Raw genomic sequence first — 72,089 nt, 5'->3', positions numbered from 1 at the left:
AACATTCCACCTTTCGTTTTCTTTATCATTATACACAACTTTTCCAGCATTTTGTTACCCCCGTCCAAACTTCTTTTTAAACATGCTGCTGCCTGGTATCAAATTCTAAATTAACATACAATTTCCATGAAACAGTCAAATAGTCACATTTAATATGTTGTCTGTGTCTTTTTTCAACTAAATATGAGTTTAAGAGATTTGCAGATTATTAAATTCTGTTTTTACTCATATTTTACACAATGTTTTCTGTTTTGGGGTTGTACTGTAATTACACTTATAGCCATATTCTACTGCTCTTTATACTGTTCTTACTGCACACACACTTATTTTTACTACTCCTATAATGTTACTGTTACAATGCACATATCTGTACATATCTGTCTATACGGTCCATACTGAATATCCATATTTATTCTATTTTTTCTTTATAATATTACTGCTAATACACTGCTGTCACGATTCAAGGATGGCAAGACGCAAGTGCGTGGCTTTTAATCTTTATAACTGGCTTCACAAAGACACTTGAAAAGAGTCACAAACACCAGAGCAGTCTAACTCAGTAGCAACCAGTAGACTTTGCAAGGTGCAAGCCAAACTAAGGGGTTCAAATACAGTACAACTGAAAATATGTGGATACAGGTGCAGGTAAACAATACAGGTGCTGACAATCTAGTGAATACAGGTGCAGGCAAACTATACAGGTGCAGGCAAACAAGTGAACACAGGTGCAGTCCATAAGTGATCAGTAGGTGGACGATGCTGAACGTCGAAATGTCACTGGGCTTGACGAGTGGGGCGATGATGTAATTGAAGTCGTTACAGTACCCCCTCCCCCCCAAAACGGGGACCCACAAAACGGGGACTGAGCTTTCTGCAAGGTAAGTCTGACAAGTCTTGGGCCCTGTCCACACGTACGAAACCGATCTTTTTTTCCTCCGTCTTCCCTGAAACCGCATCAAGAATATTTGCGTCCAAACGGATCCATCTCAACACGACTCAACACGTTACTTCATACCCCAGGCCTATAGGTGGCATTGTTTCTTTACAGAAATTGACCAAAATTTGCGCTTTACAAACAGACAGAATAGGCTACGACCAAATGGCTAGTGCAAGGTAACCAGAATTGTTTGTGTGGACTGATGGTGAACTGTCAACTGCAGTCAACTGTAAAACTAATAAACTTTATTTTACGGTTTGTGAAGGGTGCATTCCCGTCCTTTATTTGGCTAATGCAGGTAGGCCTACTAATCACCTTTACTTTCTTAGGATAGTCCGTGATTCACATTAGTTTTGGCCATCACCGCAATTAGGCTACTAAACGCAAGGGTTACCCAAGTTCTAGGCTATTCTGTCGCCACATTTATACTATTGCTATAAAACCTTCGTTAGTAACAGTCAATACTTTTGCCTGCAATCAAATCGCGCATTCGCATTCAGTGTGCTACCATCGGCTTAACGTGAGTTCTAAGCGTCTTTGTATGCTTATATCTGATTTCACTCGACTGTGAATGCATGTATATATGTTGTAAGACATGTAAAATAAATGAATGACACTGGCACTACGCACAAATTAATGTAGCCTAAACTTACACCGCACTTTCCTAATAACTTAAGTTCTCTCGCGTCACTGACAGTAGCTAGAATGCATAAAAAAACACCGGGGAAAACAGTGTTCAGTCCACCAAGTCATAAGCTATCGGCGCTGCGCAGCACCAGTTGTGATATTTATCTTACGGAGTGTAATCGTAGGTAATGTCATGTATGAAAACTAGTATTGTTAGGCAATACTACAAGTGCAAGTCCAGGGCAGCTGAGGTGTGGCAATGACATCATCGCAAGCAGGATGTGCGGTTTCGCTGTCTAAACGAATTCAAACGGGCTACGGTTTCAGATTTCTCCACTCTGGGACCAGGTTTCAGAAAGGTGCGGTTTCGGGCAGTGCGTTTACAGGATTCGTTTGGACGCTCGGCCAAGACGAAGCAAAACCTCTGCGTTTAACCTAAAAAGCGTCTCCGTGTGGACGGGCCCTTGATGTCTCGAGTCAAGAGCCAAACCCGTTCCCCAGGTTGGAATTCTGCGGGATCCTTGCGGTGGCGATCAGCATGGATCTTTTGTCTGCGGATAGCTCTGCGGAGGTGGACATGGGCCCTCTGCCAGACGCTCTCTGCCCGCCGAAACCAATTATCCACTGCTGGGGCCTTATTCTGGCTATGGTTCCACGGACACAGGGATGGTTGGAAACCCAACACACACTGGAAAGGGGTGAGCCTGTGGAGGAATGACAGAGAATTACGAGCATACTCAGCCCATGGCAGGAAATGGGACCAGTCGTGCTCACGGTTATGGCAGTAGCTGAGCAGGAACCTTCCCAGATCCTGGATGGTCCGCTCTGCTTGTCCATTGGCCTCAGAAGTTAAACTCACTGACACCCAACCTCTCCATGAAGGCTTTCCAAATTCATGAGGTAAATTGGGGACCTCGATAGGAGAGGATATCTTCCGGTAGGCCATAACAAAACACCTGGTGGAACAGCGCTTCTGCAACCTGGAATGCAGAAGGGAGAGAGGCAAATGGAATGAGACGGCAGGATTTGGAGAAACGGTCTACTACCACTAGAATAGTGGTGTATCCATCTGACAGAGGGAGATCTGTGATGAAGTCCATGGCCAAATGAGACCATGACAAACCGACCAAGCATGTCCCTCAACACATCATTGACCATAGCCTGGAAGACAGAAGGTGAGTTAAAGGGAAATTCTGGTATTTAGCACTTTGAGTCCCTTTTCTGGTTTGTTTTGGATGAACTAGAGTGGTGGACATCGAAATTTTGACAATTGCTGCCTACAGGCATGCACAAACATGTCCTTAAAACAACCCTTAACGTTCGTTTTCAAAACTGTGCAACTCACCGAGTGGTTAGTGGTGTTCGTTGATTATAAAAATTAAATATATCGGCGCAATGTATGATTTCCAGCCGTCTTATTTGCTATTGTGGAACTATTTTTTCAGACACCTCACAACCGCGTATAAACTTCCGCTCAATATGAGCCTGAAGCATAGACGGTGGCACAGTAATATCAACGTGCAATAAGTCTTCCAACAGAAATCAATGAGATTTTACAAAATGCCAAATAAAACACAACAGAAACTGTATTTCGCTATGCTACTTGTTTTGGAACATCAACAAACACCACTAAACCCGGTGAGTTGCACAGTTTGCGCTTCGGACTTGTAACCAGAGGGTTGCCGGTTCAAACCCCGACCAATTGGCACGGCTGAAGTGCCCTTGAGCAAGGCACCTAACCCCTCACTGCTCCCCGAGCGCCGCTGTTGTTGCAGGCAGCTCACTGCGCTGGGATTAGTGTGTGCTTCACCTCACTGTGTTCACTGTGTGCTGAGTGTGTTTCACTAATTCACGGATTGGGATAAATGCAGAGACCAAATTTCCCCTCACGGGATCAAAAGAGTATATATACTTTTTCCTCCTGCCTCTGAATCTAGCAGGGCCAGAAGAGAAGAAAAATCACCAGAGCGGTTCCGGTTCCGGCCGCGTATGGAGTAGACGCAAAAACGGAACGATCCCGCTACTTTTCATCTAAAACTTTGTTAAAAAACCCTTTTATTGTTTTAAAACAACCCAGTGTGACATTGTACGATTTCCTCATCCTACGAGAACCTGTTGCATAGATATGGCTGCTAGATCCGCTTAACAAAACAAAAAGGACGGGACAGTGGCGACATCCAGTGACCTCAACATGACCGCTCTAACTAGCCTGCTTGAGCAACACCGGGCTGCCCTATCAATGGAGTTCAAGTCTGCCATCTCAACATTAAAACTAGATCGGGTACAGGCTAAGGTTACTGATCATGACCAACGACTTACATGTATTGACTCTGCCATGGATGACTTTGATGAGCGCATACGGGGGCTCGAATCAACCTGTGCTGCGCTTACAGACAGCAACGGCAAGTTGAGGGCTAAAACGGCTGACCTTGAATCACGTAGCCGCAGGAATAACGTTAGAATAATCGGCCTATCTGAATCTATTGAGGGTGGACGGACGTCCTACAACGTTTTTCTCCGAGCTCCTGTGTACAGTCATAGGCGATGACATCCTGCCTACTCCACCTGAGCTGGACCATGCCCATAGGTCTCTTGCACCCAAACCAAAGTCGAGTGAGAAACCCAGACCTGTCATCATCCACTTTCACAACTACAAGGTGAAGGAGAAGGTAGTCCTTGAAGCCTGTAGGAGGAGGGGGGAGCTGCGGTACAATGGTAGACCCATTGGGATCTACGGAGACTACAGTCCTGAGGTCCTGGAACAGCGCAGTCTTTACAAGGAGGTGATGGTTGAGCTATAAAAACAAGGGCTCAAGCCTAGCCTTCTATACCCAGCCAGACTGAGGATCACTGCAAGGGATGGCAGTAAAGTTCATTTGCAGAGCGTGAATGAGGCCATGGCGTATCTAGCTGCGACGGAGGCCACAAGGGCAGTCAATCACCAGATCCAATCTTCCGGCCCTGGCCATGGTTCTGACCTTGAGTAGCTTGCTAAGCTAAAGCTAGTAGGCTAGTGAAATTAGCCGCTAGCGCTAACTTTGTTGAAGCTGGAAGTTTGTTGACGGATTTGACGTTTTCTTTTTTTTTCTTTTCCGTCGTGTGCTTAGTATCACTCAGTGTTAAATGTCATGTCAGTTCGTTCTGTTTTTCTGTACTTTAAATTATAGTCCATGAGCCACAGGGGGTCGTCACTACCACTTGGGGGGGGCAAATTCTCACTATATTTTTCTGAAAGCTACATATCTCTGGAGTATAAAATGGTATGATAGCAAGTTGGATCTTGTAGCTTTGTGGCTGTACAGGCCTTCAAAGTTGACCTCTGATTTGAAAAAAAAGGAAATTCCGCCTATTGGCTTTTTTTGTTAAAACACTCATAAGAGCCCAGTAAATAATCCAAATCTTATTATTACTGATGCATATGTGGTGTTTGATGTTGGCATACATATTTTGACTCATTATGTGATTTTGCTCTTCATTTTGGTTGATAAAATTCAAGATTTATGTACAAAAAAAAGCTAATTTGAGTTTTCAAAGCAACATGTTATGGCAATACCTAGTGATGTAGTACTCGAGACCGGTCTCGAGACCAATTTCTGCTTTCTCTGTCTCGTCTCGGACTCGTTCCTTCAAAGACTCGGTCTTGACTCGGTCTCGGACCACAGTGGGAGGAGAAGGACTCGTAATTTCAGACCGAGTCCTCGAGACCAATGCATTTTTTTATGTTCTTATAAAAAAACAGACAACACATAACAACAATAATAATAAAATGCAATGTTGACCGGCATTATTTGAAAATGACATCCCATGGTGCAATGCAAAGATACTGCCGTCAGAGCCGTTTATTTATCTCTATGGCTCTGCTGCCGGTGAGAGTCTGTAGGTCAGCATAGTCCATATTAAGACGTTAAGACTGCTCCTCTAAACAATTCCCAATCTAGCTTAGTCTGTAGGCCTAACGGTTGATTATTAACTGGGGTGATATTAAATTAATGAATTAATAAGTGAATATGAAAACTGACATTTTTTTATGGTCTTGGTCTCGACTCGGTCTCGACTCCTAAAGGACTCGGTCTCGACTCGGACTTGCTTCCTCAAAGACTCGGTCTGGACTCGGACTCGACTGTATTTGAAAACCAACAGACTCGGTCTCGACCCTTCAAAGACTCGGTCTTGACTCGGACTCGGCATAGGCGGTCTCGTCCCCATCACTAACAATACCTGAATGCAGACCTTATTGATCATTACTATTCTACCTTCCTTACTTTCAATTGCGAGTTGAAATTAACGGTAAATGATGACATACATAGGTCTGCAGTACAAATGTTTTTTAAATTATAGCTGAAACGAGTACAAAGGATCTTTAATCTATTCATTGAATTCATCATCGTCAGAACAGGAGCACAGAGGATGCCATCTCTATGGCACTTCACTCTGCCCTGTCCCACCTTGACAATAGCAACACCTATGTAAGAATGCTGTTCATTGACTTCAGCTCAGCGTTCAACACCATCATCCCCTCCAAACTGATCACCAAACTCAGTGAACTGGGCATCAATACCTCCCTGTGTAACTGGATTCTGGACTACTTGTATTGCATTCATTGTGTCTACACTTGAGATAAATAAGTTTGGTTTTTCTTTTATCACATACACATATATTGGTAATGTTTTTTCTTTACCTTGACATGTTTCGACGTATACTTCCATCTTCATCAGAAGGTCACACGGTGGAGTAGTGTGACACATTTTTATCAGCTGATGTTGTTACGGAGGTGTGATCCATCTGTCAGTTTTTTGATGTGTGCTGAGCCCCCTCCTCTACTCCCTCTTCACCTACGACTGCACACCTGTACATGGCTCTAACACCATTGTCAAGTTTGCAGATGACACTACGGTGATTGGGCTCATCAGCAATAACGATGAGACGGCCTACATGGAGGAGGTCCAGTACCTAACATCGTGGTGCACTGATAACAACCTGGCTCTCAACACCAAGAAGACCAAAGAGCTCATTGTGGACTTCAGGAAGTCTAAAGCTAGCACACACACACCCATTCTCATCAACAGGACTGAGGTGGAGCATGTCACCAGCTTCAAGTTTCTGGGTGTCCACATCTCTGAGGACCTCTCTTGGACCCTCAACACCTCTACCCTGATCAAAAAGGCTCACCAGCGTCTCTTCTTTCTGAGGTCCATCTGTCTCCTCAGATCCTGGTGAACGTCTACCGCTGCACCATCGAGAGCATCCTCACCAACTGTGTCACAGTTTGGTATGGCAACTGCTCTGCCCACACCGGAAAGCACTGCAGAGGGTGGTGAAAACTGCCCAACACATCACCGGTTCCTCACTCCCCTCCATCGAGGCCATCCAGGGCAAGCGATGCTTGCGTAAGGCGCGCATCATCAAAGACTGTTTTCACCCCAACCACAGACTGTTCACCCCACTCCCCTCCGGGAGGCGTTACAGGTCACTCCGCATCCGAACCAGCAGGTTCAGAGGAAGCTTCTTTCCTGCGGCTGTCACCCTACTGAACTCTAGCTCTGCATCCCGGTGACATCCAACAAACATCACCCCCTGCCCCGCCCCCGCCTGATGCCTCCTTGCCTGTGCCTGTTGCGGTGTCCACGACCATGGCAACCTTGACAGGGACAACAAGGAGGCGGACATCCCCTAGCCCCCCCCCCCCCCCCCACAACTGCACTACCCTATCCCACCCATCTATCCCATCCATCTATTTATTTACAAGTGTACATACTGTAATTACACTTATACTGTACATAGCCATATTCTACTGCTTTTCATCCTGCACATACACTTATTATTAATACTATTGTAATGTTACTGTTAACTGCACTACAATAGTACTGTTACCACACTGCACATAGTTGTACATACTGTACATATCTGTCTATATGGTTCATACTAAATATCCATATTTATTCAGTTTTTCTGTAATATATTCTGTTAATACACTGCATATATCTATATTGTTCTTACTACTACTATAATGGTACCGCCACTACATTGCACATACCAGTACATGTTGTTCATACATTGTTCATATTACAGTACATAGCCATATTTATTCTGCTCTTATAAAGTAACTGCTAATACACTGCACATATTTATATTTAATTTATGCTACTCTAAACCACCTTCTGCAAAACAACTGTATACTACTGTCTACACTGCACTATATTTCTTGTCCTGTCTATGCACCACCTGCCTATACTGTGTATATCACATTGCACTTTTCTGCTTCTTTGCACTTCTGGTTAGACGCAAACTGCCTTTCGTTGTCTCTGTACTTGTTCTCTGCACAATGACAATAAAGTTAAATCTAATCTAATTTAATTTAATCTAAAAATTGATCTGCCTCTGCTTTGCCTCTTTACGGATCATGCTATGAATAGCAGCAGCAATGTCTGCATAAGTTGAGACATTGTTATTGACCTTCTGGACCAGAAACCATTATCTGATAGTGATGCAAGTTTCTGCAAATGCTTTGCAAGTGCTGCTTTAGAGGTTTTCCTTGGGGTCCCCACAGGTGTCGCCAATGACCATGGTTAAGGTCCAAGAGGGTGACAAAGACTTCTCTCATGTCCAGTCTTTAACATGATGGTCTTGCCATGTGCCTGTGTTTTCTTTTTTGACTCGTAAATGTCGTAATTTTTGCTTTGTCAATGTATCATGGAATTTGTGCTTAGGTGTATCTGACTCCAGCCTCTATGTCATGATCTTTGCCTGGAGTATGAGCCTGAATCAGATCATCCCTAACCTCTTGTGTTGCTTTGCCTGCTGTAGATATGCAAATTAACTCATGTTCCTCTGAAAATGGATTGATCCAATTTCAGTTTCTGTCTCATCAAATCTAACTGTGTAGAATTTTTAAAACTGTTGTAAATGTATGTACTTGTAGATCAAGTCTTGGAAAATAGTTATTATTTCTTTTCAATGGAAATGATTTTAACATCAGATGAAAGACAATTTTAATTATGATAATAATAATAATAATAATAATAATAATAATTGTACATAATGATAACAATGTGTAAAGTATGAATATTTTCACCAACCAGTTCATCTACATCTCATTCCCACATTCTTACTAGTCAAAAGTACAACTGAAATGTATAATGTAGATAATTTTAGCACCTGTGATACAATTACCATAATTTCCCAACTATTAGCTGCAGCTTATACATTGATTTTGCAAAATGTCTTCAGCTATGAGGTTAATACACGGGGGCAGTTAATATGGTATATGGTTTTGTTTCTTTTAACTTGCATAAAACACTGTCCTGTGGCTTATACACAATACGGCTAATACACAGGAAATTACTGTATGTATTTCATGTGCCCTGGACATTATAAAATTATAATATTTATGTTAAGCTGGGTACATGTGGTGATGTGAACAATTTTCATATGGTATTCCTTGAATGTAAAGGTAATATGTGATTGGTAATCATGATGTTTTGATCTCTTGGAATATCTCTTATGGGTAGTTTCAATAAAATACTAATTTACTGAATTTTGGGGTGTTTCCGAATAGTACATTTACAAATAGTAAATAGCATAGCAATGCAGACCTATGTAATTATTTGTATTTCAAGTCTCTGCTGGGAGGTAGGAAGGTATAAATACATTGATTAATGAGGTAGTGGGCATTTCAATTAGTGCTGCAACACGTTGTGTCTCTGAAAACGTAGATTTGCTCATTATTACACATAAATCTTGAATTTTATCAACCAAAATGAAGGGCAAAATCACATAATGATTCAAAATATGTATGCCAACATCAAACACCACATATGCATCAGTAATAATGAGGTTTGGATTTTTTTCTGGGCTCTTATGAGTGGTTTAACAAAAAAAGCCAATAGGCGGAATTTCCTTTTTTCAAATCAGAGGTCAACTTTGAAGGCCTGTACAGCCACAAAGCTACAAGATCCAACTTGCTATCATACCATTTTATACTCCAGAGATATGTAGCTTTCAGAAAAATATAGTGAGAATTTGCCCCCCCAAGTGGTAGTGACACGCCCCTTTTTGGGCCTGTGGCTCATGGACTATTAGGGATGCACGATATATCGGCGGCCGATATATTGGCCGATAAGTGAAAAAATGAAAATATTATTATCGGTCCGATAACAGAATTCTGGCCGATAATTTGCGCCGATATTTTTTAAAGTCCTAATTTAGGCCTACGTAAGGTCCGTCTGGCTACACTGAGCTACTTGAGCTTGGTTGACTATACTTTTTTCTCAATATAATGTCAGCGGTATCTAACAAAATCTGTGGATATGCGTTCATTTGGGAATCTGCATCTCAAAATCCTCTCGTGAATGATCCGCCATTTAACCTTACCAGGGGGTCGTTTCTAGAAAGCATCGTTTGCTAACTTGCGTCGCAACCTTGGTAGTTCGCTGCATCGTTCTTGGATTTGGTGTTTCTAGAAAGGGTAGTTCGAACTCTCAATCGCAAACAAGGACGCAAAGTTTGGTCGTTTGAACTAGTCGCACTTGTGTCGTTCCTTGGTAGTTCCTGTTGGTGTCCGGAGCGCCTAACCAAAAATCACAACCGCCTAACCAAAATTTGCGAAGTGGATGTTTATCTCGTGACTCAATGATTGATCTATCCTGTAGCTTAATTTTGATTAAGACACTGCTACCCTACTTGGCTCATTCTTGCTATTTATGTTAATTAAAGTATTGCCTTGATTTTAGTATTATAATCTTCACAGTCCCTAACAACAGCAGTATTAAATGGTGTAGTGGCTAAAGCAGATGACTTATTATCCCAACGTTGTAGCTTTGATTTTCTTATGATGTGAGATTGTCCTCTTGCTTCTCACTACCTGCAGGTGAACTAGTGTGACTAGATTCAATTGTTTTTGACTGATGTATTGTACCTATGGTCGATGCTCGATGTAGAGTAACTATATACATAAATATGTATGGTCAAAACCTATTGTTGTGTCTCGTAGGCCTACTCTTACTCAGAGATGAAAAGAAGAGATAGGATGTGAACTCCGGCCGAGCGCGCAGTGCACCAACGCTCTGCCGTTAAGCCACGAGACAGTTGATAACCTATGGGATACCCAGATATTTGTCCAGGCTATATATTTTTTCCAACACATAGATATTTAACACAAAAATTGACTCATATTGGTCTGCTTAAGTTGACTGTTTTATATGCTTGCAATAGGTTTAGGTTTTGGCTGATGGCAATGACAATACCAGCATTAATCACTCGGTTTAGATTAGAAACATGTCGACATAGGCCGTGACAGAAAATTTCTAGGGGGTGGGGTATTACACGTTGCCACTGTTTCCACCAATGATATGTATCGCTGCATCATCAACAGGCGAGTTCGACTTCGACTGAGGGTGCATTCAGAGCACCTCGGAATGACAAGGACCGCCCCCATGGCTACTTTGTTTTTCCGAACAAGTGTTCAAGTGCTTTGCCATCGAATGTGTGACAAACACGGATGCCACAACAAAGGTTAAAACATACACTCACTAATCCTAAACAAACAACTGTATTTGCTTAAAATATAGTGTAAGATGCTCGTGAAAGAAAGATATGCAGCTTTTCAAGTGATAAAAAGGGCAAATTCCCAAGTTCACATTAAAACTGTTGGACATGAAAGGCCACATGAACTACAAACGAACTACAACGTGACGACAAAAGTGATGACGAGCCCCTAACTGGGCAACTCTGTTAGCAAAATCTAGCCCCAGTTTCCGACCTCTGACTCACACATTACATGACGTGAATGACGCGGAATGATGATGTTTTCACTCGGAGAAAGGTTTTTCCGAAGCCCATGAACACTAGGTTCGTCTGACTTGGGGCCTGTACTACGAAGGGAGCTTAACCTACCCAGATGTAACCAGGGTTGACAAAACCTGGTTATCTTAAGTGGTGTTAATCGGTACTACGACGCTGATTATGAAGTTGATTTGTTGAGCCGGGGTTAACCTGTGCGCGTTCACATAAAAGGGGCGGGTTGCAGCGCAAGTCACCACTTTCAATGATGACGCGATCACCTTATTTTACGGATGAGGAATGCACAATTATTATGACAAGTTATGAGGAATTAAAACCCACTCTACGACAAAAATCAAATATGTCGGCAGTGAGCAAAGCAAGGCTGTTGGCAACGTATTACAGATCGGGTAGCCTAAATGCCTAAAAGTAAAGTTTTATTCCCACATGTTCTTCAAATATGTGTTATGTGCCTAGCTTATAGCCTTCACTTGGCCTCTGTTTTACAGCTAACAAGAAACAGGTGTCTTCGAACACTAGCTACTGTAGGAGGAAAGGCACCAGAGTGTTTTACAGTAGCAGAGGAGTTGGCCATCGCAAATAATAGTGGAAGGCCGATTATGGAGTGGGTTGAGGGAGGCATTCGGTCGGATTCTGGTGCTGTGGAAATGTGTAGCCTTTATGTGCAAGGTACAGTAATATGACATTCAATTCAACAAGTTTGTTAAAATGGGGATTTTTATTTATTAGGCCTACTGTAGGCTATGTCCGATTTATTATGACCGCCGCTAGCGAAGCGGTCATATAGGGATTGTCAAAGTTTTTTATTTTATTTTTTTTTTCCCGTCATCTACTTCCTGAATTTTTGGTCAACGATACCCGGGACACCGAACCACCGGGGCACATGAAATTTGGTGGGTATGTAGCCCCACTAGACTTTTACGGAAAAATTTCGTTTCGTCCCCGGGGGCCACTCCACCCCCGTGCTGGGCCCCCCGAACCGCAAAAAAAGCAGTTTTTCCTAAATAACTACCTGAACCGTGGCACTGAGGATGAAGAATCTTTTATGGTATGTTGGTCTCAAGGGCCCACATCAACCTGGCCAAGCATAATGTAGCTTCATTAAGATACATTGGTATAGAAGCTGTGAAATGTCCAAGAAGAGGTGGGGATATGGACAACTTGCTCCTTAAACGGGAATTATGGTGGATTTTCACACTGGATACACTCACCCCTAGGGGACTTAATGAAGAGTTAAATATAAGACCATACTTGTGATAATTTGAGATACTAATTGTAATTCTGTTGTGGGAGTAAGGACGGTTAATGTTGATATTTCTGAGAGATGTGAAAAAGACATGTCATAGCCTGTAATACTGGTACCATAATGTCTAAGGTCTGGAGATCATCCTTTTATTTGGAGTTTGTGCAACGTTCTGCTTATGTATATGATAAAAAGAAACCCCTGCAAGACTTGATAAGATCACTTTCTAGCTAACTATACATCTTGTTAGTGCGTCTGTCTAGATGATTGTATGCTGTAGGTCCCTGTTAAAACTGTATGTCAAGTATATATATTTTTCTATCTTTCTATATAGTGTTGTATTTTTCTACAGATATATTTTTCTAGAGACTTGATATACAGGATGATTTTATATTTTGCTGTTATACAAATGTAATTTTCCAAATGTGTTCACTATTGGGGGTGGACGATGTATGTATGTATGTATTGTGCACTCCGGTACATACGGGTCAGGTGACCTATGACCTATTTAAAATGGCGATGGTCTTTTGTCTGTTCAAAGTCTGATGAAGAGCCGAAGGGCTCGAAACGTAATGTGTATGGGGATTTAAGTCAAATAAAAGAAAATAAACGGAGAGCAAGTGTGCAGACCTTCTCTGTTACTGGATCCCACATCAACCTGGCCCATAATCACTCATTTGTGATTTGCACCCCCCCGGTAAAAAATGAAAATGCAATATTATTCTGCTTTAATTGCCCCTATCTTCAGTTAAGATGTTCAGAACTGCACCAAATTTTATGTGTATGATTGACCTGGCATTCTCTGGGGGTATGCCAAGTTTCGTAGAATTTCATCCATGGGGGGGGTCTTAAAAAAATTAGGTTATGTGTACATTTAGTGACTGTACACTCATTGGCCTGTAGATGGCGGTGCACACATATACACATGCACACACACACAGGCACCCACATACTATCGGTATTAGAACGGCCGATACATAATTACAAATTCAGTAGGATTAAAAGAAAGCCATAATAAATATTCATCACCATCATCATGGCTGCATTTCCAGTATTGGCGATAAGTAGTCGTTTGTCCACTAGATGGCGCATCGTTGCAGTGAGACGTAATTTTGTTGGAAGTTAAAAGTGGGTTGAAAAAAACAATGGACGCTTCCTACAAGGACTGTAATTTACCGCAGAGAACGTCTAATAAGGATAGGACGATGTTCACATGAAATGTAGTTCCCATTTCTTCTTGAAGCCGACATAAATCTGAGGATGTTTATCGGACATGCTTGGTTTTTACTGCAGGTACGTTAATCTTATAATATCAATAAGGACCTAGTGTTACCGTTAGCGTTGGTTGAGTGATGGAGGCCAATTTGATTGATTGCATTTGTAGAAAACTAGAAATGCGGATATACCAAGCAAATTGATAGCAGCACTGTAATTGTATCTTTCGACTGTCATTTGTTGCACGTGCTACAAAAATAATTCTGTGCAATGGAAGATTTACCAACGTTACTGATACAGTTTTGCCTATAGGCCTACATGCGTGAGACTAAGACGCCTGTTTATTTCGTTTTAAGTGCGTGCAGGGTGTGTGAGAGGGGAATCGATGTGCTTTGATTCCAGCTTGGTAGTTGTAGTCTGTGAAATTAAAAAGCACGTGTGTGTGAAGTATCCAAACAATGACACCTTCATTTCATTATGGTTGCTTTAGCAACACACCTTAAGCTACTGTGTAGTGGTTCCCATTTAGAAGTGGCTACTTCATTCGCGCTTTCCTTAACTCATGGAGCTGCATGAATTTTATTACAACTTTTCGCCACTGTAAGGCGTAAGCCATTGGTTTCCAAAGTCATAACTCCCTGATGCATTTTTGCATTTAGAATAGCCAGAGCGTGGATATCTCAATCGGAAAATTAAACAATATCGGGTGCCAGGTGAACCCAGCCTGATCTGCCCGCTATTTATTTTTTGATTTCTTAAAAGATTGAGCTTGGTCTGGTGAAAGCCAGACTAGCCATGGACCTCAGTTACACAATGCAAGGGAACATGAATCAGCCTATATTTGCACGAACAATAACGGACAACAGTTCTTCAACTTTGGCCCGTTAAAATGTGTATGAACAGTCTAGCGACGCATTTCATCAAGGCCCATTTGGACATGTCAGTTATTTGCACCACTGGTTACATGTAAAACAGCATTTCGTTTCAGACTACTGTTACTTAATTTGTGCATTAACAATAACGTTTCAGACTACTGTTACTTAATTTGTGCATTGACAATGAAGTATTACATGAACTAAAGATGACTAAAATCTTATGTAGAAGAAGAAACATTCACAAAAAATCCATCCATCCAAAAATGACCTTTGTTTTTGATAGCTGTTGAAAACGGCATGGAACTGACAGAGATGTTTTTGTTCATAAACAAACAAACAAACAAACAAACAAATAAATACATACATAACATTATGCTGATACCTTTTACTTTTCCCAAATACAATGTAGCCTACAGGTGTAAATGACCTTTCATCAATCAGTTGCAATGGATGAACTGTGATGAACTGCCCTACTTGTGATTGTTTAGAGATTTTAAAGGTTTTATAACAATGCTACATCTTCTTTGGCTATTCTACAATCTATTCAACTTTTCAGCACCAGTAGGCTACTTTCTGTGCAGCCGCACACACACACTCAGGCATGCCAAACAAGCATACACAAAAGTTTCAAGAGTGGGGGATGGAGTAAAATATGGAGACAAATTGAAGTGTGATTTATTTTCGCGGAACAGCTGTACAGGACTGAGCGGCGGTCATATTTTGTACCGCTATGCGGTACATCTAGTTTTAGGCTATTCTTGCTCAGATGTTCAGCATACTGTAGGCCTATGTCCGATTTATTTTAGGACATACCGTATTCTTGCATCACCGATTGAATACATGAATGTCCACGTACGGGCATTGCTATGAGACGTCTTCCTAGATCATCTGACAAAGATAACGAATTCCCTCGGCTGACAATCTATATCTTCTTAGAGAATATCGTCCGGGTAGGCTATATATATTTTCTGGCGGTCTCTAAAACCCCTCGCCCTGCGAAGAGAGTCCCTCACGATTTGCGCTCCAATGTCGTAGGCTATGGATCATCCAGGTACGCCGACATGTCTCGGGAGAAATTGTTAGTGGAGGGGTGGTACTTATAAAGGGTGTGGTTAACAGAAACCTCGGGTTAACCAAGAACATAACCTGGTCGGAGCAGGTTTGAGATGCAGCGTAAATTGCCATGGCAGCATACCTCGGTTAAAACCTATCCACCTTTCGTACAGGTTAATCGGGAAGTTACGCCACAGTTACTCACAGTTACACACAAGTTACTCTCGAAGTTACCCAGATAAGCCAGAAACCCCGCTTCGTAGTACAGGCCCCAGGTCTGGCTTTCTACGTAAACGTGATCTTCAGAGGCTAGCCGGGAGGAGCTACAACAGAGGGCAGCTCATCCCGGACAGGCAGGCTACAGTCTACCTGACGTGACTTGCGGGAGATATCGCGGAATGTTGTTTGCAATAAACACAGCAGACCTTCATTCTTACTCATTAAAATGACCATGATGACTGACGAAATCAATTCTTATGATGTAGTTTAAATAAACCACTGTTGTCATACAGTTAACAGGCCTGCATTGTAGCACATAAATTCAATACCAAGTGTTTCCCCTATGTGTGTCTATCTATTTAGCCAACAGCAGGAAATAACAGAATATCCAAACGTTTTCAGTAGGCTAGCCTACCATTGTTGCAGAAATCACGTATAAGAAGGTATCCCTTCGATTTCTGTTTATTTTCGCATATTCCAACATAAGGAAGCAGCATGAGCCTCCCGTCATAATCGTCATGAGGACATTCCTCCCAAATGGCCCGATCACGTCTTTGAACTGACGTCATGAGGGCGTGTTTCAGCTCGTGCAGCTCGTGGAAGGCAACTGCAAGATCTGTCTGCAGGCTATCCTAGCGTTCATGGGCTTCGGAAAAACCTTTCTCAGAGTGAAAACATCATCATTCCGCGTCATTCACGTCACTGAATGTGTGAGTCAGAGGTCGGAAACTGGGGCTAGATTTTGCTAACAGAGTTGCCCAGTTAGCCGCTCGTCATCACTTTTGTCGTCACGTTGTAGTTCGTTTGTAGTCCATGTGGCCTTTCATGTCCAACAGTTTGAATGTGAACTTGGGAATTTGCCCTTTTTATCACTTGAAAAGCTGCATATCTTTCTTTCACGAGCATCTTACACTATATTTTAAGCAAATACAGTTGTTTGTTTAGGATTAGTGAGTGTATGTTTTAACCTTTGTTGTGGCATCCGTGTTTGTCACACATTCGATGGCAAAGCACTTGAACACTTGCTATCGGAAAAACAAAGTAGCCATGGGGGCGGTCCTTGTCATTCCGAGGTGCTCTGAATGCACCCTAAGACTCCCGCGATATTTTAAGGCCATGTGACATGGTGTCACGGTGGTAAGTCCCTCCCCGGCTGACAGAAGTCGGACAGAATTTCTAACCAGCAAGCATTGCGTCCATCCCAGTATGCATTGTGTTCAACCCAGCATGCATCACATCAAGTCAGATCTGCACAGATCTGCCTGAAGTCGAACTCGCCTAACAACGTTGTTGGAACCAGGGGGTCAGGATTTGAAGGTACTGTTAGCATGGCATTTGGCCGCCGACATTTTTGAAAACATGGCGTTACATGGTTGCAACTTCCGGCACCAGTTTTTACATGCTGATTGGTAGATGACAGCTCATGCACGAGTTTAGTGTTGGGCACGAGCGTCCTCGCGCGTCCATGTTGGTTTGCATTTTTGGAAGACGACAAATAAAACAACTAACTACTTGGATTAAGCTACTGATACTTGACGTAATGCCTACATGGTTTAGGCTGTATTACCGGACTTTGTGGTAAATAAAAGAAAAATGTTAATGTTGTCATATTACATTATTGTTATTATTTGCCGTATATGCGGGGTACCAATTACCTTAAAGTAACTGACTATGACCATACACTTTGGCGGATGCATAGCAATGACCTATATCCAATTATTAGCCTACTTATTGCGTTGTGTATGAAGACTATTTTAAAACGCACAGGCTGTAGTTCTGTAGAACGCAACGCAATGTCTGGATCATGTAACCTATGTCTCCCCAAGTGTTTTAAAACAAAACAAATGTCAATGACTTATTTAGTTTGCTTTCTTGCAACATTGACATGATTAGGCTATGCATTTGATTTAAATGTTCAGGCTGCCAGTCGAGGAAAAAGCCAAATGTCCAACAACAGTTGCAGACTCTATGCCTGCTCGAACCTCAATACCCGAGGGATGTGCGCTTCTATCGGAAGTTTAACTTGCATTGGCTTCATTCCGTCTGCCTGCAAATGTAGCCTAGGCTTAACAAGCTGCAAATTCACACTGGGTGCAGCAAAAATCCCAGCTATCCACACGTTTCATGTCTACTTAATTAATAGTCATTTTCGTTGGATAGCCTATTGTGTAATATGCCTACAACCTGTCCAAATATAGTATTTAGGGATCATTATTTGTGAAGCCTAAAGTGACACAATATTGATTCGCATAGTTTATTATCACATATGAACATCACATTAAACTAGATGTACAGCAGAGCGGTACAAAATATGACCGCCGCCCAGTCCAACACATGTTTTCCACAAAAATAAGTCACGCTGAAGGCATATGATTCTAACTGTCTCACTGAATTGCATTATGCACACTTAATTCTCACTGGTATCTGCTAGACAACAAGTACCAGAACATGATTAGTTCATAGATTTCACATGTAATATACATGTTATACAACCCCACCCCCATCTTGCCTGTTCATAATTCTGAGAAATTCTTGAATTGTGTGCATGTGTGCGTGTACATGTTTATTTTTATGTGTGTGTGGGTGGGTGTGTGTGCGTGCATGTGCTTGTGTGTTTGCCTGTTTATGTGCCTGTGTGTGTGCATGTGCATGCATGCGTATATATGTCTACTGTCTGAGTATGTGTCATACGTAGGATTACTGTGAATGTTCATGCACATGTGTGCATATGGAATGGGTTTACATGACCCCTGGAGGCAAACATCCGCAAAAAATTGGTCATCCTAGGCCCTACGGTTCTCAAGATATTCACAGAAAACTGTGTCTGCCCTACCCTCCTTTCGGGGGGTCCAGTCCAGCGGGGGGGGCTACAGATCAAAACGAAAAGTGATGGTTCCATGCTATCCATGTGGGGTTACACGCCCACCAAGTTTCGTGTACCCCGGTCTTTCAGTGTCCCGGGAATCCTTGTTGGTGTACGGTCACTAAATGTACACATAAATTATTTTATTGTAAGGCCCCCCGTGAACGAAAGTCCACGAAACTTGGCATGCATTCGGAGGGTGTCATAATGATCCTACACTTTCAATTTCGTGCAGTTTTGACCATGTCAGCCAGAGATATTGTGATGAAAACACCTAATGTTTTGCTTTTTAATTTTTAACTAGGTGGCGCTATACATGAAATAAGTGGTAATGGGATAGGTTGACATGCCCCCTTAAGACCAACATACAAAAAAAAGGTGGACCTCCAAGGCCCTACGGTTCTCGAGATATTCACAGAAAGCTGTCTCCGGCCACATACAGGCCAGTTGGTGTATAGTAACATAAATTAATTTATTGTGTGGCCCCCCATGAACGGAATTCCACGAAACTTGGCGTGCATTCAGAGGGTGTCATAATGATCCTACACTTCCAATTTTGTGCAGTTTTGACTATGTTAGGTCACAGATACCTGCGATTACAACACCTCATTTTTACTTTTTTGTGTTTAACTAGGTGGACAGGGCATAAGATACAGTCTGAGGAGTTGCAGCTTTATTCAGTTACCCGCAGTTGAAACTAAATCTATGTTTCCCCTCACAAACTCTGATTTGGTCACTATACTGTAGCTCAATGGCGGACCGTGCGTTCAGTGGTTAGGCCTTCAATGATGACTATTTTTTGACAAAAATAATAATAGGGGGGCGTTACGGTGGAGATTTTTTTTTTACATTTCAGCGTTTAAATGTGTGCAATTTCCCAGCATTTCATGGTGGGAGGAATAGTTTTCTCTCTCTTACGCGAGTCTGTGTAGCACTAGAATCTTCGTTACACAAACAATTAATGCTCTCGATTGGTTAACAGTGTTGGGAATGCGTTACAAAAGTAATGTAATTACTGTAATATATTGCTGTTTGCAGTAACGCGGTAATGTAAGGCATTACTAAAAAAAATTGGGTAATATTTTACTCGGTACAAACTTCAGTAACGCGCGTTACAATGCATTTTAACCCGAAATTAAGTGGTGTTTTGTTTTGATACATATTCGCAAACACCACCGCGAGAACAACAGAGAAGAAAAAATTGCGCATAATAGTAGAAAGTTATCTCCTAATACTAGTTGAAGATGACTGTGGCTGCAGCAGACTCGAAGTCCGATTGTATTTGCTGGATAGACATAAGCCTAAGCTCATTATTTTCAGTTTATGGATATGAAGAACGTTAAGTAAGTGCACTTGGTGTGCGAAACCGAAAGATCTCTCTATGCCTCGCGAAATAGCACAAGTAATTTAATGAAACATCTAAAGTGGTGCCATGCTAATCTTTTTAATTCTTGTTAAAACACAAACTATGCTCTTAGTAGTGCATGTCAGCTTTGTGCTGTGAACTTGAATTAAAAAGAATAAAGGGATAGAAATGCAGAAAAAGATTGTGTAGCATGGCAATGCCACCGCTCCCACCACGCGCATCATGCACTTTGCGTAGGGCACCAAAGGACAGAGGGGGCACCCAAATATAGCCAATGAAAAGTAGCTTTACTGCAAACAGTGTTTCACTCAATAACATTTACAATGTCAAAATGCACTAAATTTACAATGTCAAAATGCACACCATGTTACATGCAAGTTTGATACTTTTTGGGTTCTCTCAATCTCCACCACGTAGTACTAGAATGGAATTGGTGGGTCTTCAATAATTCGTTTTCCAAGCATTTCATGAAGCACATGATATGCCGAGTCGACTGAAGCATTCCATTCAGATAGCTAGGTGGCTACCAGGCTCATTCACTTTTAATTGCAAAAAGAAATGTGAAGCAACAAGTCATTGCACACTTCCATTTCCAAAGCAATGAAGGCTGCTTATAACAACTTAACATCGTGCCTATTATTGTTAATATTGTGCTATCAATGTAACTCAAATAAACAAGAGTTGGCAAAAGGGCATTATGAGAACGTAAAGATCAATGTTCTTAAAGTGACAGTGCACCATTTATAAGTAAAACAGCATTTCTTCAGAAATTAATGTTTAAAAACACACAGTAATGGTCTTAAATCAGACATGTCAAAGTCTGAATCCGGCCCGCGAATGAATTATCTATGGCCCCCGGGATGATATTTGATTAGTATTAGAACCGGCCCGTAGGCCACAGCCACCGGCTGCTGTTTTGCACGCACCAATACTCCATTTCCCACCATGCAACTGTAGCCCACGAACTCACTGCGGCGCCGCAAGTGGGCCTCGGCTTCATTATTCATCAGTATTCAGTCAGGGCAGATGTCAACTTTCAGCTACCCCCCTCCCCAGTGTTGTGCCTGAACACGTTCATATTTTGAGCGAACGTGAACTGAACGTACTGTATTAGCCTACTACCAGTGTTGGGCACGTTACTTTAAAATCGTAATGTATTAATTATTACTTATTACTGTCATTTCAAAGTAATTTGTTACATTATAATATTACTGTCTCTGAATTGTAAGGCATTACACTACTATAGCATTACTTTTAAGTTACTTTCACCAAAATATGTAGAAATATGGATTTGGCATTCTAAATGCAGTTTATTACGCTCAATGCAGCTCATTGCTCTTCCAATGGAGGGAGATGTGGTATAGCATAATGACTGAGCTAGGCTTAAGGCTAACAGTAGAATGCAATAGGAGCAGTGCTCATGATGCAATACAAGGAACAATCATAGTCAGAATTTTGTTAAAAACCGACAAAAGGTCAAAGTCTGGTAAATTGTGATAGAAATACTGTAACTTTAAGGCCTAGGCCTTCTCATTAAAATCAACAGAGAGCCTAAATCAAAGCTTACATAAAGAAATGTCAAGATGGTGGCCTGCTGGCCATTTCGGTGCCCTAAGTGAGTGGCTTTGAGTTAGTGACATTTAAATGATAACTCAAACACCTAAAGTCAAATAAAAAGGCTTATAATTTAAGACAGGGATGTCAAAGTCAAATACATTAGAGGCCAAAAAAACAAATTTGCTACAAGCCGAGGGCCGGACTGGCTCAATGTTTATTAAAACATATTAAAATGACTGCACGTAACCTATTGAACCAAGACGTGTACTGTATTTTATTTAATGATTAAATGAATAATGACTGTGACTGAAGTGCGGGCAAAGTTTGCACAGAAATGTACGATTTTTCCCATCCTCACCGACCTTGTCATAAAACTTGTTTAAATGATCATACGATGCCTCCTTGCTGCTTTGTCGTCTACATCAGCCTTTCTCAAACTTCTTTGACCTGAGGCCCAGTCAAGGCATACTTTGGGGTCATAGGGCCCACCTACATGAACCCACCCCCTCCTCCCACCCCCCATCAAATTATCATAATGATATCACAATTATTATTATTTTTATACTATATTGCTATACATGCACTTCAAAACAGTCAATGTTTAAAGTGCTAAGATTGTTCACAAAAGTTTGTGAAAATATGCACATCAGAGTACTGCTTTACTAATGTAAAATATAATTAGGCCTACAATAGTTTCATTGTTTTTGCATTGTTGCATGATGCTTGCATGAGAAATACTTCTCAAAACAACAGCAGTTATATGGGTGCCGTTGTTTTGGGATGTTTCCCTCATGCAAGCATCATACACTGATAGAATATTTATATGCTAATTACATTTCATCTGAATGCCTGAATGTAAGGATTCAGGAAACAATACCAGCTTTTGTGAATGGTAAATGGCGGATCAGATCATGCGTAAATCACTGATCTGGGGATCTTTAACTATCTTTAACTAAGACTAATTAATAGCTTTTGGCTGACTTTAATACTTAATGCCAAACAGTGTTTTATATAGTCTGTGCTCTGTTTTTTATGGAAGTTGCATAAATCCACTTCGTATTATTTGTTGTTTTTTGCATAATTAAATAGCCTTCCAATAGGTTGAAGCTTAGCTTTGCTACCAACGTGCACACGCATGCATTGAATAAACGCCCATACCACGACTTAATTCTATGCCTCTATGTTTGATGACACCAAACAAGTATTTCCTACTAATTGCAGAAATGTTTGTTTTCTTTTTCTGTCCGCGGCTCCTTGATCAATTGCGCAGCAAATTATCAGACGATGGCCCGGGAATAATTTCACTCTGCAGACAATTGTCCACATTGCGGACCGCGGCCCAGTTTGACAAATGACTTGATTGACTTGAAACAGAAACCTTTCCTTTCCCACGGGATAAACGGTAAATGGCGGGACAAACGGTTGTCTTTCAATTTCCTGATAGGATACAATAGGATACCCGATAGGTCCACCGACTCTATGCACAATGTGATTGGCCTGACCGAAGTTTGGTTTTTCCACCTCACAAGCCAACGGAGAGTTGCTAGACTACCCTGGCTGGAAATTTACATTTGCTGCCGTTAGGGTGTGTCAAGATTTCTAGGCTGGGATGTATCTTTTGTCAACGTTCTCCAGTGCCCATGATAATGAGACTGTCTTGATGTCTGGTACCCTGCGAAGGGCAAGCACCAAGACATCTGTGTGACATGATATGTGGGGTTTTGCCAAAATTACTTACTGCTACTGCCACCTTTGTGTGTGTGAACTGTGCCTGGCAATTTACATAGTTCAACAGCTTTATGAGCAAGGTAGAGGACGAGGTTGGCTTTGGTTTCCTTCGATCCCAGGAAAGCTTTAAAGTCTTTGATTGGTGTGTATTTTGTATCCCCTATCATGTGATTTTCCTATTGTATGGACCTGGTGTGTCCTGTCTTTCATGGAGTTTGTGATGGTATAGTTGTTAAATAATAAGTAGCCTATATATCGTAGCCTCGTGCCTTACTTTCAACATTTTCAAAGAAGCATTCTGCCAGATCTTAGCAACAGTTTATGTCACTTTTCTTGACAACCATCTCCTGCACAACAGCCATGTCATCTATTAAGATGCTATCCAATGTGTGTGTTAATTGCACTGAGCTACTCTCTGTAGATTGTTCAGATGATGCTGTTTCTGAAACCAGTCACAATTCATGGATAAAGGGAGACTTAGCTGTAGTGGGCAGCATTAGGCTTGCATATAATCAACAAATTCATATGTCCCCACAATTTCCTGCAAGTCCTGTTAACAGAATTATTAAAGGCCAAAGAGCTCATTGTGGACTTCAGGAAGTCTAAAGCTAGCACACACCCCCATTCTCATCAATGGGACTGAAGTGGAGTGTATCACCAGCTTCAGATTTCTGGGTGTCCACATCTCTGAGGACCTCTCTTGGACCCTCAACACCTCTACCCTGATCAAGAAGGCTTACCAGCGTCTCTTCTATCTGAGGAGGCTAAAGAAGGTCCACCCCCTCTTCATATCCTGGTGATGGTCATTTTGATACCATAGATTTAATAGAGACCCAGTCAGACCAATAGTATGAAAAATCAGGAACAGAGTTTATTTACAATGATGCGCATCAAGGGAGAGACAGCATGACTTCACCTAAAGATCCATCAGCTGCTCCAACTAGACAAGGAAATGGTTAGGGTTTAAGTATCCTTCCAGGCTGACGGGAGATGGTGTTGGTCATCCCATCTCACGTGGACTACACTGAATCAGACTCTGATTAGTGGCGACCTGGCAATCCGGAGCAGATAGCTACTGACGCAGCCATGCAGAACACTGAAACACTGCAAAGTCATAATATTCCTGCTTATCTCTAAACACAGTCACACACAGATATACACAGGGACAGTACAGATATCATACTTTTAGTATGATTTTATTACATAGAATCATACTTTTAGTATCAAAGTGACCCACTAATGAGAAATGCAGAACATTAAACCACATATTGGTATATTGGTCATAATGCAGAACATTAAACCACATATTGGAATATTGGACATAATGTTCTATTCCACTTTCTCTCACTGGTGAACTACCCCTGCACCATCAAGCGTATCCTTACCAACTGTGTCAGTTTGGTATGGCAACTGCTCTGCCCACGACCGAAAAGCATTGCAGAGGGTGGTGAAAACTGCGCTCCCCTCCATTGAGGCCATCCAGGCGCATTGAGGCGCACAGCAGGTTCAGAGGAAGCTTTCCTGCAGCTGAACTCTAGCTCTGCATCCCGGTGACAACCAACCTACAAAGCCCCCCCCACCCCCGCCCAATGCCTCCTTGCCTGTGCCTGTTGAGGTGTCCACGACCATAGCAACCTTGACAGGGACAACAAGGAGGAGAGAATAAAGGGAGAATAAAAAAAAGTTTAAAAGTTTTCTAACATCTCTCCAGTGTAATGGTGGGCATGTGTTAACCGTAGCATTACCTACACAGTAGCCTAACCCCATGGTAATGCGATGCGTGATCATAATAACATATAAAACGTGATAGTCCTTGATAAATAACCAGGCTATGAACTCATAAACAACAGCATTTTGTCACCGTTTGTCATTCACCGTGCTGTGAATACAGCATTAAGATGCTAGGCTAAAGAGCTTGAGATTCAGAGAACCTGCATGGTTGTGCTCATCCTGTCAGAAAATAGCAATTTGATCAGTGACCATGCATCATATCAGCGCAAGCTTGGTTTGAAACTGGTTTCTGGGGATACAAGGAAGGTTTACACCAGTGGTCTCCAACATGGTGCCCGCGGGACGGCTATGAGGCGCCCCCAGCGCACCTTCTAAAAATAGCCAACAGGTCGCCTGCATATCACGCTCTAAAAACACGCTCTATTGTGAAGTTTTCAATCGATATTTAAGTCTAGACCAGAACCATTTTAAGAATGTATGTAGCCATACATCTGTAACATTACATTGATATTGGTGATATCTTACAAATTGTAGCTGCGTTAAATTTTAGCCTTTGGCTCCAAATCCGTTTCCCATTCAGTCTTTAAACAACAACAGAAGCGGAGCGCATACACGCTGCTCGCACGCATAGACAGTAAAGGGGGGAAAACTAGCTCGTCTGGTGTAGCCAATGGAAGCATATCTTTGCAAAAGTTTTATGTTCTATTCCATGTTCGCCAAATACGGTTCTTGCATGATTGTTTAAGAACTGAAAAACAATTGCTTTAGCTCACAGGCCTTTTCTCCTCCGTAGGCTACTGCCGTATAATAGCGCTGAAAATGTTGTGGCATGCATGACTGAGCAGGACTGTGCATTACCTTTTTTGTCAGATCATGGAGAGATTTCAGGTGTGCAATAACTTTAAAAGGAGTTTTCATATGTTAGGGTGGTGTTGGCGATTACTATTGAAATGTTAAAACTGAATTGTCCACTGAAATCAGAACTTAAACAACCCCTAAATTCACAATGGTGGGTGGGTATAAATTGGGTACACATTTTAACCCAAATTATTAATTCCACAAAACGATTGTTTTTTTTTTTGTTAAAAAAAAATAGATTAGATTCCCCATGCAAACAAACTGAACAAAACTGTTGGTAGTGTTGCATAGGCCTACACAATATTGATAATTTAAAAGTACAAATCTCATAGGCCTATTATTTAGGAGGACTACCCTCACAAAAAAGGGGTGACGGTATGTTTGTTTCAAATGAGTAGCCCTCCATATGATTTCGGGTCTTCAGGTAGCCCTCATTCCCAAAAAGGTTGGAGACCCCTGGTTTACACGATCCTTCACTGGGCTAGTGCCTGCTGTGTTAATATGGCCGTGCTAATGCTAACAGCTGCAGCTCCCTCAAATCTAGGCTAGCTTTTGCCAATGAAAATGAATGCAACATAAAAAAAAAAACAGTAGGCTACTGCTCCTAACTGAAGAAACGTTTAGGAAATTATTATTATCCAGGGTTCTCAAGTTTTGAGCTCAGCTTGGAGTGAGATTTGGATTTGGAAGGAGACCTTGAATTTGTCATTGTAATACATCCTATATCTTGTTTTTGTTTATTTTTCAGGACAGTCAGGGATTTGTACCCATCTGGGAAGGTATAATGCATAGCCTATGTCTCTTATGTCAGCCTTATCAAGAGAAACCATTTGTGTGTTTTTATGTCACCAGGTATGGGGGGTTTTTCCTGCCATTAATAAAATTTAAATGAAAACAGTGAAATTAAAATGAAAAACTCGTTTTGCCATTTAATTTTCAAAGTGTCAGTGCAATTATCCTGCCAAATTTAAAAATAAAATGAAATATATACATTTGGCTTTTATGATACATTTGTGACAAAAATAAAAATACATTGAAAACGTCTATTTGTCATTTTATTTTCATTACCATCCTGGTATATTACTGCTGAAAATGAAAATGTTAGTTGGAAAATGAAAATGCAAACTTCACTTTGACTTTGCCTTTTCCTGACAATGCGCACAATGTATGCCAAAATGATAAATAAAATGAAAACTGACACCTGCTTGCGATTTATTTTCCATTTCTCGATTTTCATTTTCATTTTCAAGTTCACAACATGCAAATGAGCTGCATTGTTAATGAGATGTATGTGTCCACCACGCTCTGGTGACGACAAATGCAAGTGACTAAATTTTTCAAGTACAGCTCGCTGCAGCCTTCGGGAAGGCGAGGCTTGACATCAAGCCCCGCCCACATCCAACTCAGCCATGTTTTCTTTGCCTACGTCACTCCCCATACGCTTTGGCTTTAGGCCTAACTACCGACAGCCCGGTAGCGAATTATATAGTAGGCTACAACCGGGACGATTGAAACGGGGGACGAATTAAACATTCCGGTTTTCTCCGAGTGCAACGATGATAGACAGTCATCATTTGGACAAAACATAGAGCATATTAACCTCCGTTGCTCAGCCAAATGCCTTCCTGTTACGTCCTGGTATCACGGAGTTACAGGCGATAAACGATTTTTGATGGTCACAAGTTTACTTTAGCGGTTTATTTTTTTTTGGATTATTATTAAAGAGTGTTTTTCATTTAAAGGTTTGACTTCATGCTTATTCAGTAGAGCATTTAGTGCTCTCCCCAATCCCAGACGTTCACATTGCATGTTTGTTTGTAATGGATGCAAAACAGCCTATAATGCTAGATGTCTATGGAGGGACGATTGAAACACCTGTTTCATTTGTCCCGACCAGGCAGTAAACCCCATTTATTCTAAGTCAATGCACACATATCTGTGTTTATACTATGTTTTATGCAGGTGAGACATGGAAAAGCAGTTTTAAAAAGATGCAAATATATTTGGGGCTATCAGGTAGGGGGTCGAGTTTTGCCATGTTATTTGGATGTGTGGTGGCTTTAACCACTTAAAAACAGAGTGAAATAACATTTTGTACTATAGAAACATTATATAATTCGAAACATGCATTATTCTAGCTATATTAATGGCATAGTGCATGCTATGTCCATAACCGCGAGATAAGCGCTTTACCATGACGTCAATGAGTTGTTAACAGACATGAACCAAGACATATAGCCCAGCAGCAATCTATCTAAAATAACACCTACTTGAAGTACCATTTATGATATGTTGTCAAATATTGAAATTGTGGGAAGTTTACATAATTTAAGCTGTGTGTTTCATTCGTCCCCCATGCTGTTTCATTCGTCCCAGCCAGGAGGGACTAATGAAACAAAACGCACGTTCGACTTCTCCTTAAATAGCCTAACTCTTCTTGAACGGTTTTGTTCAGAGCTGTAGATGCAACTGTATTTCACAGAGGATAGTTGTAGGTTGCTAGAGACAAAATATTAACTTTCAGTGTTTTACGATGTCTTTGTAAATTACATTTAAGAAGTGTTTCATTCGTCCCGGTTCTCCCCTATATTGTTTCATATTAGATGATAGAAACTGATGATTTAGGCTAAACACAAATTACATTTCATGCAACAACAGTGACATTTTCATGTAGGCCTAGGCCAGGGGTGGGCAAACTGCGGCCCGCCGAGCATTTCATTTAGTTATCAGGCTGCTCGCTATTTTTTTCCTGCGATAGAGACGACGTTGGTTAGCTTTACTGCAAACTGCTTTTCACTCTCCTTAGATAATGTTTACAATGTCAATGTCAAAACATCATGTTAAATAGAGATAACATCATGTTAAACTAAGTCAACTCTTAGTTATCTCCTTTGCAGCAGATCTAACTTGAACATGCAATCCATTTAATTGGGAACGCGTCTGCACTCACGAGAGGGAGAGAGAGCCGCAGGTTCCAGCTGGCTTGTGATTGTTGATAATTGATATCTCCTTCTTATAAGAAAGTTTTAAAAGGAAATCAGGAAGGCAACAGTAGTTCCCACTACTGACCATTTAAAAACTGTGAGAGGGCCCAGCCGTAGGTACAGCACTAGCCATAGCGGAGCAGGCAGAAGATCATTGAGAAATAAACGTGAATTAAAGCGACTGTCTTAAAGCGACAGTGCACAATTTATACATTTGTTAAACAGCATAAAATTAGCAGTATTTTTAAGCAATTAATATTTTAAAACAAATACTTTTCATACTAAATTATAGGCTATAAAAAATGTATTTTTTTATGCGTGTGCCGTGGGGGGGTTGTTGTGCGGCCTGCCGGCCAATTTTCAAAACCCAATGTGGCCCTTGAGCCAAAACGTTTGCCCACCCCTGGCCTAGGCTGTAATTGGGTTCGTGTAGGCCTACTTTTTCGTTCATTTGATTTCCGGTTTTGAAACAATAACCATGCACATTCACAAAAATTGGTCATTTTAAATATTGATGACAATGTGTTCAAATGAAAAACGAGCCATATTTCATTTAATTTAGCCCTCAAAAGTAGAATGGTGTGTTGTTTCATTATCATGGACTATCAGTTTAACAGCAAGAATTTTCCATTACAACCAAATAGCCTACAAAGGGGCGATTTTGCTTTATTAACAACAGGTGAACCAGAAACATGCATCGTGTAACGTTAACCGGTTAGATCAAGCTCGACATCCTCATCTCAAATATAGGCTACTGCCCAGATAGCAAAGATTGTTAAGGCGGAGCAAGATACTTCGTCGTAGTTCATGTCTATGGGCGCGAAATGGGGATTGAATCCTGTCTGCATAAAGAGGCGTGTCGATGACGTATTGATGAGTGTACGTTGCAACCGGCCAACAGCAGCTGAATAAATAACCGGCGCACACCTTATATAAAGTCGATTTTCTCCAGACTGGAATGCTCAAAAATGCTAAAAATGTACCTGAAATGTTCAGAAGGCTTTGAGGATCATGAAAACGTGAAACCCGAAATTCACATCCCTAACTCTAAAGAACCAAGACCTTAACATATGTGGTAAAATTCTGAGCTATGCCCATAGACTTCAATGGAGCAGTCGCTGCCTCTGCTCTGCATAAAGGGGGATTTTGACCCCCCCCCCTCGTGCGATCCGGGTTCCCGGAAGTAGCTCCTGATGAAATATCTTGCTCCGCCTTAGAGGTCGATTTTGTCGTTCGTTCTCATGACACAGTTTGCGTCGTTCAGTTCGCCAAGATGATTCGTTCTAGGACTAGGTCAGTGTAATCAAAGTCCTTTTAGGCAAGTCCCTCCACTCGGCGGCCATATACCAACGTTTTATGGGCACTCATCGGGCACAGTCTTTGGGTTGAACTGCGCGTGCGCAAGGCTTCACGACACCAATCTTGCTCCAGCGGCGAGATCACAACACATGATTGGCACGATGTCTTCACAACACACCATATGATTGGCTCAATGTATTCACATCACACCACATCATTGGCTCAACGTATTCACATGTCGACGTTTTGCCGAGGAGGGGGTGGGATATGTGTAGACAACAGCCATATTGGCGTGACAAACTAGCCCCATGCATTTCTATGGAGTATTTTTTGAGTGCCGTGTCTCCACATTAGAAAGTCTCTGGTGTAATTCAGCGACGAACGAAAGAACGAACAAGAACTGGAAAGGCGAACCAGTTCAGGTCGTTCATTTTAAAGACCCGTTCAAAGGAACTAGTTAGTTCGCGACCGACCCACCTCTACTCCGCCTTAACAATCTTTGCAGATAGCAAGCAGCTATCGGACCACCGGTAGATAGGCTACTTGTCAGCAACCCGCGATGGTAACGTTAGGCCACCGGCAGTCCGCTGTATAAATGAATAAAGAAAAGGTTGTCAAATCTGAGGCTCGTTAGCCCAGCGGACCGCGGTAGAACCGATGTGCAAAAACTCAGCGGTCCGCCGGCGACAGCGAAACCGGTGGGCCGCCGCCAGCCTATACACGAATCCGGCGAAACTACCGGAAGTAAGCGGGCGCCATTACTGAACTGTTGCTGGGTAGCATTGCGCCAGTGCCTCCTATTGGATTCGTTGCGTCCACTGGGATAACAGCCCGCGATTTACGACTGTCTTACTACTTCTTTTATAATGTCGAGTGGGAAAACATGTTCTGTTTTCAATTGTTCCAATAGCAGCAATAAAATTACTAGTTGGAACAAAAGAAAAATGTGAGATACACAAAATACGACAGCCCCTGTCTTGTAGCCTAACGTTACCATACGGTTTGCACAGATAGCAGTTAGCTGTACCTTGCCCTTTCCTTTTGAAATGTGAAAATTATATAAACAATGGTCACAAATGAATAACATGAATTATTTTATTTAATATCCATTCATTTATTTATTGTTGCCAAATGGACAGATATTTTTATAGTTTCCTCGTTAGCTAGCCTAGCTAGCATAGTTATTGCTGACGTTAGAGCTACAGTAGTTAAGTAGATATAATATCAACCTAGTCCCAATTATGTATTCCCTCATTCTCTACTCTAAGCTATTTTCATAAATAATCTGTAAGATCGCTTGTACCTTCATCTGTGACCGGAGGCCACTGTCTAAAATCATCAACCCAACAAGCCATACTGCCTGGCTGTAGCTGTCATTGAGGGTGCGTTATCACGGAGGTTTGTTTACATATCATATTGGATTGGTTGTGTCCACTGGGATAACAGCCCGCGATTTACGACTGTCTCACTACTTCTTTTATAATGTCGAGTGGGAAAACATGCCAAATGGACAGATATTTGTATAGTTTCCTCGTTAGCTAGCCTAGCTAGCATAGTTATTGCTAACGTTAGCTAGCTAAAGTAGTTAAGTAGATATAATATCAACCTAGTCCCAATTATGTCTTTATTTCCTCATTCTCTACTCTAAGCTATTTTCATAAATAATCTGTAAAATCGCTTGTACCTTCATCTGTGACCGGAGGCCACTGTCTAACATCATCAATCCAACAAGCCATACTGCCTGGCCGTAGCTGTCATTGAGGGTGCGTTATCACGGAGGTTCTTTAACATACGTGTTGAATTACACAATAAAACGTGTTTTGCAGTAAGTTGCTGATTTGTAGAATGTAGCACCATAGATATATACACTAGATGTCGCCTTCTGCTTCTCAGCATGCGTCAACACCGCCGCCATCTTGGAACAGGGATCGATCTGAAGCGCTAAACTAGTTCTCCTGTATTGTCAGCGTTACCTATTTAGCGACGTTTGGCCATCCTCAGCGATAGAAAACCTTTTTAGCGATTAGCGACAAATTTGGGAACTTCTCACAATGATGGCAGATTGGCTTCTTTGTTGTTGAAACGTAAGAAAATCACCTTTCTCATGGCTTTGTCATTTATGAATTCAGTTACATCTCGTTTGCCCATGGCACTGACCCATGATTATAAAAGTAACGACTGGCGTAGCCTATGTAGTAGCAGAGGTAAATGTTCTACAGATCTACAGCAACTTCTGGTGAGATTACAACTTACAAGAGTAAACGAGACGAGGGGTATGTGGCCTCAACCAGAGCCTGTCTACGAAGAGCCTGTTTACTTTCATTGTATCGAACCTGGTTGCAGTTTACTCATTGTTCCTCTAGGGGCCGCCGCTAGCTAGTGCAGAATGAATGGGAGTCTATGGGGCTAGACGGGTAAAATGTATCTTTATTATCGTCTTAAGCTTAGTTTTCTCTAGACTCAACCATAAATACATGCCTGTCAGTTGGAACAACCCAAAAAACTAGATAATTGCTTGAGATTTTGACGATTTATGGTGATTTTATTTTCGCTAGATCTTTGCCCAGATTGACTCTAATGCATTATAGAGGAGTGGATCACTGAAGCAAGATGGCGTCTCGATTGACGCATTCGTTCCAATGAACAGCAGTAGTCAAGGCGACATCTAGTGTATATATCTATGATGTAGCACTAGGACCCTAGCAGCTCGCCCAGTAGTCTCGTTGCGAGTCCTGGCTCTCTCTGCCGACTGCCTCCCTCTATGGCAAGCAATTTTAACATTTTCCCGCTAGACTGGATATGTATTTGCAGATATCTGTAATTCAGTTTTGCCTAGTCAAAACGAACATTTTAGATATCCGCAATTGAATTCTTACTATCCATAATTGTCATTTCAGATATCCACAAAGACATTCTTCCTAGGACAAATGACGCCACATTTGCCATTCATTTCTATGGGGTTTATCATTACAGATATCTACAATTCAGTTGCAGATATCCACTATGTGAATTACGGATAGGCCTATCTGCAATTGAATTGTAGATATCTGTAATTCCAGTTAGAGATATCTACAATTTGATTCTGACTAGTCATAACTCCAGTTGAAGATATCTTTAATTCACTTCAATTCAAGATATCTACATGTTCCTTTTCAGATATCTTGAATTAAGTTTTGACTAGGCGAAATGACATTGTAGATATCTGTAAATGGAATTTTGACTAGTCAAAATGACGTTGTAGATATCTCAAACTGGAGTTAGGGATAGTCATAATTTGATTGTAGATATCTATTATCAAGTTATAGATATCTTGAATGAGTTTTGATTAGAGATATCTGAAATTGGAGATATCTATAACTTTCATTCTGCCTAGTCAAAATGTAATTATAGATATCTTGAATTAGAGTTTTGACTAGGCGAAATGACGTTAGAGATATCTGTATTGCTATGCAAATTAGGCCCGAAATCCCACTTTAGGCGGGAGAAGAGCGTGTTGTTGTTCAAATCATCAAATCACATAGCACCTGTTAACTGTTAACTTTGTAATTAGCACTAATTAGCACCATGTCAGAGCAGCCAGAGGGCGAAGGAGCTGGCAGCAAGAATTGATGATTCAATGTTGCTTTGATTTTTTCGATTACAGCCAACACCATTATGAATGGAATTTCCTGTAGATGGTGCTGGTGCATTAAGTAGCCTAGGCCTACTAATTTATGTAGGCTACGACATTACAGCCTGCTTATTCTTCTTCCATTCATAGAAATAAGGAAATAAGCCCACTTTTTCTTCAATTATGTTGGGGAGGCGAAATTAGCTGACAGAATGTCTAAGTAGATGGGCTCTAGCCTAGAAATCTAGACGGGCTCTGCTACGGAACCAAAGAGCAACGTCTTGCACAATAATTTGCACTAGTCATAATGACGTTTGAGATATCTTCACCTTTCATTCTGCCTAGTCAAAACTGAATTAAAGATATCTGCAATTGCCATTTAAGGTGTGACGAGTTGAATGTTGTTTTCAATGACGTGATGACAGATATCTGTAATTAAGTTTTGCCTAGTCAAAACTAAATTACAGATATCTCTATCTGACGTTTCGACTAGTCACAATTACGTTACAGATATCTTGAATGACAATTCCAACTATCCAAAATGTAATTGTGACTAGTCAGAAAGACGTTGTTGATATCTACAATGTTAATTCCAGATAGTCAAACTTAGCGGGTAAATGATAAAATCGCTTGCCATACTCCCTCCCTCTCACCTCCAGCAATTAAAAATGTAGTCACTTGCATTTGTCGTCACCAGAGCACCACCCACATACATCTCATTAACAATGCAGCTCATTTGCATGTTGTGAACTTGAAAATGAAAATGAAAATCGAGAAATGGAAAATAAATCGCAAGCAGGTGTCAGTTTTCATTTTATTTATAATTTTGGCATACATTGTGCGCATTGTCAGGAAAAGGCAAAGTCAAAGTGAAGTTTGCATTTTCATTTTCCAACTAACATTTTCATTTTTGGCAGTAATATACCAGGATGGTAATGAAAATGAAATGACAAATAGACGTTTTCAATTTATTTTTATTTTTGTCACAAATGTATCGTGTTTATCAGGAAAATTAAAAGCCAAATGTATATATTTCATTTTATTTTTAAATTTGGCAGGATAATTGCACTGACACTTTGAAAATTAAATGGGAAAACGAGTTTTTCATTTTAATTTCACTGTTTTCATTTTAATTTTATTAATGGCAGGAAAAACCCCCCATAACCAGGAAGCATGTCAGTAAAAATAACTTTTCATATTTACGTGGGATAGATTGGAATCTTGATAATAATCGTGACGCTGGGATCAGGGGCGTAGCACCAAATTCTGGGCCCTATGCACAAGTGGTGGCCATGGGCCCCCCCAACCAACCAACCAACCACCGGCTGTAAGCATGAAGCATGAGGTTCACAACTAACTATCTAATCACACATTGAATTAATCTAACAACTCTTATATGTACTGTATAACAGAAAATAATCTTATTACCCAAGACTTCACTGAATATCTGTTTTATTTGAAGAATGTTTAAAAGCTAGAACATGAAATGAATGAAAACACTTTTGGCTGAGAGAACAGCTATCTATACAAATTGAACACTTTTGGCTGAGAGAACAGCTATCTATAGCTAACTGAGTGTAATGCGTTTCACAAGTTAGCTTTGCTACTAATTTGACAGCCTTTCCTCATGAACCTACACTGAAAAAAATGGGCTGTTAAATTAACATAAAAAAATCTTGTACATCGGTTGCATCAATTAAATCATGTCCACGAAGTCCAATTAATTCATGTTAAAAGTGGCAAATTGTATTCTGTTAAATTAACATGATTTTTTCATGTGTATGTGAAGAAATTGTTTCTTATCAGTCAAACATGATTTATTTTGCTTTGATGAACATAATTTTTACATGTGCCACTGATATATAAGATTGTCATAAGTCCAACATGATTTTTTTCTTGTTTGATGGACATAATTTTTTTGATGCAACCGATGTACAAGATTTTTTCATGTCATATTTTAAAAACTATTGCATGTCAAATTAACATGTTATTTTAAAAAGCCTCTTCAATAACCTGAAGCAATCAACCACAACTAGAATTTGAGTACACATTTACAACATTTATTTCACATTTCCAGACATTGCAGACAAATGAAATAAAAACGTGATGCATTTATTACAAAAATAAAATGTTCTTGGGCAATATTCGGTGCATTTCAAAATTGCTAGTCCCTTGAACTTTCTACATTGCAAGTCATAACTTTGAAAAGTACAGCCAGTGAACATGCAAGACACAACTTCATTTTTCCTCAGATGTGTGTTGACATGAATGAAATACTCCCTTTCGTTTGGCAAATTGGAACAGCTACATAGATGACACGAGAAGGTGGTTAACTGATCTAAGGTCTGACCTAATTGTGTGCCGATGTGAACAATAAGAGCGTTCCATGTTTTAAAAGTACAGGGACAATCTGTATATGTGCAGGGGTAGTTTGTGGTGCGGCCAAAGTGGGGATGATGGAGTTTGTAATGAGCAAGTAGATCAGACGCTGATTCACATCCCTTGCACTGCCACATTTACTGTGAAAGAGAACACAGAAAGGGAGGTTGATATACCAATACAGAATATGAATACAGACACACAACATTGTGATCACAACACAACTTTTAAAAATGTATAACACTTCATGAATCAAATTTACCATGTATTGTCCTGTGTACAGCTTTACAAACTCAGCATTACTCGTCTTAAAAAAGTACAAAAGCACATTAAGTGCACCAAGATTTATGACCATGTAGCATTGAACAGTTATAAAAGGTTCAGTTTGATGGAGAAGAAAGAGAGGGAAGTACAACACAATAACAAAAAGAAGGAGGGAGAGAGAAAGTGGAAGAGTTAGGTAAAAAGTAAGAAACCGATGGAGAAGAAAAGAAGAGGGAAGTAGGAATACAAGATTAACCTGAGAAAGGATGTATAGAAAGTATGAGGGAGGGAGACAAAAGAAAGAAGGGAGTGACCTAGAGAACAGGGCTGTGTGTGTGTGTGTGTGTGTGTGTGTGTACAAAATCATCAATTGCTGTAACTTACCTGGCACATGCACCAAATGTTCCAATTTCAGTAATGCTGCAGCAAGCTCCTTCTGAAGTGTATTTGGAACTGGACTGTGAGGGACCGTTTGCTCTACAGGTGGTAAATCCTCTTCTACACGCTCTGCAACACCCAAATCACATGATACAAACTCAGCATTACTCGTCTTAAAAAGTACAAAAGCACATTAAGTGCACCAAGATTTATGACCATGTAGCATTGAACAGTGAAAGGTTCAGTTATCTAAATGTAGCAGCTATTGTCCATATGCAATGCTAACCAGTGACTGCCAGATAAACAAAAATGCTCCTTTGGCTGTTTGAAGCAGGATTTCACAACACCGTTTTTCAAATATCATCATCAAAAAGCTTCAGCATTTATTCACCAGTTGTCATGGGTTTCAATGTACGCACGCGTTACAGCCAGTCATGCCTTGGCGCCATCAAAACCCAGCTAGCTTAGCTTGATGTACACTTTCTAGGTTCTAAATCCGCACAGCAATTGACGTACAGCAGTGACCACAACAGGTTCCCGAAAATGAAATGAATTCGCTATGAAACGTGTCGAAATAGTAAAACACACACCACTTGAATACGACGAAAACGCCACAACAATAACCCCATTCTCGACCGTTATATTGGGCCACAACAGTAACCCATAGCTGGTATGATTAGATGTAAGAAGTTAGTGCAACTATCTGTTTGTACTGTAAAAACGCAATAGCTTGGCAAAACATTCGGAAGAGCTACCGAAGATTAAGAATCAATTGATATTTACCTCACATTGTAGATCTTGCATGCTGCTCGTAATGTCTTCAGAGCAAGAAAGCCAGTTGATTCCTCCTTCCCGCTTAGACTCAGGTCAGGTGCACGAGCTACCGGGGTGGTCACGTCACTTAGTTCTTACCATCCAACATGATAAAATTATGTGAATTTGACATTCTCAAGGAATAGCTTAGGCTCACATGATTTTTTTTAATTTCAGAAGGACCACTAATAAATCATGTGAGGTTCTTTCAATAAATTCATGCAATTTCAACAACCCCAAAGAGACCTTTTTTTCAGTGTATATAACATTGAGCCTACTAAGTTAAGCTATTATAGCTCCTAATAATTTTCGAATTAGTAGGCTATTGAAATGTTGTGGTAGGCTATAAATCAGGCATGATGTTATTTCTAATTTTGTGTTAATGCTGTTTTAGCACTGATAATCGCGGATTCGCGGTGGTATTGAAGTGTTTTGTAACCTTCAGGAGTTCATTTCATTTGTAACTATTGCTTTCACATTGGGCTCACCTTTCTTGGGAAAGAAGGCTGTTAACATTTGTTTTCCCTCATTTCTTTTTTTCTCCCTTTCTTGCCTCTCTTTTCTTTTCTGGGAACCGGATTTAGCTTTCTTAGACTTAGACATCTTCACACCTTGACCGTCTGCATTGCCGCTTCGTTAGAATGAACGTTACTTCAAAAATGCGCCTAGCAGGGGAAGGCGGACTGAACCATTTCGTGCAAGGGAGAGGGTGCCTGCCCTCAAACAATGTTGGCATGGACACAATTTAATACATCAATCAACTGATGCATTTACCCGAAATATTTGCATCTATATTAGTTAATAACATTTATTAAGATCTTTAAATTAAGGAAATTATTTATTATTAAGGAAAAGGAAATTTGGGGCCCGGGTAATTTATTCCCACTTGTCCCCCCACTACGACGCCCTTGGCTGGGATATTCTGTGGCTTACCAATTTACGAGATGTATGTACTGAGTGAGACAAATATTTTATTTATTAGGCTAATTGCTTTATTCACTTGAGTAGCCTATATTGTCACTATACCATTGGAGTAAGCATGTGCATGCCGAGACCATTTTTTTTTTTTATAAGGACAGCAAGTTCATTATCTTGGGTTGCTATATTACATTATGGTGGTTGGCAGGTCAATTGTCTGCAGCAGTCCTGTATCTTTAGAAAAAAAATTATGTGTAGCATACTGGCTCAAATTGATAACACTCGTTAATAATAAGCCAATTTTCATTCATTGTTGACATGGTCCATGGAGGCTCAGACGGGTGTCCCGGGACCTGATGAACACGGCGCTAAAAAGTACAAACGAGTGCGAAAGTTGCAGCCGTGACGACAGGGAAAGTGCAGGCAGCCAAGAGAGTGATTGGTCGTGTAAAATGAACTTTGCTGATGTATGGGTTACACAAAGCTATAATGATACAATCATTATGTTTTCTTAATGACCGACGGTTTAGTTTAGTGTATAGCCTAGATAAGAAATAATTTTGCCTTAAAGTAGGATAGGCCAAACGCTCGTGAAAAGGCTTGATTTACACACCCTGTAAAGTGCCATAATGGTTTACCAAATGACAGACAGTTGAATTTCTGAATAAAAAGAATGTTATACGAATAGCCTATTTTTTGATTGGATGTCGGTGGCTATTTATTTTTTTATTTGTCTGGTGAGTGGTGCGCTAGTTCTGAACCCTGCGAGAAATCCTCTTGTATCCCTGCGTCTCCTCTAGGCTACTAATTATGCAGATACCTTGACATCCCTAGTAATATTTCTGCGTGAGAAATGCAAGGTGTGAGCGTGTGAACTTGTTGAATTGCGTGTGTCTCACGCCCATTGCGTGAGACTTGAGAACCCTGTAAATTATCATTGTAACCATTTGTGTAAGCAGAATATTGTTGTGCTGAGTTCTAAGAACAGAGAGTTCAAGTTAAATGTTGTTGTGCTGAGTTCTAAGAACAGAGAGTACAAGTTAAGTGTGCACCCAGACAGACAGGAACTGCACCCTGTCTGTGTGTGTGTGTGGGCAATGAAGTCGCTATGTCTTGCTTCCTATTTTCTGTGTGCATCTGTAGCCTACAATAAAAGACACAGCTTTTGGGCTGCAGAGACTGATGGTGTGAGGAATTCTTCCGTAAGCCTACATTAGCAGGCTCTCCTCTTGGTACCAGAGTTTGTGGGCAAAGCCATACTACGTGTTGTGGTTCTTGTATCTATATGTTGGGGTTAAATTCCCTGACAGTTACCAACAATGTTAACAACAACTCAGCTTCACTGCTGCAAACAATGTTGGCTGTATGCTTCGCCATATAACGAACCAGCTAGCCTTGTAATAACAAAATCTTTACCTTTTGTTTAGTCCACTGAAAGTTTTCCACATATCAAACGATTAAATACACAGTTATGGAGAAATTGTTTTGGGGAAGCAGTTGCACTATATCCTAGTGATGGGACGTTTGAGACTGAGGCACCGAAGCTTGTGTCACTGTTCATTGTTAACTTGGTGTCACGGGTACGCTGCGACTACGCCGCTCCGTCCGCTATTGTCTTTGTTAGTCTGTGTCAATGACAATGTCTTATATGTGGAGCGCTTTGGGTTGCACTCTGCATGTTAAATGCACTATACAAATAAAACTGACTTGACTTGACTTGTGTCACTCCCTCGAAGCACACTGGTTCGAAACACCGTGTCCATTTGTCAAACTGGGCCGCGGTCCGCAATGTGGACAATGGTCTGCAGAGTTATTCCCGGGCCATCGTCTGATAATTTGCTGCGCAATTGATCAAGGAGCCGCGGACAGAAAAAGAAAACAAACATTTCTGCAATTAGTAGGAAATACTTGTTTGGTGTCATCAAACATAGAGGCATAGAATTAAGTCGTGGTATGGGCGTTTATTCAATGCATGCGTGTGCACGTTCGTAGCAAAGCTAAGCTTCAACCTATTGGAAGGCTATCTCATTATGCAAAAAACAACAAATAATACGACGTGGATTTATGCAACTTCCATAAAAAACAGAGCACAGACTATATAAAACACTGTTTGGCATTAAGTATTAAAGTCAGCCAAAAGCTATTAATTAGTCTTAGTTAAAGATAGTTAAAGATCTCCAGATCAGTGATTTACGCATGATCTGATCCGCCATTTACCATTCACAAAAGCTGGTATTGTTTCCTGAATCCTTACATTCAGGCATTCAGATGAAATGTAATTAGCATATAAATATTCTATCAGTGTATGATGCTTGCATGAGGGAAACATCCCAAAACAACGGCACCCATATAACTGCTGTTGTTTTGAGAAGTATTTCTCATACAAGCATCATGCAACAATGCAAAAACAATGAAACTATTGTAGGCCTAATTATATTTTACATTAGTAAAGCAGTACTCTGATGTGCATGTTTTCACAAACTTTTGTGAACAATCTTAGCACTTTAAACATTGACTGTTTTGAAGTGCATGTATAGTATAAAAATAATAATAATTGTGATATCATTATGATAATTTGATGGGGGGTGGGAGGAGGGGGTGGGTTCATGTAGGTGGGCCCTATGACCCCAAAGTATGCCTTGACTGGGCCTCAGGTCAAAGAAGTTTGAGAAAGGCTGATGTAGACGACAAAGCAGCAAGGAGGCATCGTATGATCATTTAAACAAGTTTTATGACAAGGTCGGTGAGAACATTGAATCAGTCCGGCCCTCGGCTTGTAGCAAATTTGTTTTTTTGGCCCTCTAATGTATTTGACTTTGACATCCCTGTCTTAAATTATAAGCCTTTTTATTTGACTTCAGGTGTTTGAGTTATCATTTAAATGTCACTCACTCAAAGCCACTCACTTAGGGCACCGAAATGGCCAGCAGGCCACCATCTTGACATTTCTTTATGTAAGCTTTGATTTAGGCACTCTGTTGATTTTAATGAGAAGGCCTAGGCCTTAAAGTTACAGTATTTCTATCACAATTTACCAGACTTTGACCTTTTGTCGGTTTTTAACAAAATTCTGACTATGATTGTTCCTTGTATTGCATCATGAGCACTGCTCCTATTGCATTCTACTGTTAGCCTTAAGCCTAGCTCAGTCATTATGCTATACCACATCTCCCTCCATTGGAAGAGCAATGAGCTGCATTGAGCGTACGTAATAAACTGCATTTAGAATGCCAAATCCATATTTCTAGATATTTTGGTGAAAGTAACTTAAAAGTAATGCAATAGTAGTGTAATGCCTTACAATTCAGAGACAGTAATATTATAATGTAACAAATTACTTTGAAATGACAGTAATAAGTAATACATAATACATTACGATATTAAAGTAACTTGCCCAACACTGGTTGGAGCTTGTATCAAATTGAAATAAGCACGTGACTGATGACGTCCGAAGCTTCGAACGTCACTGAAACTCCGGAAGGGTTTGCTGGATTCGAATTTTTTGCCGCTGCACCGATACCCCGGTGTATAAAAGACGCACACACCCAGCGAAGTTTTGTTGTGTTTCATCGAGTAGACTTGCCTATTTCAGAGCCCGTGTACTGTATTAGAAAGACAACATGGACAACACTACAACAAAGGCAAGGACGCGTTCAAGAGTGTGGGAACATTGCGACCTATTATCTCCGAATTAGGTAAACGGCTACGTTTTATGGACTGTTGTATTATTAGGCCTATATGATTATTACAGTGCATGAAAATGCACTGTACTGTTCTTCCTAGGCAACTTCTTATTATTATTATTCCGCTTACCACTTTTTCCGTACGCTATTTCTCTTGAACAGTTTAACTTAGAAACTTCATTCAAACTTTGTAACGTAGGTATTCAAACGGACAAAGCTGCTATGTATTTTTCATCTTTGTAACTTTTATACTTTTTAAACTATTAATTAAAAACTGCTCAAAATTTCCCCATAGACTTAACATTATGATTATGACATCACAATACGGCCGTTAAGCAATTAGAATCCTATGGCAGGTGTTCGGGCCACCTGCATCAACTGCCAATCTCAGGCTTTAAGCATACAAACTGGCCCTATTAAGACTACACATCCTGTTCAACTGCTTCCTCTGCCAAAAACTGTTTCAAAATAAAAGTCCTCACTACAATATTTCACTGTTAAACAATTTAACCCTTTAAACTACTGAACTTTTTAACTGTTCAGCCATTGTAACTGTTACTTGTCATCAACTATGACTCCTACCCACTGTAGCTAGTTAGCATGGTTAACATAGTTAGCATGTTAACATGCTAGTTAGCATGTTCAGCAAAACTGCTAAAAATGATTAGCTAAGTTAGCTAAGTAACATGGTTAGCATAGCATAGTTAGCATAACTGCTAAAAATGATTAGCGAAGTTAGCTAAGTCACATGGTTAGCATAGTTAGCATGCTAACATGTTAGCATGCTAGTTAGCATAACTGCTAAAAATGATTAGCTAAGTTAGCTAAGTCACATGGTTAGCATAGTTAGCATGCTAGCATGTTAGCATGATAGTTAGCATAGTTAGCATAACTGCTAAAAATTATTAGCGAAGTTAGCTAAGTCACATGGTGAGCATAGTTAGCATGCTAGCATGTTAACATGCTAGTTAGCATAGTTAGCATAACTGTTCAAAATGATTAGGGAAGTTAGCTAAGTCACATGGTTATTATAATTAGCATGTTAACATGCTAGTTAGCATATTTAGCATAACTAATAAAAATGATTAGCTAGGTTAGCTAAATCATATGGTTAGCATAGTTAACATTTTAACATTGTTAGCATGCTAGTTAGCATAGTAACTTGGTTAGCATTATTATCTTTGTTAACATAGTTAGCATAACTGCTAGCAAAAATTGGAGCCATTCCAACTGTTAGTTATCGTCAACTATCTGCCTAAATAATTTAACCATTTCAATTATCAACCTATTTAACTGTTCAGTCATTCCAACTATATTAAACCTTATCTACCAAGCAAATAATTTAACCATATGAACTCATCATATTTTTGCATTTTCATGCACTGTATTTCCTTCAGGAAATGCTTTTCTAGTTATTATTAATATCGTCAGTGTCATTCAGACATAATCTGGTTAACAAAGTAGCCTAGATGCATGAAAGTTATTCAGATCCAATTGCCTATTCTTACAGGTCAGTCCAAGTTTTTATTTTATTTCAAAAGTCACACTCATTGCATTATTTTAAGGTTCAGTGTTTACTATACAGCAGCAGCACCAGCAATGCTCCCCCCAGCAACAACATTCAAGGCAATGTTAATTCTGGTCCTTCATTTGGTTTGTTTCATTTAGTTTCATTATTGTGATTATTATTACAACACATAGACCTACTAATCTTGTCTCACCCCACCAGGAAGGAACAGGCACCAAACTGGGCGAAAGGATATCACTAGCAGTCCTCACTCCTTGCAGAAATCACCTTGACCGCCACCCTTTATCACTTTATATCCTTTACAATGTCACCTAATCAAACACAATGCTCACTTTACTTTTTAGTTGTGATTTATTTCTTCAAACATTATGCTAGGCCTTCTTCATGGCTACATTGTTTGTCCCAAACACTGGCAGAATGTTTTCCTTTGATAAAGCTCAGAATTCACATTTAAAACATGCAAACACACAAAAAGCAACTGTCAGATTTTTTTTTATTATTGATATACTTCCATATACATTTGCTGGATAATTAAGTAATGAACAACAATTACTTTTGTAATTTATGACTCTTTTTGTGACAAGTGTCCAGAAAACAACAACTAGATGAAGCCTTGCTGGAGATGGTGGTGGTGGACTCCCAGCCACTGAGCATTGTAGAAAACGCAGGATTCAAGGCCTTCGTTAATCTCCTGGATCCCACATACGTTATCCCTGGGAGGAAGACCTTGAAGGCAATTCTGAAGAGGAAGTACGAGGTCACCAAGGAGAAGGCTGTGGCTGAGCTCGGGAAGGCATCCACAGTTAGTTTGACTGCAGACATGTGGACCTCCATACACATGGATGCCTACTTGGCAGTGACGGCCCACTACATCACTGAAGAGGTCAAGCTTGCCACTGTTCTTTTAGGAGTGAGGAAGTTCCCTGACACACACACAGCAGCTAACATCGCTGAAGCAAAGTCTGCCCTGATGACAGACTGGGGAATTACAGGGAAGGTGACAAGCTTGGTGACTGACTGTGCGTCAAACATGATCGCATGTACTACTCTGTTACATCTCCGTCGTGTCCCCTGTTTCGCACATGTTTTAAATCTTGTGGTGAAAAAATCCCTGACATTAACTCCTGAGCTGGAAGAAATGCAGTGTCGTGCACGCCGCATTGTCCATCTTTTTAAGTGCAGCACCACTGCTAAAGAAAAACTTTGTCAAATCCAGCTACAAATGGGTAGACCTGTGTTGAAGCCAATTCAAGAGGTGGATACAAGATGGAATAGTAGGCTACCTATGCAATGCTGCAGAGGATGTATGATCTGCGAGAGCCTTTGGGAGCATCTTTGGCTATTCTGAACACTGACATAACTCAATTTTCAGCAGAAGAGTTCGAATCCATTCAGCAGTGTCTGGTTGTTCTGAAACCATCTCACCTAGCCACTGTTGAACTGTCAGAAGAGAAACGAGTGTCTGGGTCCAAAGTCATTCCAATGGTGAAGATGTTAAGACATCATACAGGGAGACATTGCACAACTATGGCAAACCAGTTGGCGCTGAAACTGGCCAGTAACATACAAAGTATGCTGAATGATAAGTTTGCCAGTGTTGAAAAAATGACTGCTCTCAGCGTGGCAACTCTTGTGGACCCCAGGTAAAGTACTCTAAATGATCAATTTGGCATAGCCAGAAAAATGACTGCTCTCAGTGTGGAAATTTAAAATGGCTGCTCAGTGTGGAAATTTAAAATGACTGCGCTCAGTGTGGAACTTCTTTTGGACCCCCAGGTACAAGGAGATGGGGTTCTGCAGTGCAAACTCAGCTCAGGCTGCAGTGGACAGACTCACCAGAGAGTGTGCAAACATCATTCCACCACTATCACCACCACCATCCTCCTCCTCCTCTTCCCAGGTGTCTTCAGAGCAGGAGGACAATCTCTGGGGCCTGCTTGACAGCCACGTTGGCACACAACGTGTTTGTAATTCAACAGCCAGTGCCATTGCAGAGGTCCAGAGGTATAGTGTTATTGGTGGTTTCCCTGCAGACATAAAAAAATATGTATAATGAAATAATTGTATTTTCCTTCTGCTTACAGGTATTTGAAAGACACAAATATACCAAGGTCGGAGGACCCACTTCAGTATTGGAAAAGCCACCGACCTATTTTTCCAAATGTCTTTCAAATAGCCATGCGCTGTCTCTGCACCCCAGCATCATCAGTGCCATGTGAGAGGGTGTTCTCCAAGGCTGGGGAAGTAGTCAGCAGCCGAAGAAACCGCCTCAAACCAAGCACCGTAGAACACATTTTGTTTCTCAATAAAAATCTGGAAATAAACCCAAGTACACAATAAGCATTCCCCAAACTGTCATTCACAATCCCTAGCCTACAGCACACCTTGCAATTTATTTGATTAGCCTATTAATGGAAATCAGCCTTACATACACCTGTACGTAATTCTACATAGCGGTAGAAGGTGGCATTGTTGCTGCAGTTTATTGAATCAATAAAGCCTAATTAAACAACAAATCCTGATCACAGTAGTTTATATTATTATATTATGTTATATGAAACATATAAAACATAGGCTTTATATTTTTAATTCTGTCATGTCATGTTCATGTAATTTCATTTCATTTGTTCAGTCATGTCATGCCATATGCATGAGTTCATTCTATGTTCATGTTGTGCTTCGTTCGGTGTGTCGAGTTTATAGCCGTAGTCATTTCTGCTGACCACCAGATGTCACTGTGTTGTCTTTGATGCTGCCAATCATTTTGTGACACAATCAGGAAGAAGCTTCAAAGGCTTCACAAGGCTTCGTTTGCCCATCACTAGCTTCACAAAGACAGTTGAAAAGAGCCATGAACACCACCAGAGCAGTCTAACTCAGTATAGCAACCAGTAGACTTTGCAAGGTGCAAGCCAAACTAAGGGGTTCAAATACAACTGAAAATAAGTGGATACAGGTGCAGGTAAACAATACAGGTGCTGACAATCTAGTGAATACAGGTGCAGGTAAACTATACAGGTGCAGGCAAACAAGTGAACACAGGTGATCAGTAGGTGGGCGATGAACGTCGAAATGTCATTGGGCTTGACGAGTGGGGCGATGATGTAATTGAAGTCATTACAACTGCATATCTACATTATTTTTACTAGCCTACTCTTATAATATTACTGCTACTACACTACACATCTGCACATGTTGTTCGTACACTGTTTGTACTGCATATCCATATCTATTCTGCTCTTATAAGGCTACTGCTAATACATTGCACATTTATATTTAAAGGTTGTATCAGCGATGGCGGGGTAACGTCACTTCTGTTGACGTTCAAACAAACAGAGAGCTATAGCTCGCTACTCCCTCCCATGCAATTGAAACTCTCCTGAACGCGCATCTCGTCGGTTATTGGTTGGAACTCTTTATTATGACCGCCGCGCAGTCAGATTTTTTCATTTTTCTTTTTTCTTTTTCGCATGCCCAAATTTCCGTCAAGGATTCCCGGGACACTGAAAGACCGGGGTACACGAAACTTGGTGGGCATGTAACCCCACATGGATAGCATGGAACCATCGTTTTTCGTTTTGATCTGTAGCCCCCCCGCTGGACTGGACCCCCGAAAGGAGGGTAGGGCAGACACAGTTTTCTGTGAATATCTTGAGAACTGTAGGGCCTAGGATGACATTTTTTTCCGTATGTTTGCCTCCAGGGGTCATGTTAACCCATTCCATATGCACACATGTGCACAAACAGATACACACACACACACATACATTCACAGTAATCATACGTATGACACATACTCACACAGTAGACATATGTACGCTTGCATGCACAGGCACATACGCAGGCACACACACAAGCACGCACACACACACACACACACACACACACACACACACACACACTCTCTCACACACACACACCCACACACATAACATAAACATAACACAAACAATCAAGAATTTCTCAGAATTATGAACAGGCAAGATGGAGGTGGGGTTGTATAAAATGAATTTTACATGTGAAATCTATGAACAAATCATGTTTTGGTACTGTTGTCTAGCAGATACCAGTGAGAATTGAGTGTGGATAATGCAATTTAGTGAGACAGTTAGAATCATATAGGCCTTTCAGCATGATTTCTTTTTGTGGAAAAAATGTGCTGGACTGGGCGGCGGTCATATTTTGTACCGCTCTGCGGTACATCAAGTTTTGCCTTTGAGTGGTTGGCAACACTTGTTTTAATCTCGCACTTGCGTCTTGCAATTGTTTTTGTGTGCAGATCTCAGAGCCTAGGCTGCCTACAGAGACACATATTTTTTGACGGCCTGCTTATGGGGCTGGCGGATAGGAAAGATTAGATGAATGTGATCATTTATGTTTGGGCCTTTTTTGGGCCTGCAATCACTGATACAGTACAACCTTTAATTCATATTACTGTAAACCATACCACTTTCTTAACTGTATACTACTGTCTACACTGCACTATATGTCTTATACTGTATACTGCACCACCTGTCTGTATGTCATATTGCACTTTTCTGCTTTTTTGCACTTCTGGTTGGACGCAAACTGCATTTTGTTGTCTCTGTACCTGTACTCAGCACTATGAAAATAAAGTTGAATCTAATCTAATCTAATCTGAAACAAATTCACCTGCATGATTTATGGTGTCCTAATAAGCCAACAACTTAAATTAGTGATAGTGATCCAAACACCCAGTGAACAGCAGCACTCTATATGGAGATTCTTGACTTTATTATTGCCATTCAACTCAGATCGATCTCCAGGGAAATAAATTATAAAAACATACAGTAGTCCTATACACAAAGTATTTTACACACCTGCCATGTTCACTGCTGTGCCACTAGATGGCAGCACACTACTGCATCCCTGCTGGCAATTATTGCAGTGTATGTCCTGGCTTTGAGTCTGTCAGCCTGTTTGGCCCAATTACCACTTGCCAAATCTCTCTCTCTCTCTCTTTCTCTCTCTCTCTCTCTCTCTCTCTCTGTCTCCTCACACACACACACACACACACGCACACTCTTTCTGTGTGTGTGTGTGTGTGTGTGTGTGTGTGTGTGTGTGTGTGTGTATTTGTAGGCCTACCCACATTAAAACCAATAAGAGTATCCTATATTGCAATATGACTGTGGCATATTACCCTGGTGTATGATCCCCTTGGTAAAAAACAAACTTTTGACTTTACCCAAAATGGTAGAGCTCAGTTGACCTCCACTAAGGGTCTTTATATGTGATGAAAAATGACTATTGCCAGTGGGCAGATATAGTCCACCACCTCCTGGTTCTTGTTGATACACAGGTCATTTTATTGTAGTTATGACTAATAAACATTGTTGTCTGATTTAGCCTAGTGAACAAGAGGTGACTAGGTGTTTGAACTATGAGCATGAAATAGATAATGATGAGCCCCCCCTGCCTTTCCCACTACACTTACTATTGATGGTTGCAAACTGGTTCTGGTCATCGTATTTAGCCGACTTTGACAACAGTTAAATTAACAGTTTTTGTTTTGTTTTAAGTTGGTAAACCTAAGCAAAATACTAATAAAATAATAATATCAATAACAATATCAAATATCAATAATGACAATAAACAAAAACATCCAAACCATAAGTCTAAGAGAATTAATCAGTAAAGTGTAAGCTGAAAAGATAAGTCTTTGGATGACCCTTCTTAAGACCCAAAACTATTGCAGGGATGCTGATCAGCACAAGACTGCAGTGGGCGATTAGAGTATAGTATTTATAAGTATATATACTCTTTTGATCCTGTGTGGGAAATGTGGTCTCTGCATTTATCCCAATCCGTGAATTAGTGAAACACACTCAGCACACAGTGAACACATAGTGAGATGAAGCACACACTAATCCCGGAGCAGTGAGCTGCCTGCTATAACAGCGGCGCTTGGGGAGCAGTGAGAGGTTGGGTGCCTTGCTCAAGGGCCGTTACTGGTCGGGGCTTGAACCGGCAAACCCTCCGGTTACAAGTCCGAAGCACTAACCAGTAGGCCATGGCTGCCCCTATAGAGTGATTATAGAGGAGAGCTGGAGCATTATCAGATGACCAAAAGTACAAAATAAGACCCAGTACAAAACTTGTTTTGCTTAAAAATAAAGTTAAAAACAATTAAAAAGTCAATTAAAATTAAAGTCAATTTACATAGCCAAGCATGCTCAAAATAACTGTTAGATTGATTTGAGAGGAGGTTTTGTACAACAAAGCACATTTACACATTCATTGTGAATACTCTTTTGAATGTTTTTATTTGTTTTGACTGCTTTGAAGGACATTCTTTAAAACCAACAATAGTCTGTGAAAGAGAACTGCCATTTTCAAACAGGGGTTTAAAAGAAATATTCAAGTATACAGATAATCTTGTTAGCCCTTAAATGCCATAACTTCATCATGTCATTCATTTGATGGCAATTTCTAAGCACTTCACTGCAAGACAGTTTCGATTGTACCTTTTTCCCATAACCATCAAGACCAAGTGATTGTCATTTACATGCAAAGAAAACATCTTTTGGGGGAAAAATGATAAATGAAACTGTAAGTCAGTCTTAATTGCTATAATACAAACACACACCACTGACAAATGCGGTGGATACAAAATGTACAATTACAATAAAAAGCATGAAGCAAAACTAACCTAATGCATAGGCCTATAGAAAAATATGAAGTGGGTCCTGCCCCGATTTGTCCCATATCCATTTATTCATGTCAACAGAAAATAATTTACAAGGGATGCACATCCAGCATCTCATCTTTCTTAAATACAACTATAATTTAACCTAATTTATCCAAGTCGCATATTTACAAGTAAAAAACTAACACCCGCTGAACAGCGAGATGAAAAATGATTACAGAATAAAAAATTACATATGCCTCTTCATGTGCAGAGCCAAATGGTCGGATCTCGAAAAGGCCCTCTCGCAAAGGTGACACTGAAATGGCCGGTGTCCAGTGTGTTTCCTGTAATGACGGGTCAGCTCGTCTGACCGGGCGAATTTCCAGCCACAGCCCTCCCAGGTGCAGTGGTAAGGCTTTTCACCTGTGGGAGAGAACAAACAAGACATTAGATCTGATCATCTTCGGGTTTAGGAAATTAGTGTAGAAATCATAACCGACATTTCAGAGGGGACAAAGGGACAAAAGAAACATACCTGTGTGTGTCCTTAAATGCGCTTTCAGGTGTGAGCTCTTGGTGTACGTTTTCCCGCAGCCAGGGAATTCACAGCTATGCGTTGCTGTTCGCTTCCTTGCCCAAGATCGACGGCCTCGCTTTGGCTTAGTATCTTCGGCGGCGAAGAATTCCAGCAATGGCGATGATGGTGGGGTCAACACCGCGCCAGGCATGCCCGGATGATGGGCATGCATAGGCTCCCTGAACATGCCGTATTGTCCATGGTATTGCTGCGCTCCAGGGTGCTGAGGGTACTGTGGCGGGTAAGGCGCACCTGGCAAGTACTGTTGGGAGTGTACCAAATGGGAGTGGTGGTGCGCGCTCATCTCCGCCAGGTGACAGTCTTTCCGCGGCATTCCGTCCCGGGACAAACTGTGAAGGATCTGAGGTGCAAACCCCTGCGCGCACCCCTGCTGTTGCATAAATCCGTTGTGCATGAGCCGCGGGGATTTTTGTTCGTAGCCAAGTCCCATGAAGTCTGTTGGCATCATGCACGACTGTTCCTGACTCTCCGTTTTGATTTTGTATCCCATATGATGTACGGTGCTTGCAGCTAAGTGCACATGGTTCTCTGAGCTTGGGACTCCAAGCTCAGTATACTCTCTCTGCTCAGTGAGTCTGTAATCTTGCTGCGCGTCGCCCTGATAACCCATGTCAGGGGTCAGCAACTCCGCCACTAAACTCTGACCCGGACTTGAGCCATAACTGCCGTTGCCGTAAGTGTTGGATGTTTGGTGGGAGCTGTCGCTGTCATACACTGTACTACAGCTGTCTGGCGATTCTGGCAGTGGATACGTAGACTGACCGCCGGAATTATTCCCGATTGTGTTGGACAAGATAAACTCTAAATCCAAAAACTTCGACAGGTCATCCTCCTCCTTTCTCAGCGCAGGAGCCTCCACGATGCTGAACTCCACCTCGATGAGCGGTTTCATGTCGTCACCGATGCTCGTCTCCACTTTCCAGTGCTGCAAATAAACATTCAGTTAAAACCGGTGCAACAGGCAAACCTGTATCGTATTACTGGTTTTGTCAGGAAGACACCTCACATTGCACCTTAACTATGACCCATTGGAGGTTACTTTAAATGCGGAGGCTATTTATAATATTTCCCAGTTGGTAAAATGAGCGGAGAAACAAAAAGAAACTTACCTGAGCAGGCTGTTTCCCCTCTTGTATCTGATTTGCAAAAGCAGATATTGACGGCAGCATCGCGTCAGCGAGGGCCATTGCCATATGTCGAGAAAAAAAATCTTTTAAAATAAAAAAATACTCTTTACTTATCTAATCGAAAGTACCCAACAGATAAGCACTCTCTTGACACTAGACCTGTCACTGGCGGGCTGGAGGCTTGTCTCTTCATTATAAACGATTTGGGGAGTTGGAGGCGGGCTGATACGAGGTGGTAGGAGGGGTTACAATCGGCTACCTGGGGAGTCAAAAATAGCCAGGTATGGAATTATCTGTAATGTAATAATAGTAGGCTTACTATTAAGCTGAATTACTTTCAAACAAAGTTAAAACTAGTTTGGGAGTTCTGATAGGCTATGCGACATAATCAAATAGGCTATTTGGTAGGCTATGATTTTTTTTTTTTGAATTTGAATGGGACACTTGCTTTCAACATCATGCAGTTCCTATTCTCAAGTGGCAGTGTGTGACATTCTGTGTGATTTAAAAATGGGCTTTATTTAATTTTTTCATTATATTTGATTTAGGATTTGTAAAATGTAACAAGAACCAAGAATAAAAAAATAAATATTTATTCAGAGCTAAATAAGAGAAAATGTAGCCTTATTTGTAAACAAATAGCCTTAAACACAAGTGGCTTTAGAAACTACGATTACCAGGCCAAGCCACTGACCATTTTCTGCCTATTAAAATATGCGTATAGTCCATGTTCTATTCAATAAATCTACCGTTGAGTGTGTGCATCATTCATTTATGTTTAGCACGTTTTAGATGTAGACGTGGATTTATTATCATACCTAATAGGCTATCGTACGACAGGGGTCTCCAAACTCCCTGTTCACTTGAGCCTTGCCTTTCACCATGCAATGAATAAGCAGACAAGTTTTGAATAGTTAGTTATTATCGATTAGATACAAGTTCTATAAGAACAGCAATAGCCTACATGCACGGCGGTAACATTTTAACTGTAAATGGCGGAATGGATAGGCCTAAACATGCCATTAAACTGGTTGTTCAACCAGTGCATCGCAAGTTTCACCCCCATCCAACAGAAGGATTCCGAACTAAACTGAATGATTTGCCTGCATGGCATCATATTAGTTTGGAGGAAAGTAGGCTAAATATCAGGCTGTTTACAAAGGTAATTAGTTCATAAGAAGTCCCGGGGCAATCGAAACGACGCCATAATCGGAAAGTTAAACAATGATTTTGCATATTTGCTAATTATTTTAAAGTATCAAGAGAGCAATTGACGCGTTGATTGTTGTGCAAATAAATGATGTTTGGTGAGTTTGAGTTTTTGGTGAGTTTATATGTACAGCACCATAAAATGAGAGTTTCATTTTGTCAAGAAATCAGGTCATAAATTGTCATTTCGTGCAACAATATATCTGTTTGGGCAAGTAAATTTCCTTTAAGAGAGAACGCAAAATGTTTTATAGGTTAATTCTTTATACGTTCAAAGTCTGAATAGACTTTCTCTTTCCCAGTAAATTGAGATTAAAGCCTAAACAGTCTTTATTTTTTCCAAAGGTAAACAAAAACGAGACTGCACAGAATGGAATGTGACATGCAGAACAAGTGTATAGGCCAGCCTAAGACTATCTAACGGAAAACTTTTACAATTTTTCTAGCAATCCATGAATGAATTAACCAGTGACAAAAAATAGGATCGTTCCACATCCTCTCCGTAAAAAATGCATTTGCTCCGAATGTCCCAGGAGAGCAGTTCTAGCTCTGGAGATTGAAGAGAGACTATCTGTATTTTACATATAATTAGTGCGTGTATAAACAACGCAGCAATTATGAACTATCTAATACCCACCGATGGGCAACAATAGCCCATTGCAAACCAACAAATGCCATACACATGCACTTTTACGCACACACAATATGCCCACTCCCCAGAATATAGTAGCCTAACGAAATAATTAACGAAATGTGAATGAATGTAGATGATACAGTATCTAATTACAAGACACAATTACACTTATATCATAATTATCCTACTTTTCATTGAAGAAAAATTCATTGGCGTATATCTTCAAGTATGAATAGAAGGGGGTAAACGTGTCAGGGCAATGATACGTTACAGGGCAATCACTGGTCACGTTTGCATATTTTGCAGTGTTCAAAAAATGGGAGGTCTTTCTTGTTTTATAAATATAATTAAGACGATTACATATTGGCAGGCGCTCAAACGTCTTGGAGACCTGCTGCTTTTATTTATAAGATTCAGCCTAATTGTTTTGATGAATTCCACACGCACCTCTAATGCAGCCTTTTATTTAAGAGATAAGTGATAATCTAAAGTGGTAATTCACTGGTCTCTTAGTATTATTAAATTTTTTTTTTTTTGTAATTAACTATGTGTTTAAAAATCACATAGGATTGGATTGTCATCTTTTGAGTTATTTGGTCACTATTGCTGTTGCTGATCAGCGATAACAAAAACAGAAGTACAAATAATCCAGAATTTTTAAAATTCTATGAAAGCATGCAATATACAAACAAATGTATTTCTGCGGCAGTGTAATTTATCTCAAATAGAATATTGTTTGGATTGGGTGATAAATGCATGACAATTACCATGGAGGTCAATGGAAAAAAGGTGTGTGTGTGTGTGTGTCTGTGTGTGTGTGTGTGTGTGTGTGTGTGTGTGTGTGTGTGTGTGTGTGTGTGTGTGTGTGTGTGTGTGTTTGTGTGTGTGTGTGTGCTGAATTCCAGCACAAGTTCAGGTCTCCACCCATTTCTTGCTGCTGAAAGGCACATACTGAAGTGTGCATGTATTGTGCATGTATTGTGTATGTGTGATGATGTTTTCACAGCCGTGTTTTTATCCAAAGACATGTGTACTTGTTCATTGTCCACATATCCTGTTGTTCTTGTAGCTACATCAGACAGTCCAGGACCACTCAAAAGGGCAACCCTTTCTTGTCCATCCAGGGCAACTCAGTCGAACAACAGTCATGTTTGGTTGGGTGGCTTTCACTAAGACTACAGACACATGCTGCTCATTATGACTAATAGTGAGTTACTCATAATGTTTATACCTGTTATCAGCCAAGCCTCTACAGCAGTCTACTGAACTAATGTAGATGTCGCCACATGTGGCAACTTATCATTTTTTTGTTCTCTCGCCTTATGAAACACACTTTGGTACCAGCAATCCTTACTGTGCAGCAGTGCAGTTTGAAAATCATGCAGTGTTTGAACAGTCAACATTCACTAGATATACTCTACATGCAATGCAATAATGGTGTTGATTTTACACTTATGTGCTTGAAGTATTATATTTGTCCACCTTTTGCACAGATACATGCAAGAGAGCATATGTTTGGAGGTCTGCATTTATTTGATAATATGCCACTATGACTCACAGTTTGGTGATGACTCTAAAGGGAATTCATGGCAAGTTAGAACAGGCTCTGGTAATCATTAAATTTAAAATGATTAATTTTAGCAGACCCTTCTATCCAAAGCAACATATGTGTGTCAACTACATTACAAGGGCCATTGTCCTCGGAGCAAGTCGGGGTTCAATGCCTTGCTCAAGGGCACAACGGTCGAAGCCTGGAATGGAACCCACAACTATGTAACTACTTTCTACTAACCCAGCTCCTTAACCACTGCGCCACCAACACCCATCATCATGTCATGTCAATGTGAATTCATCCATATAGTTTGCCCATGTTTCCCAGACAGATCTATGCAAATCACGCCATAGCTGAGCCAGCACCGCACTGTGTGCAGACTGCGGGTTCTCTTTTCAGTAGAGGTGGACCATGGAGCCCCAGGGATGAGAGACGGAGTACAGTGTTCCATCACAGGATCCATGATAGCCTGCAGATTCCATGAGTGGATTTTTGCTCTGTATGAGAGAGAGAGAGAGGAAGAGAGAGAGAGCACTAATTTTATATATATATATCTCTCTCTCTCTCTCTCTCTATATATATATATATATATATATATATATATATATATATATGCAAACTCCAATCATTTGGCCAGAACTCTGTGGAGTTCTGTTTCCAACTAATTTCTAAACATAGCAAATATGGTGTTAGATCAGAAGCATTTCACAAAAAACAGCATACTCCCAAAATGTATATGACTTTTTATAGTGTTTTGTCTTATAATTGCATTCCTAGCTTTATTAGCAATCTTACAGAGGATTTGGAAATGACTAAGGACTGGGACTTGGTTGCTTGTCATTATTTCCTTATCTTGTCCCCAAGCTTGCTTCTTATACCATAGTGTTCTTGTTTAGCCACCGCAAAATAATCAATTAAAATCTAATCTTAAGGGTTCAGAATAGCAATTATCCTTAATCACACACACACACACACACACACACACACACACACACACACACACACACACACACACACACACACAAACAAACACACACAAACACACACACAAGGGGAAATCCACTGCAACATAAAGTAAATAACCCAGAATCTATGACCGAACAAGACCACCTCTCCCATTTTATCAAAGGAAAAGGGCCCCGTGGTCAAACGTGCAGGAAGTCAGAACAGATTTCTCACAGTAATCATGGAAAAAGAAAAGCAAAACAGCAGCAGATCACCAATTCATTTACAGACCATCATATTTAAAGGTGAACTGAAATAATGTGCAATAAATATAATGGTGAGTTGACCGTTTATAGCCCAAAATGTCTACTAATGTACATTGTAGCTCACCACCCAATCAATTTGTAACCTTTAATTCCCATATAATCACAATTATTAGCTTAGGTGGCAATAGTACTTGTATAAGTGCACATAAATATACAATATATGGGCCTAATAGACATACATTGGAGTATAAAGGTGTGTAATGAAGGCATCCTGATCTGACGGAATAATAGTGTGGCACTGCTAAGCTACAGAGTAGCCGTTCTACATTCCTGCCCTGTCCACTGGGCTATTTTCCATAGTTTTCCACATGTGCAGGTTGCTTTCTCCTGGGGAGCTTGTGTACTGTTCCCTCTCACTCATCCCTCCTCTGGATCCCTTTGTCCCCCCCGGTGGAATTGGCCTTGCTGCTCAGGAGAAAACTTTGTCTTAGCACACAAAGCCGCCTCTCTGTACGTCTGGCCCCCCGGGGTCAAAAGGATACGGTTTGAGCTTGTCAGACCACGCCGATGTTCGCCACAATGGGAGCCAACCTGGGAAAAGCAATTATTTACTCTACACTCTCTTTTCCAGCTTTTCCTATTCTGTACGGGACCCTTTGCTTGTCTGAAGGAGCTTCCCTGGAATATCCACATAACACTCATAAACACAATACTACTCAAGGTCTTATGCAATTTTTTGCACACGCTAAATAGAACATCATCCAATTTGCCCCAGAGGAGAAGATACATTCTCAACACTGAATTTCTACAGACTAATACTATAGCTGCTGCAATCATTTGCAGAATAAATTAAATGAGCCATACACTGATTGCTTCTTGTCACTTGCAATTGTGTAAGTGCAGATATTTTCCTACATGTTCTCATCAACGGATAATTCACAGGTGAAATATGACTGTGGGTAAGAGCCAAAAATATTAAGCTTCTTTGTAATACCTGACCCTCTCAGCAAAGACTACCTTTGTTTGCATGGATCACAAATTTCACCACAAAAATAAACAACCACTGGACTATAACAAGCCATGGCAGTATGGCCTCTTTGAGTGTGTCAACTGTTTACCTCTCTTTCTCTCTTTACTCGTGGGAGTTCTTTGAAAAGATCACCGAGTCTTTTTTCTTCTTCAGTCACTGAAAATTGTCCATTGGAGACATTTGTGCGACGGGAGGGCACTTGAGGCGGGGAAAAGATAACACCTGCAGCTGAACAGTCGGCCTTTGTCCACCTACAGACTCTACGTCTTGCCCCAGCCTCTTCAACACTGACTCTGGTGCTGAAGAATGCAAAGGAGCCGAAGGAGCGTGAGTGGAGGCCATTATCTCATGGGGCGAGATTGTGCTTTTCACCTCCAAACAACCAGTCAACCTTGCCCCCCCACACACACACACACATACACACACACACACACACACACATACGCACACATACTCCATCCTCCATTCACTGCCATTGTCATTACTCAGTCTATTCATGCGGCGTGACGTGCAATATGTGATGAAATTAGAATCAATAGAAAGAACCTGGCAGTAAATCATGTTGGTGTTTCATTCAAACGTGAGGGTCCAGAAGACTCAGCTGAGGTCATTTATTGTCCATGATATAAAATAAATAAACGCAAAGGAGTTCCAGAGTATGTCATAATCAAACACCCATGAAGCTCTCTTGATTACATCATTGGGTTATCCTTGGGTTATACCACGTAGTGGAAAACTGAACGGAACACCCACGTGCGTTGTGAACTGCAGCACACATGGGGTTAGATCCATTCAGGACTACAAGGGTGTTGTGGTAAAAGGACTTGTTATTTTGCAACACAAAGCTTGAGTTTCACCGACAGAGTGTGTCATGGTTCCAGTAAGATGACCTAACTGGGGCAGTTGTCCTGATGGTTATCAGTTGTGGACCTCCAGGTTGTATAAAGTAAGAGAATGCATTTTAAAAGATCAACTCTCATAAGAGCATGATGCTGAGAAATGTTTTTTTTTTTATTTATTTCTAGATGTCAGTCCACAGTCCTCAGTCTTTAACAGAATGAGGCAATGCAGTATCATTATATTGTGAAAATTAGGAACCTTTCATTTATCCATAAATATGCAAGTGGTTTTAAACACAAATAACATTTCTGTATTTCTTTTGTTTAAAGGCAATTGATTGTTGAACTTTCCATTTAGTCAAAAGTAAATATATATTAGCACTGGAAATGAAGTACTGAGTGTGTGTCAAGACCAGGCCAACTGCAGACACTTCATTATCATCTTGTGAGTCAGGGAGACCGAATCTAATGAGATTAGACGGGTATCAACAAGTGACTATTTACCAGCTATTTGCTGAAAGTCAATTATGTCGGCTCTATGGTGATGATAAGAACTCATCAATTAACATATTTACTCTGCAAACAGCTTTGGAGGTGAGGGCTGTTTAATTGTAGAATGAACAAATGAGCAAATACTCAGACATGAACAAACAAACAAACAAACAAACAAGCACGCAGAGATGGGTCCCTGGCCTTACACCTGCCTCATGACTGTGTGGGGGTCACCACGGCCTTACACCTGCCTCATGACTGTGTGGGGGTCACCACGGCCTTACACCTGCCTCATGACTGTGTGGGGGTCACCACGGCAGAAAATACACAGCGTCTCCAACATTGTAATCGGTGAACAACATTTGAAACATCACCACTTTACAGAGCGGAAACCTGAGCAACCACATTGCTTGATTACATGTTCCAAATCTCTTACAGAGATTTTTGGGTCACTGAAATCCTCCTAAACACCATGTAAATTAGGGCTTGTGTTTGAGACCATGAAAATCCAGGTGGAAAGACAGCATGTTTCATTTGACACCTCCATTTCTGACATCTAAGGTGAGGATCAGGCAGCAATGATCCAATAAAGAAAGTGTGGATGTTGAATTAGCATGTGCAACTGTTGGCCATGTTCAACTAAACATTGAGTTGTGTCCCACTGTCTGTCTTCATCTAGCGTACATTCCCCGTTGCCCTGGCCTATAGTCTTGGAGGGAAAACAGGAAAGGTAGTTCACATCAAACACAGCCAGCCTGCATATCATATGCCTAAAGAAACAAAACAATTAAACCAAAACATGTGGAGCAGGTCTGGCATATAATAAAGCCATGCCTCCCCATTCCTGATTTAGCCTTCAAATCCATGGTGAGTGCTCGTGTAAAAACAGGTTTACACTGCCTCAGAATGAGCAGCTGTAGTGTGACAATTGTAATGATAATGGCACACTTTTGATAAGAAGACTTCTCACCCCAACCCCCACCGAAACCAAAACAGTAGAATGGAGTATGTCTGTGACAACTCCAGCTTTTTCTGTACCCAGGACACTCTATAATCTATCTATCTATCTATCTATCTATCTATCTATCTATCTATCTATTGTATGTATTTCACTTTTTTTCGACATTTTTATCCAAAGCGACTTACATCTTACATATATAACTTACAGTTATATATAACTTAAGGTTAAGTGCCTTGCTCAAAGGTACAACGGTGGCAGCTGAGAATTACAGATTTTTGGAGTCTTTGTATGAGAACTGTGTAAAATGTTTTGAAAAAGGATGTGAAACGTGTTACTGTAAACCAATGAAAATGTGTCAGTTTTTCTCAGTCGCTTTGGTGCTTTTCTCACATCACTATTAACATTTGCACAGCAGTTAGTGCATTTCTCAAAACAATTAGTGCAAACTGCAAAACCTAGTGGATAACCTGCAAAAGCATGTCACTTGCTCAAAATGGATAGTCCATTCCTCAAAAGCAAGTATTCATGTCAATGAACTGCCAGTGTAATCAAAATGAGAAGTCTTGACATCATCGTTTATGAACAAGATAGTCAAATGGCTTTGTCATGTTTTCATTATGACAGTTTATTCTCTCAGTATCAGAACTCAGTGACACTACCTGAACATGCTCAAGACAGCACTATACAGTACTTACAGCCATTTGAAATACAGTAAAGTTACACATTGCTGTAGTTAGGGGAGTAAGTGAGTACAAGACACTGAATATGTACGTTTCACAGTTTTACTGTATATGCTCTTTGCAATTCTACAGCATTGTGACAGAATTTGATAACTAGTTCAACAATTTTGTATGTAAGACTATTAGTTTTATTGGGAACGACTATTCAGCATCCATAATTCATTTTGACTGACATGACATAAGCAAATGATAATGTTATAAAACACCAGAGAATTGTATGAAAGCAACTGATACATGTCCAAAAGCATTTCCAATTTGTTCAGAGGAAGGAGAAATTGCTACTATGATGTGCACAAATGACTAAATATTGTGGAGGTTGAACTAATAGTTATGAGAATTTTAATTCTGATGTGAGAAAAGCACCAAAGAGACTGAGAAAAACCGTAAATAATTTCTTCACCTTCCTAAAATAATAATGCCACAAGTCACTGCATATGATGTATGTATATTGTGCTAATATCTGTGTTTGAGCCTCCTCTCAGCTCCTCTGTGTGTTGTGGACATCGGACTGCAGCACCTCCTTTCCTGCAGTAAAAAGCGCAGCTGGATAACCCAGAGCTCCAGTGAGGGAACTCCCTGGAAATGGACTGAACACTTTCTCCACAGGCCAGCATTGGTCATCCTGACACGCACATCCCAGGAATTCCTGAGGTGGATATACGCCAGCTGGCCAGAGCTTGTGCAAGGAACCACATCGCACTTTCAGTTTGAAGGACCAGACAAGGCATTGAAGAGAGAGAGAGAAGGAGAGAGATAGAGAGAGACAAAAGAGAGTGAGTGAGTGTGTGTGAGAGAGAAAGAGAGTGTGTGTGTGAGTATGTGTGAGAGATAGATAGATAGAGAGAGGAAGAGAGAGATGAGGATAAGTTGCTGGTTTCATTTTTGGCATGCGTCCAGCTCACCCAGCACTGGCGGTTGGAAAAGAAAAGCATTGAATAGCATTGGCACAGTGCAGGTAATAGCATAGCGTGTGAAGCTCTTGTCATGTGCCTGGAACATGTGACAAGCATTCATAGATAAGTACTTATTAAAACACCATGTTTATCTGAAACTTGAGCACACAGGCACAATAATGTGCATCTACATTTGCAAATGTCAGTGGGCAATTACTATTTTAAGGGTCAAATCAGAGACAACTAGATGTACCGCAGAGCGGTACAAAATATGACCGCCGCCCAGTCCAGCACATTTTTTCCACAAAAATAAATCATGCTGAAAGGCCTATATGATTCTAACTGTCTCACTAAATTGCATTATCCACACTCAATTCTCACTGGTATCTGCTAGACAACAAGTACCAAAACATGATTAGTGCATAGATTTCACATGTTAAATTCATTTTATACAACCCCACCTCCATCTTGCCTGTTCATAATTCTGAGAAATTCTTGAATTGTGTGCATGTGTGCATGTACATGTTTATGTTATGTGTGTGGGTGTGGGTGTATGTGTGTGTGTGTGTGTGTGTGTGTGTGTGTGTGTGCGTGCTTGTGTGTGTGCCTGCGTATGTGCCTGTGCATGCAAGCGTACATATGTCTACTGTGTGAGTATGTGTTATACGTATGATTACTGTGAATGTATCTGTGTGTGTGTGTATTTGTTTGTGCACATGTGTGCACATGAAATGGGTTAACATGACCCCTGGAGGCAAACATATGGAAAAAAATGGTCATCCTAGGCCCTACAGTTCTCAAGATATTCACAGAAAACTGTGTCTGCCCTACCCTCCTTTCGGGGGGTCCAGTCAAGCGGGGGGGTTACAGATCAAAACGAAAAACGATGGTTCCATGCTATCCATGTGGGGTTACATGCCCACCAAGTTTCGTGTACCCCGGTCTTTCAGTGTCCCGGGACTCATTGACGGAAATTTGGGCATGCGAAAAAGAAAAAAAAAAAAAAAAAAAAAAATCGGACTAAAGCTATATGACTGCCGCTTCGCTGCGCGGCGGTCATAACTATTAATAATCTAGTAAGTGCAAGGATGCACAGAAGCTTTTCTTTTGTCTGCTGTAAAAGAGAAATTCAATCCATCGCTTGTTGTCATGTTGACATTGGGAGGAGCCAATGAAGTTTGTCTTCCTCATGTCTGTGTCTCAGACATCCAATACCACACTGTGGCCACAAACATGTTTTCAAGACACATCAGAGGGAACTGCTTAGTTTCACCTGCATCAGCATATTTGCACATCAGTGTTTTTTAAAAGCCTATTTAAAGGCTCTCTAAGTCTTGTTACTGGTTTCTAAGATAGCTATTATTATCCCTTCACACAAAGTATGCTGAGCATGTCACACAATAAGCAAAACAATCGGGGTCATCTGAGGTGTTCTTTTTTTTGCCAGTTTGCCAGTTTGTCTCACATCAGGATACAGTGCAGTGTAGGTGCCTCACATCAGGATACAGTGCAGTGTGTGTAGGGGCCTCACATCAGGATACAGTGCAGTGTAGGGGCCTCACATCAGGATACAGTGCAGTGTAGGTGCCTCACATCAGGATACAGTGCAGTGTAGGTGCCTCACATCAGGATATAGTGCAGTCAGTTTGCCTCACATCAGGATACAGTGCAGTGCAAAACACAGAGGGTGTGAAGCACAGAGATGTGAAAGACACAGTGATTTTAAAACCACCCATGCGTTTTGCTGCTATGTTCATTAGAGGATCTTTCAGTCTGAGGGCCACACTGTTAAATGGACAACTATGACTGTGAGAGGATGTATATGGGTGTGTGTGTGCGTGCGTGGGGGGCGGGGGGGGTTGTGGTAGGCTCCCCAAGACACCTCTAAGCCTCACAACCAGGGGTAATGGGTGCACTTCAGATAAGAGTGTTTGAGCTCAGTCCATCGCCTGGCAATTTGTAACAGTGAGCAAACAGCATTGTGGTGTTTGAGAGGCTGAAGAGAGCTCATTCAGAGGCAGAGGGAGGAAGCACAGACCTGCGGCTCAGTCAATCATTAGCTAGACACTGGCAACGGCACCGCCTGTCCTGTATCAGTATGCCATATTCACATTCCTGAAGAGCCTAATCCCAAGGACACACACACACACACACATACACTCAGAGATGGCATCTTGTGCTGTGGGTTGTTAGTGGATGAGGTCTCTTGTGTATTCTACGAGATAGATAAATTGCACTGACATGTTTGTTTTTTCCTCTTTGTTGGAGACAAAACAAAATATTGCCACATAAACATAATTAGCTGAACGAATTGGCAGATGGAATTTTCACCTACATTTCTAAAGAGTTGTATCAATTTATATTCACTGCATCTGGGTGAGCTGTTTGATGGATATTAAAATATGTTTGGGAAACCTTTGAAAGATACCAAACTCCCTGTAGCTATCAAGCCCCTTGTATATGCCCCCCCCCCCGCCACAATCACAATAGGTCAGCTTGATGCCCCCCTCCTCTCTGTGAGAAAGGCAGAAACCTGAGGATGTGCAAAGGCCTGAAGGGCTTGCCACTGCACCATCAGTCATTCTGCAGAGCGACGCTTGCGACGCTATCAGTCTCAGCTGCAGCAGGGGTGAGGGTCTCTCCAGGCTCCTTATCATGCGGCCCAGTCTCGCATTTCCGTTAGCGCTGCGGCGCTATCTCGGCACACCGCTGGCCAGCGTGCACTGCACACTGGCGATTACTCACCACGAAGGCCACGCAGACAGACGCACTGGGCTCCTGACCAGCGTTTGGATGATGCTCGTCAGACACCAGGGGGACCTTCGGCTGGGAAATTTTCTCTCAAACAGTGAAATGAGTAGACTTAAGGAGAGGCAGCAATCAGCCATAATAGAAGCAAATCACATAAGAGAATCCATAGATATGTAAGAATCATAAACAGGTCAAATGCATAAGTGATTAGCAGCTAAATTGGGTTAGGAATGGAATTAGTTCTTGGTATGGAGGGTTGGTAGATAAATCTTATACTCAGACTTGTACAAAATGAACTCAACCACGAAAGAGACAGAACAACTAATTCCAACTCATCAGCATTCCTAAAGAAGGGTTGTTTAAGAAACAAACAACACCAAAAAGAAAACATGTCTCTTTCATCAGAGACAGACTGTCTTATCCACTTGGGTGCTTGACATAAGAGCTGATGTTTTTATGATAACTCCTCAATACCAGACATCTCTAAGTCATCACTGGACGGCAATTTAACCTAGAGCCAAGTTTGGAGGTGAAAGGATAGCAATGAGGAGAATGAGAGTGCAATCAGATAGCTGTGGGCCCCGCCAGTGCTCTGAAATCCTGGATTAACTGATTCCACCCTGATGAGGCAGCATGAGCTGCTCTGGGCATGTTCCTGGGCCTTGTCTACAGGAGGGGTGAGTCATCAGCTGCTAAACAGGACACACCACTCTAAGAAAGCAATGGATAAGGGGAATCTGTAATAATATCAAACTAGGAAATAACGCTGCAACATTTGCCATCTTCTTTGCCCATTTTGTTTGAGATTGATCTGACAATAAACATTGGCTTCCGTTCTATGATATAAGGTTAAATATATAAATCAGCTATTATGCTTTCACCCATGTAATACAGTATTATAACTTGTCTATATGATGCAATTTAAAAATACATGGATCTCACTGCACCTTTTTCTACACAAAGTAAACATTTCTTTGTGGGTAAGAGCTAATTTAGTAAGTATGTGCACTTCATGTAAATAAGTAAGTCAATATATTTTATATAGCACATTTACATCCAAAGTGCTTCACAGTTCACAATAAAGGACAGTTAGAGTTTAAAAGGTGGTTCCAACACCAATTATACAGCTGATACCTCCAAACAAAAAAAAAAAAAAAAAAAAAACAGTACAGACATAATACAAATAGGATCTCCATCCACACAGTTCCCACAGACTCAATGGCTGTTGAACGCAAGTTGGAAAAGATTAGTCTTTAGCAATGATTTAAAAACAGTCACAGAAGACACTGATTTGAGGTCATCTGGTAGACTGTTCCAAAGGTGCAGGGCATGGACACTGTACACTTTTTTTCTACACAAAGTAGACATTTATTTGTGGTCAGAGCTATGCACAGCGGAAGGGGAGTGCCAACGACCCTACGGGGCCAAGAGGGCAGCCAGAGGCCTGTTCCTGGGTCCGTCCTGGCGTCCTGGTCTCAGGGCCCCTGCGTGTCCCAGCGCCAGCTGCAAATGAGATGTGACAAACTCATGGTCCAGCCGGAACGGGGAACCAGCCCCTAAACAAACACGCAGGCAGCAGCAGCGGTGCCAGAGCAGACCACACAAGGTCTGTCCGCTGTCCACTGGACGCTCAGCGGAAAGCAAGTCGTCACTTTTGCACAGGTCCACTCGAAACGGCGCCTGTGATAGTGATCAGCCCAAACCACATCAAACGCAAAAACCAACATGCAATTACACAATTATTGTTGGGGGTAGAGGGGGGGCCTGATAAAGAACCCAAACGGCAATGTTCACAGCCACAGGCAAAGAAACATTTTCTTTCTGTTTTTCTTTCTTTGTTGTCGTCGCTCTCTGTTTTCTTTCTGTTGTCTATTTTCCCTGTACTGCAACTAAACACGGCCCGTTTCCGCGACACATGAGATGATTGCCATTTAAAGCTTTTGCTCCCTTTCTCAGAATGTTCTTTCTCTGACAAAACATAAAGAGGAAATAAGGTTAGTGAGTTACCTACTACCTACTACCCTGAATTTCAGTTAATTTCCATGCCTACCACACCTACCACATCCGCCTTCATTCTCCATTTCATTTGCTCATGTTTGACACATATTTCTGTAGTGTTGGTGAAACAGGAAATGCACACAAATGAGTAATGTTTACATATATGTTTATGCTCTCATGTTTTGGCACAGATTGTTTATGAAACTGAGTGAGACAGTCATTCAGTGACTCCAGCTCATCCCATGCTTAACAGGTTCTCCACTTGCGTACAGCAAATTGAGCTTGCAAAATGCACTGCAAAACACTTTAGCAACCAACACGAAGCAAACTATGAATCTTTTCAACGCAAGCATCTTTACATTTACCACATTTTGAAGCATAATCAGAACCTGCAAGAGTTTTAAATCAGCAGCAACAGAAGGCTTTTTGAATCATGAAAAAAAAGATTATAATATGGATTATTTATTACATACTTTGCAAAATCCCAACACTGACATAACCAAGCAAATTGTTCTCCCTGGTGTGTGAAACCATATAGCATTCAAAACAAAAGTAATTAAACAGCGTGTAGCCGAAGTAGGGAAACTGTAACGCAAGTTGGGCCCATTCTCTGGCGTGCTTTGTGAGCGCTGTCGGGGCAGGTAAATGGATCTGCGGCAGACGGGTGAGGAGAAGAGGAGCGCTCCAGGGGCTGGACCAGCATAACCAGGTATGGCCGATTCATTTGCCTGTGAGAAAATCTCAGGCTCATGAAACCCTGCCACGGGAGCCCCCTCTCCATTCTCACCCATCCATTTTCCTCACCTGCTCTCATGGCCCGGGGACATTTTACGGGGCTCGAGGGATTTCGTAACTCAGTGGATTGGTTTACCATTAATGTAACTTTTTTTGGCAGTGTGGGGTGGGGGTGGGGTCAAGACAATGTGACGGTTAACTCTGTATTCCTGTCTTTCAATAGCCAGTGAGGCTTCATGAATGGCAGTAGGTCCTCACCAGAGGCCACAGACTAAAAATATCGTTGGCTTCTGTTGCTCTCACCTCCCTCACTCCAAAAGCCTGCTTTAATGACATAGTTATCAGACATAAGTGGCATTAGTGGCACAACAAAAAGCGTGTGTTGTAGACTCCTAGCAATGGTTCCATTATTTCAGAATCAGTTCTGCTGCCACTGTAAACACGACCTCACTCACCTCAAAATGAACTCTGTAACTCACTAATGAGCAAAGGAGGAACTGTGGAGCCTATCAGAATCTATGTTGGTCATCAAATCACACACAATTTTGACTGCTTCCGTTAGCTCATTCCCAATTTTTTTTTTATATGAGGGAAGAAACTTTAAATCATTATGAAAACAATAGTTTGACAATTATAATAGTAACTGATTGTGTTTATTGGTAGAATGGTAGAATGATAGAGATAAGTAAATTTGATGGCTTTTATCTAGCATACAAATAGTTGGATCCCACATCCGAGTCTGATAGCTTCCTACAAGGAAACAGCCTTGATCTTTAACCTTTGGCACAAAAAGACTGACCCAGAGAGAAAAGCAGCTCATTTGTCTGACCACGGCTTAGTCAGTGTCGGCTTTCCGAGAGCAAGCCTCCCCTCTTCCTCTCCATCCCTCTCACCTGTCACTTTCTCACGTGACCCAGCCTTACAAATGTGGCGGTCTCTTTCTCCGAAAAACCTCAGCCATTTTGACATATTGTGTCCACTGTAATCAAAGCCTCTTCTGACTCTGCCACCCCACCCCCACACCCCCTTTCTCCCCCCTCGCCCTCTCCATCTTCCTGCTCTATGGCAGTGGCATTGCCTCGAAGGCACTCACCACCAGAGACACTTTTTCCCACCGACACCGCAGACGTGGGGCTTGGGAGGTCAGAAGTCCCCCATTCAGGAGATCCAGAGGAGAGCCCGCGCTCAGACATGCTGTTTACAAACACATTATATGATGAGTAACTGACCAATCCTGATCATATCTGTCCACACTTTCCGTGTCTGGACACTCTTATTCAGATATGGGCTCCTGCCAGTCTCATCATCATACGTGCATCGGTCATGTGTTCATCATCTCGGCATTAATCTTTAAACTATGCGTGCTTCTTGCAATGTAAACAGGACACAGTGTTCAGATATGGTCTCTCAGATATCTGAAATCAGCCAATGCAGGGCCACATTTCTGAAAACAACCCAATTAAGAGATAAATGGCTGTTTTGAAATGACCCTCCATATTTTTTTCCTGAGCTGAAATGACACCGTAAGTAGTCATCCACTCCGTGAAGCAATTTTGTAATTAGTGACCACAAAAGACTTTGAGTGGATCATGTCTATTTCTACTACTATCACTATCGTGAACTTATTGTAAGCTGTACACAGAAAAATCATGCCAAAAACACTCATATATTAATAATAACCCATTATTACAGCAACAAATACTGTGGACCAAGGGCACAATACATTTGTTGAAGTGATAAAGTACAGCACACATTTCCTCACTTCAGGATCCTGTGTATGTCAACTCAAATATACCCTACTCTCTACTGCTGTTCATCTCATCTGGGATTTGTGTATGTTTCTAAAATAAAACAAAGAACCGTAAATGATGTATTGGTTACACACACACCAACACACACACCTATGCACACACACGCACGCGCACACACACACACACACACACACACACACACACACGCGCGCGCACGCGCACACACACACACGCACACACACATACACACACACGCACGCGCACACACACACACACATACACACACACACACACGCACACACACACACACACACACACACACACGCGCACACACACACACACACACACACACACACACACACGCACGCGCACACACACACACACACACACGCACACGCACACGCACACACACGCACGCGCACACACACACACACACACACACACACACACACACACACACACACACACACACACACACACAAACAGCGTCACAAACAGTGCTTTAGAGTTTTTTATCTGATGACATAACCTGAACTGTTGTTATTGAGATGAGATTAAATGGAACAAGTAGGATGGAAACAAAGTCAAGCCAGGGCTGAGGTGATATCAGACAGGCCCAGCTCACATCTGTGTGTCTGGAAACAGGAAACTCTTCTCTCGGATCTGGGCTGAGTTCATGGAACAGGGTCACCGTACCTTTCCATCTGCAACAGGAGCACTGGTGTTGGAACACCCCTCTACCCAGTAGAGGTCAGAGGTCAACACACACGCGTGGCACCGAGGCCCAGAATAGACCGGCAGGTGACCCCAGTGCGTGTATGACCCTCCCCCCCTGCCCCCCTTGTGCTTTCTAGCAATCCGTCCTAGTCAGGCAGGACACAATAACCACCACAGCTGGTTGAGTGAAGGCAGATTGTTCTCATCCAGCAGAAAACTGCTGTTTACCTGTCCACTCAGGTGTAGCTTGTGCACCTTAAGGACAGAGATTTGACAGAAGACACCTGTGGCCCGAGGATGTGAAAGCCACGCAGAACGGTTGGCTTTATGGCCATCTAAATGAGTCCAATCCTAATGGCTTCCCAGGGCTTGGATTGTGCTTCTGGGTCTGGGGTGGACTGGTCAAAAGGTGTCGGTAGGAGGAAAAGAGGAGGCGGCAGGAATTTATATGACCTGCTGGGGAAGTGGTCAGATTCAACAGCACAGGGCAGCTTGTAAAGCACTGGGCTATTAGGCCATAGTTTATCACCCTAAAGCATGATGAAGACACCAGCTTTGGGAGAGGGGGAGGCCTGGCAGTGATGTGAGGAGCAAACGTATGGCTGATCAGTGGCGGAACAAGTCAGAGCCGGGCCGGGGGCGGGGCACATGACCGGGCCCTTTATTACAGTTTTTTCTGATTGCTTAGGCACATTTTTTGTAACTATGGCTTTTTTTGCAAAACTCTACACACAAATGGCAAAACCTCTCACCCAATCAGCAAAACATTGTAGTTCTCTTGCAAAAGCTAACACACCTTGCTTAACTCTTCACACCTTCGTAAAAATGGTGTTTTCGTATCTAACAGTAAACACAAGCCATCACAATAGTAAGCACACAATGTGCCAACAACACACTGATGGTATGAATAAAAAACACATCTGGCTTTTGCTTTCTCTGTGCACAAGGTAGACTATGTCAGTTTGAGGTCATACTTTTGTCATAGTTCTGTAAACATACAGGGATCCAAACTTCAAGTATTACTGTAGAGTTTATTTGCACACATCAAAACAAACACAAGTGTGTTTTTCCAAGTCAAAACACAAAATAGCATTTCACTGAGACAAAACAAATCAGTCTACATCGGGTCGTCTCTTTCAAAATTCTCTCTACATCACATGCAATGTCCTAGTCCAAGGCACTGGGAAAAATATATTCTGGAATGACGTATCCAGGCCTGACATGACAATATCCCCACATGTAGACTGTTTTTTTGTCTGTAAAAGGGCTATTTCTTTCTCTTCTCACTCTTCCTGCTCACTCCATTGTACCCATTGTACATTACCTGTGGCGTATTTATAGTGCTTAGGCTGATTGCAAAGTGAACTAATTATCTAAAACTGTTTTCACATGAGAAAGTGTGCCAGAGAGTTGGCAAAATAGTGTAAATAATAGCCATTGTGCCTACAGTTGTGCAAAGTGTGTGTTACAAAATTGCAAACTGAGTGCAAAGCCGTGTTTGTGCTTTTAGTTTTGCGAACTCAGTGAGTGGTTTTGCCATTTGTGTGTAGAGTTTTGCAAAAAAAGCCATAGTTACAAAAAATGTGTTTAAGCATTCAGAAAAAACTGTAAACTCATCATAACATAATTTTACAACATAGGCTACACATGCCCGCAACAGCGGGTCTTACAAGTGTCAGCGCCACGGAGAGCAACTATGTAATTTTGAAGTCCATCGAACGTACATGAAGTGTAACCAAGAGAACAACAAAAACATTAGGCTACATGACCCCTAATAATAAAACAACAATAATACGCAGCACTATTTGAAGGGCATACGACGAGCCTTGCGCTCCGCGAACTCGTCCACGATGCTCTGTGTATGTCCATTTTCTTTGCTCTCATTCTCTATGGACAACAAGTTCACTCAGTCTCTCCTGTCCCACTGTGCTCCTCAAGTGGTTTTTAATGGTTTTACTGTAACTTGGAGAATGAGCGCTCAGAGGTTGCAACGGTGACGGGAAGAGTCAAAAATAAAATTAGGGCGGTGCAAATCTCACTGAATGCAGAAGTTACTGCTGGGTGGTTGCATTGGCGGAGCGAGGGGGTGGCTTCGGGGGGCTCAAGCCCCGAATGTCTTTTTAAAAGCCCTGAATCTTTTTTTTTATGTGTTTTCAATTTCCAACGATTTCTAATTTAACTTCCCCTCGGTTTCTATATAAATGTTACAAAATGTAGCCTAGGCCTACTATTACTGAGCAAATATCCCTTACTTTCAAAGCCCAATATTGACA

General features: G+C 41.2%; 1 protein-coding gene and 1 long non-coding RNA gene across 2 annotated transcripts; both read right to left on the bottom strand.

Annotated features, from left to right (window-relative positions):
* Window positions 1-36,449: 36,449 nt before the first annotated feature.
* On the bottom strand, window positions 36,450-38,052 carry LOC143135027 (uncharacterized). The gene is made up of 3 exons (XR_012988769.1): window positions 37,768-38,052; window positions 36,991-37,113; window positions 36,450-36,482 (listed from the first exon to the last, which is right to left on the bottom strand). It is a non-coding gene; the product is annotated as an uncharacterized LOC143135027 (long non-coding RNA).
* Window positions 38,053-50,187: 12,135 nt separating this feature from the next.
* Window positions 50,188-52,456, bottom strand: klf17 (Kruppel like factor 17). The gene is made up of 3 exons (XM_076293617.1): window positions 52,286-52,456; window positions 51,114-52,101; window positions 50,188-51,001 (listed from the first exon to the last, which is right to left on the bottom strand). Exons 1-3 carry the CDS (start codon window positions 52,367-52,369, stop codon window positions 50,826-50,828), a joined length of 1,248 nt encoding a protein of 415 aa, XP_076149732.1. The 5' UTR covers window positions 52,370-52,456; the 3' UTR covers window positions 50,188-50,825.
* Window positions 52,457-72,089: the final 19,633 nt, after the last annotated feature.

The sequence above is a fragment of the Alosa pseudoharengus genome, unplaced genomic scaffold (genome assembly GCF_046254945.1).
Source record: "Alosa pseudoharengus isolate Yale_2024_CS ecotype anadromous, Long Island Sound unplaced genomic scaffold, YU_APseudo_1.1 YU_APseudo_1.1_scf_2, whole genome shotgun sequence".
NCBI classification, from domain to species: Eukaryota; Metazoa; Chordata; class Actinopteri; order Clupeiformes; family Clupeidae; genus Alosa; species Alosa pseudoharengus.
The sequence above is the reverse complement of the archived record's forward strand: the minus strand, read 5'-3'. Positions and strand labels throughout refer to the sequence as shown.

What these genes read in the sequence shown, in the direction of transcription:
- klf17 (XM_076293617.1), bottom strand. Translation starts at nt 52,369, where the DNA reads ATGGCAATGGCCCTCGCTGACGCGATGCTGCCGTCAATATCTGCTTTT. An exon ending in AGGGGAAACAGCCTGCTCAG is followed by an intron (nt 52,102 to 52,285) that starts GTAAGTTTCTTT and finishes GTTTATTTGCAG; the next exon opens with CACTGGAAAGTGGAGACGAG. An exon ending in GCATTTAAGGACACACACAG is followed by an intron (nt 51,002 to 51,113) that starts GTATGTTTCTTT and finishes TCTCTCCCACAG; the next exon opens with GTGAAAAGCCTTACCACTGC.